Source organism: Panicum virgatum, chromosome 1K (assembly GCF_016808335.1).
Source record: "Panicum virgatum strain AP13 chromosome 1K, P.virgatum_v5, whole genome shotgun sequence".
Taxonomy (NCBI): Eukaryota; Viridiplantae; Streptophyta; class Magnoliopsida; order Poales; family Poaceae; genus Panicum; species Panicum virgatum.
In genome coordinates this window covers 11,655,243-11,706,204 of record NC_053136.1, presented here as the reverse complement: position 1 = coordinate 11,706,204, position 50,962 = coordinate 11,655,243, and the positions used below count along the sequence as shown (strand labels likewise).

At 47.0% G+C, this 50,962-nt stretch overlaps 2 protein-coding genes across 2 annotated transcripts; both read left to right on the top strand.

Annotated features, from left to right (window-relative positions):
* The first annotated feature begins 24,315 nt into the window (after positions 1–24,315).
* Positions 24,316–25,834, top strand: LOC120695012 (ethylene-responsive transcription factor TINY-like). Its single transcript, XM_039978343.1, has one exon. It carries the CDS (start codon positions 24,592–24,594, stop codon positions 25,372–25,374), a length of 783 nt encoding a protein of 260 aa, XP_039834277.1. The 5' UTR covers positions 24,316–24,591; the 3' UTR covers positions 25,375–25,834.
* Positions 25,835–33,971: 8,137 nt separating this feature from the next.
* On the top strand, positions 33,972–37,201 carry LOC120695005. Its single transcript, XM_039978337.1, has 3 exons — positions 33,972–34,031; positions 35,799–36,647; positions 36,761–37,201. Exons 1-2 carry the CDS (start codon positions 34,007–34,009, stop codon positions 36,632–36,634), a joined length of 861 nt encoding a protein of 286 aa, XP_039834271.1. The 5' UTR covers positions 33,972–34,006; the 3' UTR covers positions 36,635–36,647; positions 36,761–37,201.
* Positions 37,202–50,962: the final 13,761 nt, after the last annotated feature.

The following is a 50,962-nucleotide window of genomic DNA, read 5'->3' as shown; positions in this document are numbered from 1 at the left end:
GAAGGCATTGCTTCGATTGCACGTAATACGCCGCGGCCGTGGCCGGAGAAGAGACGATGGAGGAGCTCAGAGGTCTCATGTATCCACACGACTGCTCAAGGCCCCGTTCTGATGAGCCATACAGCTTGTTCGGTTGGAGAGGAGTGGCTGGACTGATGGCTGATTTCGTACCGTAGCTACAGTGGCCTTGTGTGACAACAGTCGTCACGCCCTGTGCAACGGTCATCAACCCGGCCAAAGCCGCCATTCGATACCACAATGGAGCGCAAAATAGAATTATTTCCATTTCAGCCTTTCTCAGCAAAAAAAATATTAATAATAGCTTGCTCTTGCATCTCTCATATCTGGAGCAGGTAGTGCTCTTGTTTTCTTTGGGCCCTGCTCTGAACTCAGCAGCAGCCGGTAGTAGTAATAGTAGTAAGCAGCAGTAGCAATTAGAAAAATATTGGAGTGCTGCTTAATTTGAGACCCTTGATGGGCCACAACTACAAGCCCACGCCGCCCACATTGTGTCTCATCTTGGACTCTCGGTGGGCCAGGTCAGCCGCTGGAACCGCACATTGAGAGCGCTTTTTCTTTTTTATATTTAAAAAAACAAAATTTCAAAAATATATGTCAAATAGGGAAATTTTCAAAAATGGGTATTTGTCGCCCCGCTAATGGGCGACAGGGTGCCTGTCGTCCATCTAGTGGGCGACATGACCCAAATGTAAAAAAAATTTACATTTAGGTCCTGACGTTCAGGGCGCATTAAACAGTGAACTTATAAAATCGATATAAAATCGTAGAAAAAAAAATACGAACTCAACTGTTCTGGATTCTATGAAACAATATCTACAACTTTTGTTACATAAAGTTTTTCATTTGATCAATGTATCTTGCTCTATTTTAAATACCAGTTTAATGCACTTTTATTTAAATCTCAAGATCCATCCTTTGGATGCATGTCATATTTGGCCAGAGTGTTTCATATGGTGAGCATAGGCTCTTACAAAATTGGTAGGCCCATAAAACATTTCTAGAATAATTTTTTAAATTAGATCTTGCAATATGTCTAGTTTAAATGAGTTATTTATCCATGCTGCTATACTGAGTATTAGAAGTCATAACTTTTACAGTACCATTATTTTATTTCCTAAGAGCTATAAAAAAAGTTTGGTAAATTTTAGATAAGCACAACTAGACCAAATGAATTATTTCAAATTTTTCTAGGTACAAGAACTATTTTTCTTGATTTAGATACATTGATCAAATAAAAAACTTTATGTAACAAAAGTTGTAGATATTATTTCATAGAATCCAGAACAGTTGAGTTTGTAGTTTTCTGATTTTTCTACAATTTTATATCGATTTTACAAGTTCACTGTTTAATGCGCTCTGGGCGCCAGGATTTAAATGTAAACTTTTTTTTACATTTAGATCATGTCGCCCTGTTGCCCATTAGGCAGGCATCCATTTTTGAAAATTTTCCTATTCGACATATATTTTTGAATTTTGTTTTTTAAAATATAAAAATAAAAAAAGGCCTATTGAGACGGGCTCGTTTGGGCTCACACACATCCCACGAAGCCCACTCCTGGATAGATTTAGATGGGCTGTTTGTGCTCCTTTCCCCATGCAGTTTGTTTTTTTTTTTGAACTTTCACATCATTTTAGCCACAGCTTTTCACAAAAGGTATATATGTCCATCATTCTTTTTTTCTCTCCCTGCATACAAAGTCAACACAGGCTTTTAGAGCAAGGTAGCTCGACAAGCCTGTGTTGGCCGTCTGCAACTAAAGTATGACCATTAATTCCCAGAGCCTCTAGAACATTGTGTCAGAGACAATTGTTGACAAAGGTCCTGTTTAGATCTTTACAGGTTTTTGCAAAAAAGCCGTAAACACATTAAAGTGAAACGGAATCTTACTAATTTGAAGTACTAAATGAAGTCTATTTACAAAACTTTTTGCATGGATGGGCTGTAAATCACGAGACGATTCTAATGAGCCTACTTAATCCATGAGTTGCAACAGTGATGCTACAGTAACCACCCGCTAATTATTGATTAAACATGGATTAATTAGCATCATTAGATTCGTCTCGCGATTTACAACCCATCTATATAAAAAGTTTTGCAAATAGATTTCATTTAGTACTTCAAATGCCTTCTTTACATCTTTACACAATTTTACAAAATGAACTAAACACCCCCAAAGTTTAAGACGCTAGAACCTAGAACACTTTTCATTTTTTCACAGGGAACTGCTACAGTGCTCAAGTGCGTGCCGACTGCCAACCATGAACAAATTACACATCGATCATAACTTTGCAGTGTAGACAAAAGGACACATCAAATTCGATTCCTTTTTCTGAGACGCCTGCAGCGCAACAAGCTAAGTCCGCTTCTTCGCCCTTTTGCAGCCAGTAAAGTCAACGTAACAGTAGGTGAAGCTTCACCTTCCTGCTGGCTCAGAGCTAGCTAGATCGGCCACATCTATCGTGGGAGTGAGAACAAGAAGGGAAAAAAAAGAGCATCAAATCAGTCGGCGAGATTGCTCGCTGCAGCATCCATTGAAATTATTGGCCAAGCTATGATAGATCCTGATCGACTGGGGGTCGACTCTCCCTCTTTCTCTGGGCCATGCTGCTGTGTCAATGTCTTTTTTTTCGCGACCGTGCTTGAGCACGTTTTTCATCAAGAAGAAAGTAATTACAGACATAATTTTGATGCGGCAAAACAGAGCTTGACCAACACAAGAGCATAAATGACTTAAAATAGAGAAACACTGAAAAAACATACACACAGACAAGAAAACATAAAGACACCACGAACAACAGCAAAGCAACACGGGGATGACAAAGGGCATGACCCACACCACAAACCAGAACCCTACAACCGAACCTGCAAGCAGAAACAACAACGTCCAGGGCACAAAGGTCAACGGCCTAACAAAGGTGGCAAAGCATCCACCAGAACGACCAACCACGGCGGCAAAGCATCCGCCCGAGACAAACTTCAACCAACACGACGGCGGCGGCAAAGCATCCGCCAGACCGGAACAGCGGCAAAGCATCCGCTAGCGAAGAGAACCGACGACCGAGCGCGACCCGGACGATGCAGGTGAGATGAGACGAAGGCAGGCGCAGAAGCAGAAACTCTTCGAGGAGAGCAGAAGATCGCCACCAGCACAGCTTCCAAGATAACGCCTCCAGGAAGCAAACGACGCCATAGGCGCCGTCGTCATCCGACCAACAAGGTCTAGGTTTTCACCCGGAAGGAAAGCTGGAGAGGGAGGAAAAGGGCAGAAGGATGACGCCTTCAAGAAGGTAAATGGCGCCCGCGGGCGTCGTCGTCATCGGTCCGCAAGCGGAACCATGGCTTTCGCCACAACCCTTTTCCAACCCAGAGCCGACGGCTGGCGGCGGCAGTGAGCCCCGGGGGTTCCGCGCATGGCGAAGAGGAGGGCATAGGGGGAAAGAGTGACGCCTTCAACAAGGTAAACGACGCCCTCGGGTGTCGCCGTCACCGGCTCGCAAGCGGACCAAGACTTTCGCCTTCACCCCGTACCCAACCCAGAGCCAATGGCTGCAATGTGACCACCCCAAGCAAGAAGGTCGGCGGCCGGCAACTAGCCCCGACGGGGGCGGCACAAGAAGAGGCCCACCCAGGGCTAGCGGCGGCGCGGCCACAGCCCCCCGGCCACACGTGGCGGCAGCACGGCCAGGAACCCGGCCACTCGAGGCAGCCGAGCAAGGAGGCCAGCCCAAGGAGAGCGGCACCGCGGCCAGACGAAGCAGCGGTGACACAGCCAGGAGCTCCTGGCCACCCAAGGCGGCGGCGGCTTGGCCAGGAGCCCCAGGCCAACCGACGCGGCAGCGGCGGTGCGGCAAGGGCCCGCGGCCCCCCGAGGTGGGGGATGCGCGGCCAAGGCCCCCCCGCCACCCGAGGGGGAGCGGGCAGGGGCCCAGAGGCGGCGGTGCGCCGTGTGACCCCACCCGAACCGCCGGCGGCGGCTGTAGCAGCACCGTCCAAATTAAACCGGCTTAAATGCACTAACCATCATCTTAATACTTAATCAAGTTACTGTGCACTTAAAACGGTGTAACCTGACAGGCTGTCGGGTAAAGTCCCGATTAAACTACTATACTCCAGGATCACAATTGCACTTAGACCCGTACGAAGACGAGCACAGGTGTTACCAGCATACAAAAAAAAAATCTTCAAATTAATTTACAACACAGGTTTTACATAAAAGTCTTAAATACAAACAACAGAGTTTAAACGCACAGCGGAAGTTTAAAACTGAGTTCGAAATACAATACGATAGCTACGACGACGATAAAAGGTGAGCTCCACATCCTGCCCACCGATGTGACGCCAACCTGCCCAATCTTCACGGGGAAGACGGGGCCCACTCGACGGTCCAACCTGGAGGAAGCGGCTGTCCAATCCAGGACGCACAGATCTCCTCGAAGTCAGCGGGGACACAACCTGCTAAAAAGGGTTACAACAACAACCCTGAGTATACTAATACTCAGCAAGGCTTACCCGACCTTGGGTATACTTAGCCCATTACCTAGACATGCAAAGCTTTTTGGCTCTGGAGTTCTTTTGCTGAAAAGCTGCTAGAAGTGAATCCTTACTTTCAATATTTTAGCTCCATTTAGTATACCAAGTATTACTAAGTTCGCCTATTCATCTAAAACACACATGGTGGAACAGATTATCTTTTAGCAACTTCGAAACCAGTCTTCTTCAATCCGTTTTCATTCCACTTTCTTACTACGATGTGACAAAGAGATCAAGGCTCTCATAACCGCGAGTCACGACGAATCGATCCGATTTAACCTTGCAAGGTGGACCTAACTCACACGACACATGTAAGCCCCATCGGGCCACGCGCGTCAACTGTTTCCACATTACCACGGCATCTGAACTACGCCTGCTAAAACCCAGGTGATGAGCCCCTCGCAGTGAACTCCCGGAGAACCCGGAGGCGGCATCCTATCCAACACCCGCCAACTCCCACGCCCAGCGTAGCATGGCGGAATTCAAATCACCGCTGTAAGGTGGTACACAGCTTACCGGTTTCGACTACCTCCTACTTCCGGTATGTGGTTAGTACTGTTCAATCCTCGATCAGCACTGCCAACAACGGAACGGTCCTCAATCGACACAGGCGGAGCTTACTTTCCATCCATTCTATACCAAAACCAACTCATTTCCGCCCGGTCTCCATTTCTCTTTACTCAACAATTAATTTCAAGCCAAAGCTAAGGGATCAAGATCCTAAACTCGCGAGTGACAGTAATCACTCGACTTCTACCGAAATCCTATTTAGCAAAGCATTTCTATCGACACCTGCATACTAGTATAGGCCCACGGTACCTAGGGAAACATGCATACTATGGTTCCATTCAACTCCTAGAACATAAATGCACAATACTTAAATAAACATTGAATAAATTAAAATAAGGTTATGCTCCGGGGCTTGCCTTGCAGGTCAGCGGGGTTAATGAAAACTTCTGGAGCGGGCTCAACGGTGACCTGCTGCTGCTCCTCTGCTCGTGGCTCCTGGACCGGCTCAACGATCAGCTCGTGGACAGCTTCGTTCGTGGCGTCTACACGAATAAGATATGACATGCAACAAAATTAGAACTCAGCGCAAAGCATGAGAGCTTATGATGCGAAAACAAAGTTCAAACATTTAGCCTGAAGTGTTTCTTTCAAAACAACAACTACCAGGGCAGCATGGAGTGAACAAAACTAGCCTTGTTAAGTTACACCTGTATGCAACAATTAACTAACAATACTTAAAAAGGAAAGAGCATGGCTAGGAATAATTCATAAGTAAAAACCTAACATGCATACATGATCTAGCAACTAAAATTTAACAACTTAACGAGAAGCAGTAAAGCATGCCACCCAAAAGTTTCCAGCATTAACTGATATAGAAAAACACCTCTTTAGCCCTAGAAAAAGGAAAACAACACTAACAGATCCACAACCATACACATAAGCCATGCATCTGAAACTTTTACAGTGGACTACACATACCAAGAGTAAGCTACTACAAATTTTTCATAATTTTTAAAGCAACAAAAAAGCGGTAATAAATAAACTAGCTCAAGCACAAAACAAATATTAACAGGGGTAACAGTGACAAAGTGCATGATCAAGCATTTTTCCTCTGGAGACCAAGATTTTAGAAACCTAACAAAATTGGTTTGGCATTTTTCGCATTTTTCTGTGAATTTATATGGATTTTTAAAGTTTCAGCCAAAATAAGAAATGGAAAACATTTAAAAGGGGGGGGGCTGACAGCCGGGGTCCACCCGTCAGCGACCCGGCCCGCCCCCTTCCTCTGCTTCGCACCCGCACGCGCGGGGCGCGGCCGAGCAGCCGCGGCGGCGCTCCCCGCCGGCGGCGCTGCGGGCCGAGCCGTGGCCCGGGGCGGCCGGAGGTGCGGCGGCAGGCGGCGCGCACGGGGCGGGGCACAGGGGCGCGCGCGGGTAGGGCGGCGGCGGTTTGCAGCGGCGGCAGGGGTGGCGCAGTGGTGGCGCGGCCGGGCCGGCCGGGGCAAGGCCAGGCGGCGGCGCTGGGCTGGCGGGTGAGGGTCAGTGGCCCCAGGCGGCCGGGCGGCTCGCGGCGGCGCCCCGCGAGCGCGCGCAGGGGGCCCCCGCGGCGTGTGCCGGCGGCTCACGGCGGCGCATGGCCACGGGCGGCGGCGGCGGCTGCGTTCCGGTGGCGGCAAGGCCAAGCGGCGGCAAGGCGAGGCGGGGCGAGCACCAGGGAGGTTAAACGGCGGCGGGGCGCGCGGTGTTGGCCCGCGGGCGGGCACAGGGAGGCCCGGCGGCGCACGCGGGCGGCGCTCAGTGCGTCCGCGGCGGCGCGGCGGCGCTGCGGCGGCGTTGGCCGCGGATTTGGGCGGGGAATAGGTCGGGGTGCATGAGCAGGCCGCGGGGAAACTCACCGGGGATCGATTTGGGGCGGAGGATGGCCGGAAGGTGGTCGTCGACGAGAGGGGCGAAGCTCGGGGCGGAGCTTGACGAAGACAGCAATGGCGGACGGTGGTCTGAGCTCGATTTCAGCCGGGGTAGGGCACGGTCGCGCTTATGGGTGGTCGGAGTGGGTGAACGGCGAGGCTGCGCAGCTCGGAGTGCGACGAATCGAGGCGGGGCGGTGAGCCGTGGCCGGCGCGACGAACGGCGGCGATTTCGCTCGGTTCTGCTCGCTCGAGCTCGGCTCGTCGTGCACTCAGGAGGAGAAAGGAGGATTGGGACGGCACCAGAAGCTTCGAGGTCGCCCGCGAGGTGAAGAGCGGCGCTCGAACGCGATGGCCGACGCGTGGAAGCTCGCCGCCGGCCACAGTCGCCGGTATGGCGTCGGGGCGTCACAGTGACGAACACAGTGGAGACACTGTTTCTTCGTTTAAATGATTTTTGCCCGAGTTTGACCAGTTGAAACTCCAAATTTCATATGGGAACATGAAATTTGGCCAAACTAGAAGTTGTAGAGGATTAAAAGACCTACAACTTTCGTTTTGGGCGGAAGTTGATTTGGAGCTCAGATCAAGGACAAAAACGAGATCGAAAACGACTAAGACAAGGATTAAATCGCCGACTCGGTTAACGCTAACAACAAATTTTGAGTCCACGATTAGCGAGTTAACTCGTGATTAATGAGACGATTAACACAGGGGTGTTACAGCCTTCCCCCCTTAAAGGAATCTCGCCCCGAGATTCACGCACGAGAGAATTTAAACAGGCGAAAAGGGTTCGAAGATGTAGTACCTGGATGGACGTTTAAAAACTCCGGATACTTGGATCTTAGGAATTCCTCCTTCTCCCAAGTAGCTTCATCTTCGGAGTGATTACTCCATTGAACTTTATAGAATCGGTTGGTTGTGCGACGAGTAACTCGATCCTTGCGATCAATAATCTTGATAGGATGCTCAGGATAGGTGAGATCAGACTCTAATTGAATCGAGTCACTTTCAACAACTTCAGTCGGAACTCTAAGGCACAATCTGAGTTGCGACACATGGAAGATGTTATGAACTACAGAAAGATTTGCTGGAAGATCCAACCGATAAGCCACAGGACCGCATCGTTCCACAATTGGATATGGACCGATGTAGCGGGGAGCTAGTTTTCCTTTTATTCCGAATCTTTGCACGCCTTTCCAAGGTGATACTTTCAGATAGACGTGGTCACCGACCTTAAAGACGAGTGGATCTCTTCTTTTATCTGCATAGCTCTTCTGTCGAGACTGCGCAATCTTTAAGTTGGCTTGGATAAGGCGGACTTGTTCTTCGGCCTCTTGAACCATGTCGGGCCCAAAGATTGTTCTTTCCCCGGTTTCAGACCAATTAAGAGGTGTACGGCATCGACGACCGTATAAGGCTTCAAATGGAGCCATTTTGATGCTTTCTTGATAACTATTGTTATAAGAAAATTCAGCTAATGGCAAACATTGATCCCATTTCTGTGGATAGGTCAAGACGCAAGCACGGAGCATATCTTCCAAAATTTGATTTATCCTCTCGGTTTGGCCGTCTGTTTGAGGGTGATATGTAGAGCTGCGAATAAGATGCGTTCCCAAGCAAGCGTGTAATTGCTCCCAAAAACGAGCAACGAACTGAGTTCCACGATCAGAGATGATAGTCTTTGGCACACCATGTAAACATAGTATGCGATCCATGTACAATTCCGCATATTGCTTAGTCAAGTACGTCGTCTTAACTGGGAGGAAATGTGCCGACTTGGTTAATCTATCCACTACAACCCAAATAGAGTCGTAACCCTTTTGAGTTCGAGGTAAGCCGACGATGAAATCCATACTTATATCTTCCCATTTCCATTCTGGAATACTCAAGGGTTGAAGAGTCCCAGCTGGTATGAGATGACTGGCCTTAACCCTCCGACAGATATCACATTCTGACACATACTTGGCTATTTCTCTTTTCATCCGAGTCCACCAAAATCGTTGTTTCAGGTCTTGGTACATCTTGTTGCTACCCGGATGAATTGATAGTCGTGAAGTATGGGCTTCATCAAGGATCTGTTTTCTGAGCTCAAAATTCTTAGGCACCACTAATCGGTTCTTGAACCATAACACATTCTTATTATCCTGGTGGAAGCAATTCACTTTAGGGTCTCCTTCTGATAGTCTTCTCTGAATTTCCTTCACCCCCTTATCTTGCTTTTGTGCCGCTATGATGAGATCGCGAAGAGTAGGAGTAAGCTCTAGATGAGCCAATGTGCCATGTGGTACAATACTTAAATTCAGCTTTTCCATTTCAAAGCAAAGAGATTCGCTTAATGGTATAGCTGAGATGCAATGACAGTGAGTTTTGCGACTCAGCGCATCGGCAACCACATTTGCCTTTCCAGGATGATAATGCACTTCGAGCTCATAATCTTTAATCAGCTCAAGCCATCTTCTTTGACGCATGTTCAAATCAGCTTGAGTGAAAAGATATTTGAGACTCTTGTGATCAGTATAGATGTTGCACAATGAACCTAAAAGATAGTGTCGCCAGATCTTCAGAGCATGGACCACAGCTGCTAATTCAAGGTCATGCGTGGGATAGTTTTCTTCATGACGCTTGAGTGATCGAGATGCATAAGCAATCACTCGGTTCTCTTGCATCAGAACACAGCCAAATCCTGTGCCCGAGGCATCACAGTAGACATCAAATGGTTTTGTAGTATCTGGCTGGGCCAAGATTGGAGTAGAAGTGAGAAGTGTTTTCAATTTCTGGAAAGCTTCCTCACATTGAATACTCCAATAGAATTTAACACCCTTTTTCAGAAGTTCAGTCATTGGCTTCGCAATTCTGGAGAATTCTGGAATGAATCGGCGATAATACCCAGCTAAGCCCAAGAAACTGCGAATTTCAGGGACTGAAGTTGGGGCTTCCCAATCGAGTACATCCTGCACTTTACTGGGATCCACATAGATGCCCTCAGCAGATATGACATGACCGAGGAATGGCACTTCCTTCAGCCAGAAGTCACACTTGCTGAATTTGGCATAAAGCTGGTGCTCTCTCAGACGCTGAAGTACTATGTGAAGATGATGAGCATGTTCTTCCTCATTCTTGGAGTAGATCAAGATGTCATCAATGAATACCACGACAAACTTGTCTAACTCCGGCATGAATACCGAATTCATGAGGTACATGAAATAAGCTGGAGCATTGGTTAATCCAAAGGACATCACCAAATACTCGTATAACCCATAACGAGTAGAGAAGGCTGTTTTTGGTATATCCACCGGTCTGATTTTTATCTGATGATAGCCAGATTGCAGATCTATTTTTGAGAATACCTTAGCTCCGGCTAGTTGATCAAAAAGAATATCAATACGAGGAAGTGGATATTTATTTTTGATGGTGACTGCATTCAGCGGTCGATAATCCACACATAGCCTCAGTCCGTGATCTTTCTTCTTTACGAACAGAGCCGGGCAACCCCAAGGTGAGGTGCTCGGTCGGATATAGCCTTTATCCAGCAACTCTTGTAACTGGATTTTTAATTCAGCTAACTCACTGGGAGTCATTCTATATGGCCTTCGAGATATGGGCGCTGTGCCAGGCTGTAACTCAATGACAAACTCAATATCCCGATCGGGAGGCATGCCTGGCAAGTCCTCCGGAAACACATCGGGGTATTCACAAACCACCGGAATTACCTCTAGGATTTTCCCCTCAAGATGGTATATGACAGTGGCTGGAATTGCATGCTGGGAAAGATGAATTTCCATAGAACCATACATGGAAGAGTTGAACTGAAGGATACGAGAAGAAGTATTGATGATAACGCCATGCTTCTTCATCCAATTCATTCCAAGTATGATATCTATCCCTTGACTTGGAAGAACAATGGGAGTGAGTGGAAAATTTTTCCCACCCAAGGTAAGGGAAACATTTCGAACTACTTGGCCAGCATTTAACCGGGTGCCAGGTGTCTGAATAATGTAGGGTCTCTCTAGGCATGTTACTTGCAAGTGAAGTCGTGCCACACATGCTTCACTGATAAAATTATGAGATGCTCCAGAATCAAATAGCACAGTAACAGGGCAGTGATTAACGGAGAACGTACCCGCCATCACTTGGGTGTCCTCCGGAACTTCCTCCAGAGTGGTGTAGTTCACACGACCAGTCCTGGCAGGTACAACCTTCTTTTTCTGATCTTTCTGGCTGGAACCTTGACTCAGTGCTGGAGTCTTGTAGATGTTCTGTCGAGGTGGCAGACGGCAGTCTCGTGCAAAGTGCCCCAGGTTACCACAATTGTAACAGGGGTAGTTGTTGGGGCGTGGAGCTTGTAGCATTAGGGGCCTCTGCTGCTGTGTCAGAAAACGGGGTGCCCACTGCTGCTGTTGCTGTGGTGGTCTAGCGACCCAACGGCCCTGCTGTGGAGGACGGTTTGAAGCCTGCTGATTCCCTGTCTGAACCAGCTTGTACCTCTGGGGTGCATTGCTGGAGGATCCAGCAGGTGCCTTTCTCTTCTTGTCAGCTTTGTGCGCCAGTGTGGCATCTTCCTGAGTGATAGCTTTATTAACCAGATCAGTAAAGTTGTTGCAAGTAGTGAGAGCCAGTTTGTCCTGGAGCTTTGTACTAAGTCCCCTTCTGAAGCAATCTTGTTTCTTCTCATCAGTATCCACATGAAAACCACCATACTGGGATAGCTGGTTAAAGGTCTGAGCATATTGGAGCACAGTGTTGGTCCCTTGCTTCAAGGCTAGGAACTCTACCATCTTTCGCCTCATTAAGCTCGTAGGGATGTGGTGAGCTTTAAACGCTGCCACAAACTCATCCCAGGTGAGACGTGTACCAGCGGGAAGTAGAGCCTTGTGATTGACCCACCATATTTTCGCAGGTCCTCGCAGCTGTTGCGCCGCAAAGGCGGCTTTGTCCATCTCTGTGCAATTGAGGATGCTGAACTTATCCTCAATGGTGCGAATCCAGGCATCAGCCTCAAGGGGATCATCGGCCTTATGGAACAGAGGTGGCTGGGTGGCCAGAAATCCGACATAGTCAGTTTCTGCTGGTGCTAGCGGGGGAGCATGTCGACCTCTGCCGGCATTGACTTGGGCTTGCACCAGTTGCCTTATCAACTCCGTCTGCTCGTTGCGGTCTGCGATAAGAGCTGCAACAGCTTGAGCCAAAGAGGGAGGTTGTTGGGGCAGTGCCTCGTGATTGTCATTGTCATGGTTATCACCCATCTGCAAAAATAATCATTCCCCTGGTTAGCCATTTCGCTAGCAAGACTAATCCATGCAAGTAAAGAATGTGCATATATAATATGAACACACGGCATGAATCATTTCTCTCGCGATATGGTTCACCAAGGGAATTAAAATGGCTTGTTTCGATTGACACCGCCTCATCTCAACACGTTTCGCCCAGAGTAGTTCTACGCATGCAAAACTAAACATCGCTCAACAAAATTTCAGATTTGAAGACGGTCAAACACAACTCAAATCTGAAAATTCACACAATGTCAGAAAAGATCATTACGGAAGTAAAATTTACATTAAGCAGCCACACTGCTTCAGATGGAACAAGGTTCAGTACAAACCAAGCCGTGCTACGGCAACAAACTAACATGGAAGAAGGGTTCACAAACGACCCTACAACACACCACTACGGGGTCTTACACGACCCGGCTACACACCACACTAGCGAGGGGTTATCCTACATGACTCGAACTACTGAGCCACAAAAGAATTCTCAACCCAAGGTTAGCCTAGAGCACTATGTTGGTGATCCCACCCAACTATCCTACAGTTAGGCTACACTGCAAGGGGAGAATCAACACTATCCCGCTGCGTCCTCACGGAGTCCCAGGTCCCGACTCGACTCCAGACACTCCCTCGATCTCCTCAGGGTCCTCTTCCTCTTCTTCTTCTTCTGGCTCCTCCTCTGCTGCCTCGGCCTGCATGTCTGCTGCTGCCTGCACCTGAGCCTGAGCGTCCTCAATCCACTCCTGGGCCTGCTGAAGCTGCCCCTCAAGGTGCTGCACCATCTGAGTCCTGTTCTCCAGCTCCTCCTGCAACTCCTGAATCCTGATCTTCCTTGCTCTGGACTTGGCCTTCAGGGTCTTGATCTTGTCTTGGGTACCAATCATGTGCTGCTCATGGAGGTGAGCCTCTCGAGCCTTGCTCCTGCATATCGCATTCTCCTCGCGAAGCTGCTCATACATGTTGCTCAAAGCTGAGGAGTAGCTGAATGAGAGTGCTGTCCTGACATTGTAGTCGGGCATCATGTAGTTCAGGTTGCGGTTCACCCGATCTGTATAGGCCTGAGTAGTCTCATCCCTCAGAGGAAACACACTGTAAGGAGTATCTATCACCTCTGCATTATGCTTCTCTGAAAACTCCTCAATAGCCTTCCTAGCTGCAATCTCCCAGGAGTCTGCCAGCTTCCTACCATAGACAGTGAGCTGCCACGAGTCCCATTCTAAGCGAGCGGGGCACGCAGGAATCTTCACGATCATCTGACAGCGCTCAGTGCCCAGCAAGCTAGACTCGTGTCCGGAGTACTGTGGGGGCTCAGTGTAGTCAAACGCCCTGAGCATCTGCCACAGCAGACGAGGAAAGTGGCTGGTGTGGAGGGCATTGGAGTGCGCCCAACCCTCAGCGTCCACGATCACGTGCGTGAAGCTAGCTATCTGTAAGAACACATAGCACTAACGTAAGTCACAGTTTTCAAAAGAAACAGGTTTAAACTTGGTAACGCAACACAAATAAATTTTTAAGAACACATAGTGAAAACATGGTGATCCAAATAAATTTTTGTGAAGCGCAACCGAAGGTAACAAAACAAACACACAACTCAGGATTGCAAGATGCATGCCACGTTCTAGCGTTTCTCACCCAAACAAGTACCAAAATATGGTATACGAGAACAATCGGTGGCACAATTACGTTCTCTCCCTATATATAGACTAGTCGTTCCTACGATCAAGGATTTTATAACGCGCTTACGGAGTTAGTTTCCTGCAGAAGAACACAGAGACAGATATAAATATCCATTTCTGGACCCTTCGTGCCAGCACACACGAACGGCCCCCATGTGTCCTACGCCACACGGGTAACGCATATGCAGTTTCCCACATATTCACACATACATTACCATCCACTATAGAGATGGCACCCAGACGTTCGACGCTGAATGGGCAGCGCTGCATACGTCATAACAACGTATTCACTTCCCGTACACTCTCCTTACGGGACATCCAAGGGTAGACGTGTCCCAAGGGTCACGGTCATGGCCAACCGCATGACAGGTTTACATCTCGTAACATTGCCTTACGAAATGGCCGTGATCACAATCACACGGCATGAAATCCGCACTCCATATCAGACGGCAGATAGCGACAGACTCGTTTGAATTGAGCCTTATCACCTCCTCGTATGCTCATCATACGGGACCCGCGCACGTATGAAACACGTGGGCTATTCTAAGGACTACCAGAATGCTTACCTTGCTTACCTTAGCGTAGGTGCGTCATTACCGAATTAAGGTTTAACAAAAAGTAAAAGCTGGAAGTGCTGGAATAAAATAGATACTTAGTTGCCACCTAACTTATAAAACATAATTAGGGCATACGAACTATCTATTCTATTCCTTAGCGCATCTAGCGTCAACTTTTCGAAAAAACCCAAAATCGTTGCAAGGTAATCACCCCAGTGCAATTTAGAGCTCTGATGCCAGCTGTAGCAGCACCGTCCAAATTAAACCGGCTTAAATGCACTAACCATCATCTTAATACTTAATCAAGTTACTGTGCACTTAAAACGGTGTAACCTGACAGGCTGTCGGGTAAAGTCCCGATTAAACTACTATACTCCAGGATCACAATTGCACTTAGACCCGTACGAAGACGAGCACAGGTGTTACCAGCATACAAAAAAAAAATCTTCAAATTAATTTACAACACAGGTTTTACATAAAAGTCTTAAATACAAACAACAGAGTTTAAACGCACAGCGGAAGTTTAAAACTGAGTTCGAAATACAATACGATAGCTACGACGACGATAAAAGGTGAGCTCCACATCCTGCCCACCGATGTGACGCCAACCTGCCCAATCTTCACGGGGAAGACGGGGCCCACTCGACGGTCCAACCTGGAGGAAGCGGCTGTCCAATCCAGGACGCACAGATCTCCTCGAAGTCAGCGGGGACACAACCTGCTAAAAAGGGTTACAACAACAACCCTGAGTATACTAATACTCAGCAAGGCTTACCCGACCTTGGGTATACTTAGCCCATTACCTAGACATGCAAAGCTTTTTGGCTCTGGAGTTCTTTTGCTGAAAAGCTGCTAGAAGTGAATCCTTACTTTCAATATTTTAGCTCCATTTAGTATACCAAGTATTACTAAGTTCGCCTATTCATCTAAAACACACATGGTGGAACAGATTATCTTTTAGCAACTTCCAAACCAGTCTTCTTCAATCCGTTTTCATTCCACTTTCTTACTACGATGTGACAAAGAGATCAAGGCTCTCATAACCGCGAGTCACGGCGAATCGATCCGATTTAACCTTGCAAGGTGGACCTAACTCACACGACACATGTAAGCCCCGTCGGGCCACGCGCGTCAACTGTTTCCACATTACCACGGCATCTGAACTACGCCTGCTAAAACCCAGGTGATGGGCCCCTCGCAGTGAACTCCCGGAGAACCCGGAGGCGGCATCCTATCCAACACCCGCCAACTCCCACGCCCAGCGTAGCATGGCGGAATTCAAATCACCGCTATAAGGTGGTACACAGCTTACCGGTTTCGACTACCTCCTACTTCCGGTATGTGGTTAGTACTGTTCAATCCTCGATCAGCACTGCCAACAATGGAACGGTCCTCAATCGACACAGGCGGAGCTTACTTTCCATCCATTCTATACCAAAACCAACTCATTTCCGCCCGGTCTCCATTTCTCTTTACTCAACAATTAATTTCAAGCCAAAGCTAAGGGATCAAGATCCTAAACTCGCGAGTGACAGTAATCACTCGACTTCTACCGAAATCCTATTTAGCAAAGCATTTCTATCGACACCTGCATACTAGTATAGGCCCACGGTACCTAGGGAAACATGCATACTATGGTTCCATTCAACTCCTAGAACATAAATGCACAATACTTAAATAAACATTGAATAAATTAAAATAAGGTTATGCTCCGGGGCTTGCCTTGCAGGTCAGCGGGGTTAATGAAAACTTCTGGAGCGGGCTCAACGGTGACCTGCTGCTGCTCCTCTGCTCGTGGCTCCTGGACCGGCTCAACGATCAGCTCGTGGACAGCTTCGTTCGTGGCGTCTACACGAATAAGATATGACATGCAACAAAATTAGAACTCAGCGCAAAGCATGAGAGCTTATGATGCGAAAACAAAGTTCAAACATTTAGCCTGAAGTGTTTCTTTCAAAACAACAACTACCAGGGCAGCATGGAGTGAACAAAACTAGCCTTGTTAAGTTACACCTGTATGCAACAATTAACTAACAATACTTAAAAAGGAAAGAGCATGGCTAGGAATAATTCATAAGTAAAAACCTAACATGCATACATGATCTAGCAACTAAAATTTAACAACTTAACGAGAAGCAGTAAAGCATGCCACCCAAAAGTTTCCAGCATTAACTGATATAGAAAAACACCTCTTTAGCCCTAGAAAAAGGAAAACAACACTAACAGATCCACAACCATACACATAAGCCATGCATCTGAAACTTTTACAGTGGACTACACATACCAAGAGTAAGCTACTACAAATTTTTCATAATTTTTAAAGCAACAAAAAAAGCGGTAATAAATAAACTAGCTCAAGCACAAAACAAATATTAACAGGGGTAGCAGTGACAAAGTGCATGATCAAGCATTTTTCCTCTGGAGATCAAGATTTTAGAAACCTAACAAAATTGGTTTGGCATTTTTCGCATTTTTCTGTGAATTTATATGGATTTTTAAAGTTTCAGCCAAAATAAGAAATGGAAAACATTTAAAAGGGGGGGGGGCTGACAGCCGGGGTCCACCCGTCAGCGACCCGGCCCGCCCCCTTCCTCTGCTTCGCACCCGCACGCGCAGGGCGCGGCCGAGCAGCCGCGGCGGCGCTCCCCGCCGGCGGCGCTGCGGGCCGAGCCGTGGCCCGGGGCGGCCGGAGGTGCGGCGGCAGGCGGCGCGCACGGGGCGGGGCACAGGGGCGCGCGCGGGTAGGGGCGGCGGCGGTTTGCAGCGGCGGCAGGGGTGGCGCAGTGGTGGCGCGGCCGGGCCGGCCGGGGCAAGGCCAGGCGGCGGCGCTGGGCTGGCGGGTGAGGGCCAGTGGCCCCAGGCGGCCGGGCGGCTCGCGGCGGCGCCCCGCAAGCGCGCGCAGGGGGCCCCCGCGGCGTGTGCCAGCGGCTCACGGCGGCGCATGGCCACGGGCGGCGGCGGCGGCTGCATTCCGGCGGCGGCAAGGCCAAGCGGCGGCAAGGCGAGGCGGGGCGAGCACCAGGGAGGTTAAACGGCGGTGGGGCGCGCGGTGTTGGCCCGCGGGCGGGCACAGGGAGGCCCGGCGGCGCACGCGGGCGGCGCTCAGTGCGTCCGCGGCGGCGCGGCGGCGCTGCGGCGGCGTTGGCCGCGGATTTGGGCGGGGAATAGGTCGGGGAGCATGAGCAGGCCGCGGGGAAACTCACCGGGGATCGATTTGGGGCGGAGGATGGCCGGAAGGTGGTCGTCGACGAGAGGGGCGAAGCTCGGGGCGGAGCTTGACGAAGACAGCAATGGCGGACGGCGGTCTGAGCTCGATTTCAGCCGGGGTAGGGCACGGTCGCGCTTATGGGTGGTCGGAGTGGGTGAACGGCGAGGCTGCGCAGCTCGGAGTGCGACGAATCGAGGCAGGGCGGTGAGCCGTGGCCGGCGCGACGAACGGCGGCGATTTCGCTCGGTTCTGCTCGCTCGAGCTCGGCTCGTCGTGCACTGAGGAGGAGAAAGGAGGATTGGGACGGCACCAGAAGCTTCGAGGTCGCCCGCGAGGTGAAGAGCGGCGCTCGAACGCGATGGCCGACGCGTGGAAGCTCGCCGCCGGCCACAGTCGCCGGTATGGCGTCGGGGCGTCACAGTGACGAACACAGTGGAGACACTGTTTCTTCGTTTAAATGATTTTTGCCCGAGTTTGACCAGTTGAAACTCCAAATTTCATATGGGAACATGAAATTTGGCCAAACTAGAAGTTGTAGAGGATTAAAAGACCTACAACTTTCGTTTTGGGCGGAAGTTGATTTGGAGCTCAGATCAAGGACAAAAACGAGATCGAAAACGACTAAGACAAGGATTAAATCGCGGACTCGGTTAACGCTAACAACAAATTTTGAGTCCACGATTAGCGAGTTAACTCGTGATTAATAAGACGATTAACACAGGGGTGTTACAGCGGCCCACACCCCCACAATGGCCAGGGAGGTGCGGAATCGACGCCGGGAGGCAGCAGCACAAGGCCGCGGCCTCGGGCCAACCAGGCGGCGGAAGGGGCGGCCGGCGACGAGGAAGGGGCTTCCGTGCCAGGGAAAAGTAGATCCGGGGCCCAGGAGAGGTGGATCTACCCCGACAGTAGGCGGTAGGCGACCGGCGGCGAAGGAACCCGGCGGCCGACGGCTAGGGATTGCGGAGTGGGAGTGGAGAGGGAAAGAAGAGAGAAGGGAAGGGAGAACGCACGACGCGGGGGCCGGCTTCGGCGCCGCCGCTGGCCGCCACCACCGCCGGAGTCGGGCGGGCGGGGTTGGAGAAGGGGGTGGCGCGGCGCCCCGAGTCACCCAGGAGGAGCGACCCGGGGGAAGGGCCTGGAATTGTCAAAATGTTACAGTTTGCTGTGTCAATGTCATCAGCTTGCTTGCAGACAACCTACGTATAGAGAATGAATCGAAGCGTGCGTGCCAAATTCAGAGGTCAGCATGTATAGCCTCGATTGGTAGCAACCGGTTACACTGTTTCACCACAATATTTTTGTTATCAGTAACGGATGAGCTAGCTAGAGCTGAAGGTACACGTACGCATGCTGGTATAGACGACGAAGCTAGCTAGGGCATGATGCGTGCATGGTCGTCGAGCGGCGAGCGAGCCGTCGCCGTCGTCGCCGATTCAACTGTATATTTGGTGGGAAGCATCTTCAGACTACAGGCACAGGTGCTCATGTAGGTGAAGCTAGATCCGAGCAAAATCTTTCCGGACGGCAACAGCTGACGAGTGAAGCTATGTAGGGTGCTAGATCTATCTTGATGGTTACACAAAAAAGTTTAATAATCAAGGGAGAACGGAACGAAGTCTTTGGCAAAAAGAAAAAAAAATGAAAGTCGCTAGAGGTATATATATGTATCAACTTTTCCTTTTTGTTGAAATGAAACACATATATATGTATTGTATCATCAACTTCACACACGCTACGAATGAAATATATACAATGGGGGCATCAAAATCGAGCATTCATGTTTCCATATATGACAAGTAACTTGATCGATGAGCGAGACCGACGGCTGCAAAACGCCGGTAGCTGCAAACGACGGATCGAGACAAGGTGTGGCTGCTTCATCTATCATCAGATCGAGCAGCAGCAGTACCGCCTGTCCGGGCGCGTGCTGTCATCTCCTCCGATCCGTCGCTGGGAAGCGCGGCCGCTTTTGGACCAGTGGTACTTGGAGCCGGCCCAAGTCTGTCATAATTTTGTTGACTGCCACCGGCTCTGGGCGATCCGCTCCGTGGCGCTAGCAAGTTCGTAATAAGTATATATATATATATATAATATTAGAAGTTATTCGCATGACTGTTGACAGTCAAATCATCAAAAAAGTCTAATAATTATTTTTTGTTTCCAAATATTTTTTTGTATTGATAAAATAAATAAAAGATTGTTTCGGAAAAAAAAAATTTGTTCTACAATAAATTTGATTGGATTATACATGTGAGCTGATTTGTTAACCTAGTTTTAACCCAAAACGTAAAATTTGGAGGTGGATGGGGCGCCCGAAAAATATAAAGACGTACTACTCCTACATACTCCAGCAACACATCACGTCGATCCGGGCCTCTCCTTTTCTTTTCCCCCGGCCCTCTGCAGGCCCCTACACGACATGACGACAAGTCCAATCACAAAGCCACCCGTCCAGATGACGCCCACACACCATCTTAGTATATATTTAATTTTATTACTACTACTGTACTACAAGTGCAAGAGATGATATGATGATCGATTATTCTCTCACGAAAAAAAGGAAAAAGATCAAGCAAAAAAAAGAAACTGTCGACAGCTGGCATGCATGCATCTCACAACTGGATGGTGTGTCGACGGTCGATCGATCGAGACACGGCTGTTACAGCTGAATATCCATCCTGTCGACGACAGCCAACGCTGCGCGGCGCACTGCGTCGCATAGTCCGGCTCCTACGTGGCGCCCGCTCGGCCACGCGTACATGCCGCGCGCCATGGCCTACGCCAGCTTTAAAGCTGCATGCATGCATGGGGGCTGCACGCACAGAGACCTGATTGGACGACGCGCTTTTGGGTGGGGCCATGCATGCATGCATGGGTAGCTAGTGCAGCAGATGCGTAGATCGAGCCCGTACGGACGCGTCCGTTTGCTGATGACGATACTCCCATCCGCACAGTAGAGTAGAGACCAATGATACATGATGATGGTGTCGATCGTGCAGTGTTTGCAGACGAGCGAGGTTGCCATGTTAGTCTCCACAGATATGGAACTAGCAGACGACGAAGAATGCTGTTACGTTGTTGAGCCCAGCAGCAAGTGCCCATACAGATCAATATGATTGACCCTCTTTGCTTGCGTTGGCGTACGTAAAGTACCTGCTGTAATTGGCACTAACCTGGATACTTTCTCAGTGGGTGTCGTCGTCTTCTGACATCATAGATCACGTATGACATCATGCCACTCGGTTCTGCTGGCAACCAACAACAATGCTTTTCTCTCGCACCAAATCAGCACCAGCCACCAGCATTACTTTTAGGGTTTAGGATCGGCACCAACCATCCGCCACAGCCAGCCAACCCATGGAAACAAGCCAAGGTTAGTTGTTCCACTTGTTCCATGCATTGCAAGCAGCACTGGCAAGTTAACAATTGACATCGATCCCGTGTGGATATTAACAGAGACGGATCCAGCTCACAGCCATATATAACTCATAGGAGGGGGGGCTGAAGCCTTCTTCTCTCACCTTCTTTATCTTCTTCTTCTCCCTTTACTTTCTCCTCCTTTCCGATATTCTAATGGAGGTGGCTGCGCCAGTAGAGGGGCTCGAGCCCCCTATAGATCCGCCACTGAAGGTTAATCAGTACAGAATGAATGAATGACCTTATCATTTCAAAATCTCATGCAGCCCTCATACATGTGGAATAACAAGCAAGTACATGGAGAATAGCAGGTTAATTAACAATTACGACGCATTATGTTTTCGATCTGGAACCACTTGCGCGTGGGACTTGAGTGCGCAAATCCCGGCCCTGCTGAGAGAGATCTGATCCTGATCCACCGTGCATTTTTTACACCCCTTTTAAGGCCGTGTTTAGTTCCAGCGCAAAAATTTTTTGCGTTGGAATCTTGCTAATTTGAAATACTAAATGAAGTCTATTTACAAATTTTTTGCACAGATGGGTTGTAAATCGCGAGACAAATCTAATGATGATAATTAATTCATGACTAATTAATAATTAGCGGATTGTTACTGTAGCATCACTGTTGCAAATCATAGATTAAGTAGGCTCATTAGATCCGTCTCGCGATTTACAACCCATCCATGCAAAAAAATTTGTAAATAGACTTCATTTAGTACTCCATGCATGTGTCGAAACATTCGATGTGAAGTTTTTTTTCTTTTTTGCCTAATTCTACCTGCGATTGCAGCGGGTGTGTGTATGTGCAGTGCGTGCTGACATCATTGCGCAATCATGCTGCTGTGGACAAGCCACCAAAAGGAAACAGGGCCAAATTGTCCCACTTGTGCGAGCACCGCCAAGTTAATAATTTTTTCCAACAGGGATGCTATGCTGGTACAGAATATATAATCACTCCGTACGTAGTAGTCATTAACCCTCGAGCAGAATTCAGACACATGAAGAGTAACTAACAGCTTATTTTTAAAAAAAATATACTCCAATGGTTCATCTGTTGATGCTATATATATACGGGTAATAATGCATGCCAGCAGCCCAGCACTAATACTAGCAGCAGCAGCAGTAGTACCATATATAGTAATTAATATATATATTTGCCATCAACAATTATATTAAATTCCCGCTAGCTTCCACTTCAATACAAGTTGATACGATTTTCCACATTCCTAGCTTGTCCCTTTCGAGGCTTGGAGATACATTCTCTGCTCATGGGATTTCTAGCTAGCTCACAAATGTACGCACATCTATCTTTACTTCTTTAGGAATACACGAACATAATCCTACCTCTGTGACCATTTTCGGGAGACTGAATCGGCAGAGCCTCCTCTGGTTTACTTAATGTTTCGTTCAATTCAAATTATAGATCGTTTTAGTTTTCTATATACGTAATTTTTATTATGTATGTAGATATAAATTATATCAAGGATCATAACAAAAATTATGTACTTAGAAAAATCAAAACAACCAATATCTCGTAGATCCATCAAGTTATTAGCCACTGGCTTGATGATCTTAGACTGCATGCATGGATGACGGAGCCTAGGTTAATTAGGAACTTAGGATGTTTGTCGTTGGTGAACATGATATCGCAATCATCTGTCACCCTGAAGCATGCATGCTCCCTTCCGGAAACACTATCTGATTTGCAATGTTTTGTATACAATGCATGCGGATCGACCGCAACTTGTGCTCATGCACGTAATGCCTATGTAATATGCATATATATTCCCGCAAAAAAGCTAAGTATACATTTATATTACCAATTATACATTTAGATAATTGTTTATTGCTTTTATTTATACTACTATATACTACAGGAGTAATGTATCAAAAGGGACGAAATGGAAATTTATTATCTGCAAGTGGGAATTGAACGGACTAATAATGTCCCTTCTAAAATGATAATAACACATCCTCCCTCCAATCAAAAAAATGTCATTTTATAATTCTGACCTACCATTTTCTGACTTTGACCATCAATAGTTTCTTTTTTAAAAAATATGTATACTGCCTGTGTATACAGGTCCAAATAATTACGTATGTTTTTTTGTGATTTCTGGCCCCTATATAACGTTAATTTATTTTGACCTGCCCTAGTGTTGTACCGCCAGCAGCATGTAGCGACGACCTTTGACCTTTCCTACCTTTGCTAGCCGATCTAAAATATAAAGAAGAATCAAAACTTGTACTATATATATATTTGTGGTCCTTGTTTCTTTAGAACAGATCATTTATGTACACCTGTGCGTGCGGTAATGGCAATTAATATAATAAAAATGTGAAACGCTGATTATTTGTTAATGGCAATCACTCTTCTTGATCATAAATGTTTAATCCTTTTGAGAACAAGGCCAGTCTAGTCATAATAAACCAGCAGACGCGGTAATGATGACCTCCCAACCGTATGTTAACGACGTCTAATTATCCAGGTGGAGTGAAAGATCACACGCCCCATCAATTCCAAATTATTGTCCTAACATGATTCAAACTTAATTAGATGAATTTATGATAAAATAATTAGTGACAAAAATAATTCAGAACGGAGGGGAGAGAGTATATATACGTTAATTAATTAATTAAACTAAAATCAGTACATGCAAGTGGGAATTGAATGAACCAATCACACAGTCCTAAAATATATGGCATATTCCGATGCAAAATACCCGGCCGGATTGGCATTTCGCAAAAAAACAAGGAAAAAAAATTCTGGTGTTCAGTCTCAACGACGACACACTGGAGCTAGCGTTTACCTTTCTCCTAATCAATTCGTTCGGTCGTAATAATGTCAGATATATAGTAGCTAGATTATCCTATCTATACGACGTAGATTATATTTGTCCCAAAAGTGTGGTCCTGAAAGAGACCACGTCGACGTTGTAGTAGAGCTCTACACCGTCAACTACTATAAGTACCAATGCAATCCAAACTTAGTAGTCCTACTCCTCCACACTTGCTCTTACTTTTCTCTCCACTTGAACTAACCCATTCCTTAATCGTCCACACTTTACCTGCACACTTCGGCGAGCAGTTCTACCCGCTGGTTTTTAATTACTGCCACTTTCCTTGCTAGAAGAGAGAGAGAGAGAGAGAGAGAGAGAGAGAGAGAGAGAGAGAGAGAGAGAGAGAGAGAGAGAGAGAGAGAGAGAGAGAGGCCGCGGGCAACGACGTGAAGGACGTCGCCGGGGCAGCGTCCCGGTAGCTGAGCTGTCTCAGTCCAACCACCAGGCAGCCGCTACTAAAACCGCCCCTCCCCTGCCCTTCTCTCTCACTCATCCATCTCTCTCGTCTCCTCGCAGGATCGGAGCTAGCAGCTCGATCGATCCCCACAACACTGCCACACCTGGCTGGCTAGCAGCAAGCAAGAGCCAAGAAATTAAGCTCCAGCGTTCCGCACCATCTCGCCATTGCCACCACCGCCGTTCTGGTATTCTTGCAATGCCGGACGGGGAGGTGCCGAGCCCGGCGTCGTCCGGGGGCACGTCGTCCTCGCCGCCGCTGTCGCCAGTCGAGCTGGCCGGGCCGAGGCGCGGCGGCGGCGGCGGCGGCGGCGCGGAGAAGCGGGCGCGGGACCGGGACGGCGGCGAGAGGCACCCGTCGTACCGCGGCGTGCGGATGCGGGCGTGGGGGAAGTGGGTGTCGGAGATCCGGGAGCCGCGCAAGAAGTCGCGCATCTGGCTCGGCACGTTCCCGACCCCCGAGATGGCGGCGCGCGCGCACGACGCCGCTGCGCTCGTCGTCAAGGGCCCCGCCGCCGTGCTCAACTTCCCGGAGATGGCCGCCGCGCTCCCGCGCCCGGCCTCCGCCGCGCCGCGCGACGTCCAGGCCGCCGCCGCGCGCGCGGCCGCCATGGAGCCCGCCCTGCTGCCGCCTGATGGCGGTGAAGGACCAGCAGTCGCCGCCGTATCGTTGCAGCCCGCCCCGCCAGTGCCGGCGGCGGGGCAGCTGCAGCAGGACGAGGAGCTGGAGGCGATCGTGGAGCTCCCGCGGCTCGACGAGGACTGCGGGGAGCACGTGATGACGACGGCGGCGACGGCGTTCGGCGCCGCGCCGCCGTTCTCGTTCCACGACGCGGCGACGCCGGCGCCGTGGTGCGACCCGGTGTGGATCGACGACGACTGCGCCGGCTACGCCGCGGCGGGGCACGACGACCTCTTCGGGCTCGACGGCGGCGATCACGGCTGGGCCCAGTCGGTCCCCGCCCTCCTGTGGAACTTGTGATCGCCGGCCGGCCGGTCTGCTAATCAACAAATCAGCAGCTAGCTAGTAGCTAATAGTACAGTGTGTAATTAACTCCCGTTAATCTCCTCCATCGATCTGCTTTATTTCGATCTTTCTCTCGTTTTCTCTTTCCCTGCAGAGAATCTGTAGATAGAGAGTTGCAACTTGGTAGAGAGTATTACCACCTCTCAAACAAAAAAAAGTTGCAACTTGGTACTAGCTCTGGGGGTTGAATAGTGGTGGGTCCGCCGTCTCTCTTTCCGGCGTACGTTCTTTTCGCTGCCTTTTTGGTCGGTTTGGGGCTCGATCTTGTCTTCTGAATTTGTCTTCTTTCCTTTTTTTTTCTCCCAATGGAGGCTGCTATTATTGGCTTGGTTAGTACTAATAATGTACATGCATGCCAATGCAACGCAATCGTTGGTTTGGTTATCAAATTAACCAGCATCACCTTCTTCAAGTACTCACTTGCTCACGCAGTCAATCAGTTACTCATCAAGCTCCTTCAAAGAAGTGTGGTGGAAAATCAAAGCAGCTGGAAGTGGCGGCTATTTTATTTACTCCCCATTGGCTGGCCGAGGTCACTTGCTTCTACCAGAAATAGCTTGTACTACCATGCTCCATGCATGCAGCTTCTGATGAACGGAAATTTACGAGGTAGTAGTACGGCCGAGTAGCAAGTATAGTACACCTTTTTTAGACTCCAAAATGAAGTTATTACTCCTAACCACTATGTTAAATTTTTTTCATCAACTGTTTGAGCAAGTAAAGTACTACCCTTGAGCAGGTGCAGTACAAGAACCCACTACAGGGTACGCATTTGGAAATTCGGGTGCTGTGCTGAAACTGAAAGGAGCTGAGCTGAGGAGACGAGCTAGAGCATGCAGAGTGAGAGTGTGGTCCAAGCAGTGTATGTACAACAACAGGATCGGACATCCCTTTCTCATGCACATACCCATACGGCTCTCATTTTCTTGTAGTCTATACTGCAAACGCCAGCTGCCACGTCACGCATGCCGCCATCCGTGTACATCGTCTGTTGTTTGCTAGCTACTGAAGCTCAGTGTCCTCTTGACAGCAGCCTGCCTGTGCTCCTGCACTCGGAGCACGCAGGAGCTAGCAGTGTGGTGCGCACGGATCCTTCAACGCCACACTTGTGGTTGGGAGGGCAGGGAAGATCATATCATCATCCCTATCATCATCAGGCCGGAGAGATCAGCTTAGCTAGCTAGGAGTAGCAGCTAGCAGCCAGTCCAAGTCCAAGGTGCTCCTGCTCCGCTCCAGGTGGGGGCTCCTCCTATTTTTCCTCTCACCTCTCTGAATGCAGGCAGCCTTGTCTGTACTGTTCGCATCGGCGTCCCTGTCTGACAGTGCCCCTCGTTCCGCATGGCCGGACCGGTCCACTTCTAGGCTACAGTACACCACTAGCTGCCGAGCTCGATCAGGCCCAGGCCATGAAAAATTGAAACTACAAGACATCTCACATCTCTGTACTTGCCAAGAGCTTTTGCTCATCGAACATGTGAAAAAATGGAACGGCACAGAGCTGTAAAAGTCGACAAGAACGACGACCTTGCACAGTGCCCCTATTGAGAGCAGGTTTAGTGGTGGGCGGGAGGCCGACGGAGAGCTGAAGTGGCATAGGAGAGAGAAGGAGGCGGGCGGTGTGCTACACGCCGGCTCAAGCGGGCGGAGAAGCTCTGCCACTGCTGCTATTGGTTGAATCAGTAGGACCCACCACCGTCAGGCCATGTGTTGCCGCCGACAGTCGGCTGGCTTATAAGCCATGCCCGATATTCCTGCCAAGTACGACTGCTTACAGCAGGGACCAGGATCAGATTGACCGCGGTATAAATCCGTCAGTCCGTCCCTCGCACGTGCGCTTGTTGGACCGGCCGTTCCCTGAACAATCTTTTTTTTTTTGCGGGTAATCTGTGCACACTGATCTGTCGCGACTCACAAGCTTCCCTGATCTGATAAAAAGGAAAGAAAAATGAGACAAGTTCACTGTAAAAGTAAACAATCATCATCTCAGTAACGATGATGATCTAGCTAGGTACTACTGGTCTTAATTTGTGAAGTATAAGTGCTCGGGCGGAGCTCATGGTTTTCTAGCAGGTGCATGCTAGCTAGGGCTACGGCTGGATCGTCGCAGAAAGAGAGGGCACACATGTGTGGAGGCATCGCCATCGATCTTGCCAGGACGATCGATGATCCATCGCCGTCGATCGAGTTAGAAATAAAGCTCGCAGGCAGGCGCCACTGTTGCCGCGATTTGGAGCTAGCACTGCACAGGGCGTGCGTGCAGATGCGGGCAGTCAAGATGGGAACGGGTCGGGTCGACCCATCGGGTAGTTGACCCGACCCATAAAAGCAAGGCCAATGGGTCATATGGGCCGGCTTCAAGTTTAATAAGAGTCCATAGAAACCGGAGTCTACCGACCCAATGGGCCGGATGGGTCGACCCAAAACAACTCTATCATCCTACTTAATCTCTAGTTCTACTCTACCATCCCACCTGATCTCTAGTTCTATCTGACGCATGGGAGAGAGACAAACATGGAGGCGAGCAAGCTAGCCGCGGCGGCGGCATCTCAGCGCGTCTCGCTATCATCCGGCGTCCATGAATCTTCATGCCGCGCTCCATCTCTGTTATTCTCCTGTGGGTATCCTATATGATGATTGAACTAGAACCAGATCTTTGCATGCCCTACCTAGCTAACCCCAAGTGCAACGGAGCATCTGTCCACTGGGCAACTGTGGAGAACGATTCTTCTTCTTCCTCGTGGACACACAGCTTGCCTGGCCATAGCAGGTATCAAGGTAGTTGGTATACTGACAAGCCTGCACCATTATCGCGGCTTTGGAAATATTATTGTCTGTAGAGTTTTCAGCTAGCACTTGATAATACTATATTAGTTTTCATAATTTTATACTCTACCTTGCTCTTATTTACATTGATTGATTTGTTGTATACACATATAACTTCATTATACTATATGTTATGTTTAAACAGGTCGACCCATTATACCTATTGAGTCAACAAGGTCATATATATAGATGATAGATTGGATCGGCCCGTGGCCTCACAAATTAGCCCTGAGGCCATAGGGCCAGGTCCAAAGTCAGATCCGGGCGGGCCCATTCCCATCTTGAGCGGGCAGGCAGCCCAGCAGCTAGATCCACGCACAGGGGCAGCAGCGAGACCTCAGCGTCAGCTCCAGTGCGAGAAGCAGACGCGCTGTCCACCACGCACGGCTAGCTCGTCCATTCGCCGGCGGCAGATCGATCGACTGCGTGCAGCCACTCAGCCTGCAGCCACCACGCACGCGGCAAACTTGTCTCTGCACTCTGCAGACCGTTGGCAAGCGTGATCTGTTACATCGATCCGTCCATCACACACATTAACGTCGCCGTCGTCGTCTCTGGATCCATCGATGTGTAAGAGGAAATTAATGTGTGCAACGAATATGACACCATTTATGCCATTTCGAGTGATTTTGGTGATCGAATGACAACGCAATCAATGAGACTAATGGTTTTGTTAAAAGAACATTTTTAGATCCAGGGATGAAGTAAAAAGGCCATGCAAAACAAAACACGAAGAAAGAACTCAAAGAAACACTGAATTGGAAGAGTTTTGCAGAAATCAGTAGCACCGGTTGAACCGATGCCTAAGCATCGGTGCATCCGATGGTTGTCGGAAGATCCAACGCCCTGGTGTTTGTGAGGCACCGGTTGAACCGACGGCATCACGACAGGCATCGGTGCATTGGGCATACTATGTTCCAGAGACGATGTCAAGCGCCCAGGAGAAGTTCTTTCAGCACCGGATGAACCGGTGATGCATCGGAGCAAAGCACTGGTGTAATGACGTCAGCAGAAGAGAAGAAGACCAACGGCTAGTTGAGTGCTGTGAGTGACCGGTTTAACCGACGGGCAAGCATCGGTTCAACCGATGATCACTGTGTCAGCTGTCAGGAGTTCAACGGCTCCTTCGGGTCTTAGAGTGACCGGATGAACCGGCGCTACCCCTGCCAGAGGTATCGGTTCATCCGATGATACGCAGATTTCTGCTGACCATTGGAGCAACTGCTACAAGACTTGGTGGCCTATATATACGTCTCACCCCGGCCATTTTGAGTTTGCTGGAGTTCAAGGAAGTCAAATACACACCCAAGAACCACTCCAAAGCCATCCAAGAGCTTAGTGTTCATATCCTTAGCCCTTAGCACACTTTGATAGTGTTGTGTAAAGGATTAGCTCTTAGTGAGTGAGTTTGCAAGGCCTTGAGCCCTTATGCTGCGGTTCTCTAGTGAACCAAAAGAAAAGCTTGGTGCGCCGGCCCCTTGGAGCTGTGAAGCTCGCCGGCAACGTCATCGACCCTCCGACTTGGTGTGGAGCGGCGACGACACTTTGTGCGGGGGACGCGGAGACTCCATCCTTTGTGGAGAAACTCCTTAGTGGAACCCGGGGCCAAGGTGACCGTGATTGTGTTCACGGAAGAGACTTGGTGGCCGAGTAGCAATACTCTTAGTGAGTGCTACAACAATGTGGATGTAAGTGTGCCTTTGTGGCTAACCGAACCACGGGATAAACACCCGCGTCAAGAGTTTACTAGCTCCTATCCCGCTCATTAAGCTTCCGCATTTCATACTAGCAATTTGTATGCCTTTACTTTCATAGAGTAGTTTCTTGATAGAAAAGGCTATAGATTGCTAAACTCTTTTGGGATAGAGGTTTCACACTAGAACAACCATAGTTGCACATCTAGATAGCTTGTTTTAGTTTAAGTTTTGTGCAAACTAGTTGAAGCCATAAGTCTAAATTTTTAGAGTGCCTAATTCACCCCCTCCTCTTAGGCTAGAGCACCCGATCCTTTCAATGTGGTCGCTAGTGTACCGTTGGTAAACTGAATTGCTAAAATTCCAAAAACCAAGAGTAATTCTCATTTCTCAAAACTGAAACCAACCTGCTGCTTGGATTAAAATGGAGCTAACTAGTGTGATCATTGGCTGGATTGCTCTTACCGTGCTTTCACGGTGCAACACTGGGGCGCTCGGGGTGCACGTAGGGGTGGCAAAGGGCCTCAAATTTGAGACTAGATATTCTAAGGGTCGACTCTTATATTATACAATTTTGAACTGAAAATATATAAATGTCAAGTTAGATCGTGAAGAAAATCCGGTCCTTCGCTGAGAGGTGCATACGTGGAACTAAATGATTTTTTTCTTAAAAGTGTAAATTGGTACCGATTCAGGCAATAATTCCAAATTGTGTTCCATGGGAGGTCAAGTGAAACAGTTAGTCAGTCCGACCGTGTGGCATGTAGCATTACAAATTGGTTCCGATTCAGGCAATAATTCCAAGCACTGTGTGAGTTGTGACTGCGTGCATGTGTGTGCGTGGAATCATGTCTCATCATGTGTGCAAGTACTTGAGTACTTACTTATTTTTATATCATTGAATATTCTTTACACTTGGTCACACCAATATAATTTCACCGTCCTATAGTGCTTCTAATCTGTCCATTTCTCTCGGTACAAAATCCCAAGTGGGTGATTTTGATATCCCTGGTTAAATTAATTAAGCAAATGACAGGTGTGGTATTGAAACATGTGGCCTCAGTTATAATAGTGAAAAATAGTAGTATGCCAATTATTATACATACAAAAATGATAATGAAACGTGATGACATTATACTAGGCAAAAAATTGAAAATATTGTTTCTGTAAATAAATCCAATACTACCAAGTGCATATCACTAATCTAAAAGTCCTTCACAAATTAATGGTCGAGAGCTTTGAATGAGTGCAAGTACATATACCTCCACAATTAGCAATAAACAAAGAGAGATTACACAATTTTTCCTCTAGGTGACGATCACAAGTACAAATAGACACAGAATCAGCCCTGGGGTAGTTGAAAGAAAAATACGAATTGCCGTGCATGTATGACCTGTGCGATGCGACTAGCTGCCATGTCATCACACACATCCGTTGAACATAATAATATTCCAGAAATAAAATGTTCCGAACAAGATAAATAAAAATAGAATGTTCCAAAATAATATAAATAACTATTGTTCTAAACCATTCTATTTTGTTCTGGGACATTATTACCACCAACAGATATGTGCGATGATATAACGGCCAGTCGCACGTGCGATGAATAGACGCCCCTATCTCTTATGGCTTTATTGTGATAGATCGAGCAACAATCTTTCTAGAACTTTGGAGCACGCACGCAGCAGTGGTCCAGCTGAGCTGCCCACAGCGATGCAAGCAAGCGTGCAGGCTAGCAGGTGGTCCGATCCTCCATTTTCGTCCAACGATCTCGCACTGTGTGGCGGCGTGGCGCAACCAATTGGGAGCGTACGGCGTGTCAGGCGAATCCACGGCACGGATCCTCTTCTCCGTTGGCGAGTCTCCTTGAACAGATCCACACCCTCTGCAGGCTGCAGCTCACAGAAAACAATTCCCCGGCCGTCCCGAGAATCTTGCATTGTAGCAAGGACCGTTGCATATGGGTGCACGCAAACTAGCTTTAGGGGTATTTGGATCCAATTGCTAATGCTCCAAAATGCTAAATTTTAGCGGTAGACTACCCAAACAAAAGTGCTAGGGTGTGATAAACTTTTTTTTTTGGGTTGGGGGGGGGGGGGGGGTCGATGAGTGATAATAGATGCCACTCACATTTAAGCCAGCCAAACAGAGATTTATTTGTGACTTTCTCAGTGGCGTGGGGACTGAATGAGTGTATTCAGATCTAGCTTCTCTTTCTTTAATAAAAAGTAAAGATTTAATATCCCTTCTTACTAAATTGTAGGTCATTTTGCCAAATCGAGATACATTGCAGAACATAAATTGTAGGTCATTTTAGCAAAGCTAGATATATGTGGTAATAAAACATATCTATACATAGTGTATATTTATATGAATAGCAAAAAATATATATATTTAGAAAAGTCAAAACGATTTATAATTCAGAACAGAGACAATATACTAATACACTACATAATTAAGCTAGCAGAATTAACTGGTGGGTGATTATTGCTAGCGCACTAGTTGTTTTTCGTTTTAGAATTTTGTAGTTGACTTGGGACGGAGTGGGTGACGTCCAGTCATCGTCGTGACCCGTCATGTCTTTGGTTGGTAGTCGTTATCAGCGTGAAATTTTTCGTTGTCATGCTTGGGCCGTTTATTAATTAGGGTTTCTAGAATGTTTCCTATGATTTAGAATTTTGTACTGGAAGGGAAAATAATACCTACTTCTCTTAATCTCTTGATCACTGGATTTACCTGTTTCGTGCATATGCTGAAAATTCAAAGACGAGGTACGGTCGATCTGGCGTTAAATCCTGCGGGGTCCGCAAAAGGAAAAATCTTGGGGTCCCGGCCGGCAAAAGCTAGAACAGACCCCGTTTTTCAAGTTGGCTACACTCACACAGTCGATAGAGGAAAGCAGGATCGTCACGTGTGAAATCGTGCCAGCCGCTCTTGGCTGTCGACAGGAGGACCAGTTGTATCTTCCCGTATGATCCTCTTGCAACCGTGACTTCTTCCATGTACGATATACTCCCTCCGTCCTGAAATGTAGGTCATTTTAAGATTTTTCTAACGGATTATGGAGATGGAGAAAAGACTCTCATACCCATAATTATTAAGCATTAAGACTCTATTTGATTATTAACTAAATACCCCCTCCGTCCCGCAAAGACTATTCATTTAGCCTTCAAATTTTGTTCGACAAAGACTGTTCGTTTAGATTGTAATAAAGTTTATCTAATTAGAATAATATCAAATACCATGAAAGAATTATATTGGGAAGGGAACGAAGTCAATCAAATATTTAAGTAGGTGCTACGTATACCACTTCAACAGAACCACAACATGCCAAATTTTAGTGTTCTTGGTCTCCATGTTCGTCCAAATTAAAGTTGTAAAATATAGTCTGCCTTGAACGTATAAAAAAATCTAGGATTCAGCAGGACGACATTACATGTATAGAAATAGCTAGGAAATATAAATGTATCGAGGTGGTTTAAAATTAATTCATTTTGGCGTAGACAAATAATCGTCAAATCTTCAAATATTTAGATGCACATGCATATGCACTCCACATTATTATACTACTGGGAAAAGAAGAGAGTACTGGGACCCATTACTAATTAAAAAGATTTTCCGGGAAGAAGCCAATAATTATTACATGCTTTTGGGTCAATAGGGGCCGGTCTGTATTGTAGCAAACATACCACTATTATACCATGTGTTGGAAATAAATATTTCAGTTAAGATATTGTGATCTTCACTATTAAGGAAACGTTTAAACCATCTAAACGTGATTAAGGAAAGCTAATGATAAAACCCTAATGGGCTGTGATCAGCAGGCCCATTAGGCCCGTTTCCAGAGGCTGGCCCCCAGCCCCACAGTGCCTATAAATATAAGGTCGTGGTTAGCACCTTAACCCAATTCACGTCATTCTAAAACCCTAGCCACCGCTAGTCTGATCGCTGAAGGCACTGGAGGGGTTTGGAAGGCCAAGCACTCCCGTTTGGCGCCCGGAGGACGCCGATTCGCTGCTGCATCTTCTACACCGACAAGAACGCCTACTTCCTCTACGGATCAGGCGTAAATGGCTGCTGCAACTGCTAACGCTGGTATAATGTTTACCAATTTATTCCGCATTAGATTGATTTGTCATGAACTAGGTTATGTTAAGATCTTGGGTTATTAGCCTCTAATGTTTAAGCCTGGCTAATTCTAACAATCGGTATCATGAGCCATCTTAACCTAGTCATGCACGGTCAATTTTGAGCCATGTTTATGCCTCTGATTTTCGTCGGTTTAAGATGCAATTAGATCCTGCATAATGGCTTTTATGTGTTAATCATGCGTGATTAGATCTAAATCATGGTTAATTAAGTTTCTAATCACGAGATTAGATCTAATCTAATTCGGTTTAGGTCAAGTTTAAGATTAATCTTGATCTGTATATGAGTTAAGTATCGGATTAGATGCAATCATGCCTGAGTAATGAATCAGTTTAAGTTAGTGCCATGATTAAATCAAGTAATCAAGGTTAGGGTTTACTTTTGCTTACTGTTTTCCCCAAATTTATGCCACTGTTAAATTAACTCCCGCGAAATTAGATCTAAATTCATGAGATTGGATGCATCAGTAAGCATGTAGAAGAAGAGGATTGCAAATTTCAGATCGCATAAGAAAATCCCAAATCTCATGATGAATCCTAACCCTAGATGAGCATCAGTGGCTTACCTGTTACCTACCTCAGTTTCACCATGCCGTGCGCATCATGCGCGTACTGGCCTGGCCAAATCCCACCGGCTAGGGGCTCTGCATGGCGCACGGCCAAGACCGGCGGCCGGGGACCCGCAGCGCCCCTGCCCAGCCGGCTCGGCCCCACCCGCTGCGCACCTGCGAAGGAGGCGCGACGCGCGGGCGCCCGCTGCGTGAGGAGCAGCGGCGGCCACACCACCAGGCGCTCGATGCGGGCCCGCGTACCGCGCGTGAGGCGGCGACAGCGGCTGCCCAACGCGGCACGGCCCGCACGCGGAGCGCGGCAGCCGGCAACACACGGCCGGGGCCCGTGGCCCACGCGGGCACGTGGTGCGGAGGCTCCAGCAGGCGATGCCCATGAGGAGGTGGCGCGCGGCCGAGGCTCTGAACCCCGGCGGTCCCGGCCTGCACCAGCGCCATGACGAAGCGGCGCGGAGCAAGGCTCCGGCGGCTCGGGACTGAGGAGAAAAGGGAGAGTGAAGTGACTTAGGGTTCTCACTTCTCATACATGTCTCCACTCTTTTATATGAAACCACATCAGTTTGTGGCCTTTGGATCATGACGAACGGTCCAGATTGCTCCGCATTAGGGTTTCGTGGGATGGGCCAAATGGGCCAAATGCGCAGATTGGGCCGCGCGCGCAAAGGAGAATTTTTGGGCCCTTTACGTGTTTTAGCCCAGTTTTGATGTTAAAGTCTTATTCTTTTACTGTTTCTTATGATTTAAGCTCAATTTAATTGTTGTTATGTTAAAGGCTTTAATTATTTCTGTTGCACTTATTATTACCAGCATTATGTTAATTAATTTCCATGAGTTATTTAAATGCTTTTAATCATATTTTAATTGCATTTATTCACTGAAAATTATGTTCATCCACCATAAGCAATTAAGATGCACTCTATTTAAATGGAACCATCGGGAAGTTTATTTAGAGCACTTGTAATTAATTCTGACCATCGTTGATTTAATTATGAGTTTTAATGATAAATTTCGTTTATTTTCCCCATCGGTGATGCAAATTGAAATTTATGTATGATTTTAATCAGACCATCGTAGGATTAATTTCATACTTCTTATGCGCATCTTAATTGTGAGTTTAATTAAGTTATTGTTCTCATGATTTTCAGTGAACACTGTGACGGGCTACCTGAAGTCCATTGAGCCCCTAAATGGCACCAACTACCCCAGCTGGTATAAAGATGTTCAGGTGGCCATTGCTGTGTGCGAGTATGATCTCGCATTACGTCAAGACAAGCCAGCAGAGCCCACTGATCCCAATGGTGATCGTACTGCCATTGAGAAGTGGGAGAGATCAGACAGTATGGCCAACATGATCATTAAGAACACGATCACTCCGGCCATCTGTGGTGCTATTCCTGATAAGGACAATGATGGTAATGATCTGAGCGCCAAGGCATACCTTGCCAATGTGGAGGAGAACTTTAAGAGTTCTTCCAAGACTTATGCTAGCACCCTGATCATGAAGATGCTGACTTCACAGTATGATGGGCAAAGTGGAATCAGGGAGCACATCATGAGCATGTGTGACATGGCAAATAAGCTGAAGACACTGGATATGGCTATCTCTGATGGTTTTCTAGTGCACTTCATCATGACTTCTCTGCCAGCACAGTACAGTCCCTTCAAAATAAGCTACAACACTCAGAAGGCGACTTGGAGCATGGCTGAGCTCATTAGCTACTGTGTTGAGGAAGAAGAAAGGCAAAAAGCTGAAAGGATGAAGGATGCTGTCAACATGGTCAGCGAGCGCTTTGGGCGTGTTAGCATGAGCAACACTCCTAAGCATCAGGCTGAGTCTGGCAGCAGCAGGCAGCATAAGAGAAAGTTTAAGGGCCATAAGAGCAAGGCCGTGTCACATAAGAAGACCTCTAATGAGAGGCTGTGCAAGTTCTGCAAGTCACCTAAACATGAGCAGAAGGATTGCCATGGATTTAAGGAGTGACTTAAGAACAAAGGTACAATTACTGATTATGTATCTTTTATTGATGAATCATTCTTAGTGAATTTTTCTCCCAATACTTGGTGGATTGACTCAGGTGCCACTGTGCACATTTCCAATTCACTGCAGGTATTCAGTTCGATCCGAACTATAAGAGAGGGGGAGCGAAGTCTAAGAGTGGCTGATGGCAATGAAGTGAAGGTTGAAGGCATTGGGAGCTTCAATTTGGAGTTACCAGGCAGCTTCAACCTTAGTTTGCATGATGTTCTTTATGTTCCCAGTTTGAAGAGAAACCTTATTTCTGTTTCACATTTAGATAAGTCGGGACATATTTGTGAGTTTGGCAACTCAGTGTGCAACATTAAATTTCATAATTTAAGTGTGGGCCTTGGTCATTTGCAAGGCGATCTTTATTTGCTCTCTCTTGATAAAGTTTATTCTGCAATGAATGTGGATGATGTATCGCATAAGCATAAGCGTGATGATGAGACTTCTTCGAAATTGTGGCATTGTCGTTTGGGCCACATTTCGAGGGGGAGAATTGAGGGTCTCATAAGAGAAGAGATACTCCATTCATTAGATCTCTCAGACTTAGATCAACAATGTGTTGATTGTATTAAGGGGAAATTCGCTAAGACAATTAAAAAGGAGCTACTCGGAGTTCGGGCCTATTAGAAATAATTCATACTGATATTTGTGGCCCGTTCCCAGTAAAGTCTGTTGATGGTTTTGACTCGTTCATTACTTTCACAGATGACTTCTCTCGTTATGGTTATATTTACCCCATTCGTGATCGATCCGAGTCATTAGATAAATTCAAAATATTCAAGGCTGAAGTGGAAAATCAGCATAATGTCACTATTAAATTAGTGAGATCGGATCGAGGTGGTGAATATTATGGGAGACATGCTCCATTCGGCCAAGTACCTGGACCATTCGCTAAGTATCTTGAAGATAATGGTATAAAGGCCCAGTACAGTATGCCGGGCGAACCACAGCAAAACGAAGTTGCTGAGCGTCGTAATCGTACACTAATGGACATGGTACGTAGCATGCTTAGTTATTCTACTTTGTCTGTGGAGCTGTGGATGGAAGCATTAAAAACAGCTGCACACATACTTAATCGTGTTCCTTCCAAATCTGTGCCAAAAACACCTTATGAGTTGTGGTTTGGGAAGAAACCATCACTTAATTATTTGCGTGTGTGGGGCTGTCCAGCCGAAGCTAAGTTATTTAATCCACAGCAAAAGAAATTAGATGATAAGACGGTGAGCTGCTATTTCATCGGATACCCTGATAAGTCTAAGGGATACCGATTCTACTGTCCTGATCGTTTCACTAAGTTCGTTGAGACCAGGCAGGCTGTATTCCTAGAGGATGCAGGAATCAGTGGGAGCTTTCCGAGGAGGGAAATAAATATTGAAGAAATACGGGCTGAGCTTCCCATCCCGGTGATTCAAGAAACAGTAACACCTCAGTTAGTGCCGCTGTTCGCTCCTTCCGTTCAGAGTACACCATCTGTTCAGATTACGCCTCCTGTTCAGAGTACTAGCGCTGCTCCGCCTGTTGAAGTAGCTCCTGAGCCTGCGAGTGAACAACAAGCTGAGCAAATGGCGCCTAATGCTGAAGTTGAGAACCCTGTCGAGGTACCTCAGACTGCACCTCAACCAGCACCTCAGCCTGTTGAACCATTAAGAAGATCACAGCGGGCTAGAAAACAGGCAGTTTTCCCTGATTGTGAGACATACTTAAGTGAAGACATGTATGATATTGGGAAAGCTGATGATCCTAACTCGTTTAGAGAGGCAGTATCATGTGAGAACTCTGCCAAATGGGTTGAGGCCATGGAAGAAGAGCTTAAGTCCATGAGTTCCAATGATGTTTGGGATCTGGTAGATATTCCTAATGGAGTCAAACCAGTAGGCTGTAAATGGGTCTACAAGACTAAACGTGATTCTAAAGGGAATGTCGAACGATTCAAAGCAAGGCTTGTAGCCAAAGGTTTTACACAAAAGGAAGGGGTTGATTATAATGAAACTTTCTCCCCTGTGTCTAAGAAAGATTCATTCAGAATCGTTATGGCGCTAGTGGCTCATTATGACTTAGAGCTACATCAGATGGATGTTAAAACTGCGTTCCTTAATGGTGACTTGGATGAGACCATCTTCATGGCACAACCGGAAGGTTTTGTTGTGAAGGGCAAGGAACATTTAGGATGCAGACTTAAGAAATCCATTTACGGGCTTAAGCAAGCGTCAAGACAGTGGAACCTTAAATTCGATCAAGTGATTAAGAAATTCGGATTTAAAGAGAATGACGTGGATAATTGTATCTACACTAAGATAAAGGGTGGTAAATTTATAATTCTAGTGCTTTATGTGGATGATATCCTATTAGCGAGCAGTGATAAGCGTATGCTGCATGAGACAAAGGGATTTCTTTCATCAAATTTTGATATGAAAGATCTTGGTGAAGCCTCTTATGTTCTGGGCATTGAGGTACACCGAGATAGGACCAAAGGAGTACTAGGATTGTCTCAAAAAGCATATATTGAGAAAATGCTTAAGAGATTTAATATGGATAAGAGTAAGGCCACACCTGTTCCATTAGCGAAGGGCGATAAGTTTAGTGAAGCCCAATGTCCTAAGAACCAATTGGAATCAGATGAGATGAAGGACATACCTTATGCTTCAGCTGTCGGAAGCCTGATGTATGCACAAGTCTGTACGCGTCCTGACTTAGCATTTGCTACCGGAATGTTTGGAAGATATCAGAAAAATCCCGAAAAGGTCCATTGGGTTGGTGTCAAGAAGGCATTACGTTACTGCCAAGGCACTAAAGACTTCATGCTCACATACAGAAGATCAGATAACCTTGAAGTTGTGGGTTATACTGATGCTGACTTTGCTGGATGTGTGGATAGTAGGAAATCTACATCAGGATATATCTACACGTTAGCTGGTGGAGCTATATCATGAAAAAGCTCTAAGCAAAGTTTAGTTGCAGCGTCGACGATGCAAGCTGAGTTTGTGGCATGCTATGAAGCAACTGGACAGGCTGTTTGGCTTAAGAATTTTATTCCGGGCCTCAAGGTAATTGACAGCATTACGGAACCTATAACGTTATACTGCGATAATCAGTCTGCAGTATTCTTTTCGAGTAACAACAAGTCAAGTGGTGCTTCCAAACACATTGACCTTAAGTATCGTGTTGTGAAAGAAAGATGCCAGGATCGAACCATTAAGATTGAGCACATAAGAACTAATTCTATGTTAGCGGATCCGCTCATTAAAGGCTTACCACCGAACGTGTTTAAGCAGCACGTTACTAATATGGGTTTGGTGGATAGTCTTTAGGTCCTGGTTTAGGGCCATTATGACTCCCAACTAACGAATAAGCGTTCTACCGAGGTGTTTCAGTGAGACTGTGGGTAATGGGGTCCCAGTAGTGCATCAAGCTACTGACGACGCATTGGTCCGGTACTTTCTGTTACTACTAAGGGTGAACATTAGTATGATACGAACATTAGCCTTAACCGTTCGATCAAGTGGGAGAATGTTGGAAATAAATATTTCAGTTAAGATATTGTGATCTTCACTATTAAGGAAACGTTTAAACCATCTAAACGTGATTAAGGAAAGCTAATGATAAAACCCTAATGGGCTGTGATCAGCAGGCCCATTAGGCCCGTTTCCAGAGGCTGCCCCCCAGCCCCACAGTGCCTATAAATATAAGGTCGTGGTTAGCACCTTAACCCAATTCACGTCATTCTAAAACCCTAGCCACCGCTAGTCTGATCGCTGAAGGCACTGGAGGGGTTTGGAAGGCCAAGCACTCCCGTTTGGCGCCCGGAGGACGCCGATTCGCTGCTGCATCTTCTACACCGACAAGAACGCCTACTTCCTCTACGGATCAGGCGTAAATGGCTGCTGCAACTGCTAACGCTGGTATAATGTTTACCAATTTATTCCGCATTAGATTGATTTGTCATGAACTAGGTTATGTTAAGATCTTGGGTTATTAGCCTCTAATGTTCAAGCCTGGCTAATTCTAACACCATGCACTACCGCGCAAATAGTCTACTGGTCGCTCATGACGACATTAGTTGAAGGTAACAGTTGGTGCCCTACGTAGCTCAATCGTCTCCATATGTTTGCTGGATTATTACATGTATTTTTTTTCTCTTGTATAGCATGGACGACATGAGAGCTATATATTTTGCGTGTCTGGAGGGCAGCGTCTAAATCAGTGATGTAACAGTACGATGAGCCTAAGTTCTTGCTCTCCTCTCTTCTACAAATTCACTAATCTGGTCACTACGCCATAGACAATTTCTAGGGCCAATCAAAAACCATTCCTAGAGCTGGAAAAATAAGATAATTCTAGAGATGCAATCTTCAGCCATGGTCAAATAAGGAAGACGGGACCGAGAGATGACTGATAAAAGAAACAAATGGGAGATCAAGAGGGGAGGGGAGGTGGCCGGGGTGATGCGGCTGGGAGGGGGAGATGGCAGCGAGGCAGTGCGGTAGGAACAAGGGAAGCGAGGGAGTGGAGGAGCGCGAGTGGTGAGACAGAAAGAGCGCGAGGGAGAGGAGGGGCGTGAGACGGAGAGAAAAATAAAATAAAATGGCGGATACGAGGTACTACCGCCGGGTCGTAGTATAAGAACTGGTGGTGATGCGCCCATAGAACCTATCAGTGCCAGTTTGAAAGGGAAAACAGGCGGTAGTAGACTGTCACCGATGGTTTGGTTCAAACCAACATTGATAGGGCATTTGCAGTAGTTGGTTCTGTAGTGTCTTCTGTTACCAAGACTCACTACTACAACAAAACATTAACCACGATCTTTAAAAATGACCTCTGAGGCGGGCACGATTTTTAACCGTCTCGATTAATGCCTGCGATTAACCGAGGCGGTCATCTTTTATTAACCAAGGCAGTTAATCAAGGCGGTCGCCTTTAAAATGTCCGCCTCGGTTAATACAGATTATCTGAGGCGGTTGTTTTAAATCAAATATCTTGATTAATTGATTAATTGAGACGGGCACACTATAAGACCCACCTCGGAAAATACCGAGGCCCAAACAAGCCCAGAAAGGCTCGTTAACAGGTGTCCATATATATAGTGGAGTTAGGGTTTCTTTCAACTATCATCCATCACTCTTCTTTCTCTCTTCTATCTCCCCACGAGCTCTCTCTTCTCTCTCGTTATCCTGCATGCGGCGTCGGGAGCCGGCGAGCAGCGGCAGCCCTCGCGACGGTGGCAGAGCGCGAGTGGCGGACACGCACGTGCGGCGGTGGTGGAGCGCGAGTGGCGGCTGCACGTGCGGCCGCGTGCGAGCTGCGGTGGTGGCGGCGTGTGTGCGCGTGTGCGAACTGTGGCGGGGCCGCGTGCGAGCTGCAGGAGGCAGTAGGCTATTGAGCTGTGGCGGCGGTGCGCGTGCGGCGACCAGGGTTCAACCGGTCAAACCGGTCCGGCCCGGTTCCGGTTTGGGCCGGTACCAAACCGGTCCAAATTCAAAATTTAAATTTGAATTCAAAAAATGAAAAATTCCCAAAAAAATTCCTAAAATTACTTCAAGGTGCGACGAATCTAATGATGTCAAATTTTCTCAAAAATTCATTCATTTAGTATAGTTTGCCGGGATTTGAAGTTAAACAAAAAAAACGTGCATACAAAAGTATACAAATACAATGTAAAAGTAGTACAAAAGAGGGTTGGAGGGTTCATTTAGGCTAAAATATGTTATAAAAATATTTATTTAGTATACTTTGCGGGCATTTGAATTTAAACAAAAAAAATTTGAATTTGGCCGGTTACCAGTCAAACCGACCGATAAACCGGCCAAACCGGCCGGTAAACCGGTCAAACCTACCGGTAAGCCGTTCCGAATCGGTTGCACTGCGGCTTTTGAATTCAACCGGTTTGGACCGGTTTCCGGCCAAACCAGACCGGTATACCGGTACCGGACCGCGCCGGTTTGGCCGGACCGGTCGGTAAGGTTAACCCTGACGGTGACATGCGACCAGCAACGGTGGTACGAGCTGCGGCGATGGCCGCGTGCGACCTTTTTTTTTTGCAAGAGGTCGGTGAGCGGGACCTTGGACGGCGCAAGTGCGGCAGGCCTCACCCATACCTCCTCCACCATGGCGCAGGCCCAACGGTGCGGCGGTGGCATGGAGGCCCAGCCTCGACCGTCCTTCCCCACGGAGGTCTCTCCCACCACCTCTAGCTCCAAATTGGGCCATGGGGCTAAGGAGGCGCGGGCCGCCAGCTCAGGCCGCGGCGGATCTGGTGAGCAGAAGCAGGATTCAGCGAGCAGGGCCGGATCCGGCCTCCCCCTTGAATGGGCTCGGCGGCCCTGGATGGGCTTGACAAGCCTATCCATGGACTTCCTTTTTTTTGTGTCTAATTGATTAACCGAGGCGATTGCATTAAAAGATCTGCTCAATTAAATATTAACCGTGACAGTTTTTTATACACGCAGAGAAAGTGACAGCCGCGAACGAATTGAGGAGGAGGCGACGGGCGCGGGTGGTCTCTTGCATACGCAGCCAGGCCACTTGCATTACTCAGGTGGCCCGGCTATGCGCGTTTGGTCGCCGACTGCCCGCACGTCGGCCTCGCCGCGTCCATGCCGAAGGTCCACCTCGCCGGCGTCGCTGTCGCGTGCGTGCAGTGTGGTGTACTGGTGTGCTTAATTCGCAGGTACTCCAGTATGGACACAGTTATCCTTCCCCGGCCCGTTTTTTTCCTTCTGAAAACAAGTCTGACGTACGCATGCTGCATATATATGGGCAAGCAAACATGGAATCCAATAATGCAAGGGTACGGCGATGTACCCCTCTTCGATTCTGCACTGGATCATTGATGAGAGTTCTCCAGAAAAATTGGTAAGCAGGCAGTGTACGCTCCCCGGCCCGGCCTTTGCCTTGTCGATAGCATACAATTCGGTCTACCAATGCTTGATGCTTTCATCACGTTTATTGTTGCCACAGTTAGCAAGATTGGAGCAGTACCGTACGTTAATCATAACTTCAGCTTAGCTCGCGGTATCCCAAACAGTGGCACAGAACGAACTAGGTAAACATTATTATGGCCTATTAATAATTGAATGTCACGAATCTTGTGATTTATATGCTCAATCATACTCTCTCTCTCTCTCTTTTTTTTCATTGAGATGTAGCTTATTATTGGGAGCTTCCTCCTACCTCTGAGCTAGTCTCCAACAGATGTGAATAGTAGGGTAGCTAGCTAGGATAGGCACATCATTGTTCTGAATGGAGCCGTTCTAGAACTAGAAGAGGGGTTTCCTACTCCTAGGGTCAGCTCCGTTGTGTAGTGGAGTAGCGTGGTAGATCATGGCCTCATGGGGTACGGTGGATATTTTGGATGGATCGCACTGATCACTTGGTGTTGCATAGAGAACTGAGGTCGGTGGTACCTGCAGCTGCAGGGAGTTTTGTCAAACCGGGTCGTCGTCGTCGAGCGCACGGCGCTCCTCCGGCCGGCGGGGGGGACCGGCCCGGGCTGGCCACCTGCACGAAGGCTGGCGCCACCTAGTCCGCGATTAAATGGATCCATTGTATTGGAAGCAACAAGCTGGGTGTCGTTGTTCGGTCACTGTTGGCAGCGTCTATCTTGATTCCGGCCGGCTGGCGTCGTACGATCTGATGGAATGAGCTACCTCTCCTAATCATCATAATGTCCTGTTAATCTCGATGTGACAACCCCTTCAATTTGCACTTCTAGTATGTATATATATATACATATACATATACATATATACATACATATATATATATATATATGTATATGTCATATATAGTAGCATATATGTATATAAGTACGTAGTATATATAATCGTATAATCGATCTCTCATCATGATGAACAAGCTACAGAATCTATACTATTCTTCACAGGTAGAAGCAGTATAAACTGTAGCATATTAGTATTACGTCTACGTAGTTTAGTTACATGTAGGTGTTTAAGAGTTACCAAGACACAGGACGTATACACACACACACAAACACACCTGTCTCTGTCCCAGTGACAGGGAGGCATGCAATGGCTCTGAAAGCGATTGTCGGCATCCCCTCCATCCGCCACATGGACACCACCATCGAGTGATCGAACCAAGTTGCATGAGTGTAACTGTGTAAGCAAGCAAGTTATTATTAATGCTCTGCCCAGCTCTCTAATTCTTGCTAGCAATGCGTGTCAAGCTGGTGATGATCCTTACTAATTTTGACAAAAGGCCGAAACTAAACGACTTTATTAAGAAGAATCTTTGCGTGCATAGCAGTAGTTTAATTTGTGTGCCCAAAGTAATTTAGAAGAGGAGGAGCACAAGATCTCTACTCTCTAGTAGGTACGTGCATTTTTATGGCACAACGCCTTGCTGCTCCTCTGCAGTTTACAAAGCTGGCACATTGCGACCAACACATTTGCGTACTGTTTGTCGTCCTTGATGACCTTGAGCACTAGTGGTGGATTTAGGATAATTCTTAGGAGAGGTTTATTTCCACCTGTAGACAACTTCAACCTCTCCTCGCAGTGCACATTGATCACAAAAAAATGCAGGAGGGACTTCATATGGCTCCAACAACAGTAGGAGGGGCTCCAGACCCATGGTTGACTCTCCCCCGGCCCTGACATGTACTGCTTCAAGGAAAAACATTCTACGTACCCCCAGTACCCACCCACCCACCACCACATCGTTGGTTTAGGTTTTGGACAAAAATAATCAGCTGACGAGTTAGAGCATTCATTATTAGTGGCTTCTTAAATATATCTAGGTTTGGAAGATAAATAATCACACATACATTTACATTGAAAAAATAGTTCCACCATATATATTTAAATTTTAATCGACAGTAGTATAGTTATATTTTAATATCTAGGAATAGTGGTGAAATGTAGTTTCTTGGAGATGATGCTGTGTCAAGAACGTTATTAAGTTCTTCTGATTTTATCGGAGGGCAGTATTAGACACTTTATGATCGGTGAATTCACATGCCTTCTCAAATAATAGTTAGTTACAGTCGCCTGCTTTCAGAATGGTGTTGATGAACAACGAAAAGAATTGAATGGTGTTGATGAACAACAAATAGTTGTGGCTTTGTACAACTCCATGCATGCATGAAGCTGGAAAAACAAGAAACATTAATTTGTGCCTATTCTAAAATAATAAATGATGCCAATGCGCCGGTCGAATCGAATCGGATGCCGATTCTCAATCATGCATATGCCATTCTTCTGGAAAAAAAGAGAGTATATTATCGTGTCTCAACTTTTTGTCTTATATATATACATATATCCTTAATTATGTACTGATCACAGTTCAACCCAACCATAATGTGATTTAGAAAATAAGCCATGTGTCGTCGTACTCGTAACTAGCTATACCAGCAATGGTCCGATACGACAACCGATTCATACTCTCTCTCTCTCTCTCTCTCTCTCTCGCACATCATGCAATATGCAACTTGGCAAGTTGGCGCCGCCACATGGATGCATGGTAGTTAGAGTAGTTATACACTCCAATACCTACGTGCCTAATACGTACGGATCACTTAGTAGTACGCTGCTTAATAATTTGGGTACAAAGCAAGATCCTGAGTTCCTGACCAACGACCAACATGTCCCGGCCGCACACATTCTCTGTTCTAAAGTAACCTATCTATCTAGGAGCTATAGTACGTACCAACAGAAGGATTAAGTTCTCAATTAGGACCAACACAATCATGGCAGCCATGTTAATTAATGCGGAAAGATGACCGGACCGTGCTGGAGAGAGTGGGCTTTGATTAGCTATTAACATCCTAATCCGGTTTAGGTATGTGATTAGTCAATAGATTAGCGAAAGGGTGTGATGGGACTGTACTATCATATATCACCGGCCATATCGCCGGTCCAGCGGGAGATCGGCCGGCCATCGCCGTCGATCGTTGCTTAGCTGATTTTGGAACCTTTGGAGCGAAGCGCGGCCGAGCTGAGCTGCCGGCGGGGGATGGATCTGCAGATCGAATGGAATTGTTAATTTTCTGATTAGGATTTCGCCGAATCTAATGATGTCAGTGGCGCGCAGAATGGGGTGAGTTAACAATTAGCGGAGCCTAGCTAATCCGGAAAGGCACTGCTCCACCACCGTTGATTTTGATTAGTAGTAATAATTAACCAGTGGAAGCTGCTGATGTCACGCAATATTCGCCTGGCTTTTGTTAGGCGGGTCTGGCTGCTATGTGCGGAAGCCTGATGGATTTTTAATCCGTGTGTATGGAGGTGGTTAGTACTATATTTGTGCATGTTTTGCTATAAGAGGAAGTATACACGTATGCTGGTCAAAAACGCTCGATCGCCCGTCCAGCAGTTTTATATGTGTTGTATATGGATGGGGACTTTCGAATTATTGTTGATTATAAGTGTATACAGGGATGTTGGTTTCACGTTCATGATGAGAAAAGTTACCTTTCTCAATCAGAAACCCTGGCTCCTGCCGTTGTACTTTTACCTTTCTCGTGTGGTGGCAAGATGTCAAAGTATCTAGAAGGGTAGTGGTGGTTTGCAAACTTGTACTCCCTAGCCCTGCTCATGCGGGTTTAATTTATCTCTCAAATTGCAACTTGGAATAATTGTTTCCTTATTAACCATATATATATATATGATAGTAAAGCTTATTATGACACTCAAAGTTGTAATTAATCTAAATATTATATTAGTGAAAATCATGATACATAGACAGAAGGTTAAACACTAATAATAAATAGCAAATCAAGTGAACATTTATTTAAACGATATGTGACTAATAGTACTGTTGTGCTCACATACATTTTCTTAAAATTCACCTATAACTCAACATCGTCGAGCACTCTTGATGAAATAGTACATCTGCAGGCATCAAAACCTGCTAATGTGTTCAACAATTTGCTAGATATTTTTGAAATATTACATGGCCTATATATAGGTGTGTGAAATCAGACATTATTACCTTCGTTTGATATTATAAGATGTATTTCGATTTGTTATGATGTAGTGTTGGCTGATTATTAGTCTGTTAATATGTTATTTCTATGACGACACTAATTATAATTACATGTAGTTACTTTTCAATTCCAATCTGATGACATCAATTTTGTGTCAAAAGTTTATATATTAGCAAAGTCATTGTTGGGAAAAGGCTTGGTCTGAAGAAACAAAATAGTACTTCTTGTAATTTCAAACTGATGTATGGAGTAATAATTTAATACCCTTATTACCTCTCATGTCTTGTCTTCATCTTTATTTGTTATTACCTCTCATGTATTGTCTTCATCTTATTTGCGGAATGTCATATATTTGCAGCCGTCCAATGAATACTCTGAATGAACAGTCCTGGTCTGTTCATTTGAATGCATGGATGGACCAAAACGTAAAATTGGCCAGCCACATATACATACCCGCACATATACACTAGCTGGTCCCCATGCATGCATTATTCTTAAGCCATTGAGTGCGGCAACGTTGTCAGCCAATCAAGCTCTCTCTGCGTGCAACTTGAATGCCCTAACCACCACTTGATCGAACGGTCAAGATAGAGGAGTGTCGTTTATAATTTGTAACAAGTTTTGTAACTCCCTCCACTAAAAAAGACATGGTTTCACACTACTGTAGTAAGGGTATTTGATCCTATACATTTGTCGCAGCTTCGATATACTTTGCATCACGGAAAGCCTAGGATCTATAGTCCCGGCTGCTACAACTGGGACTACATGGGGTTGGGAATCTGGACATGATGTAGTTTATGTAGTAGTGTCATTTGGATGTTCCCATCTGTAATATATATGCAAAGTATATCAAAGCTGCGACAATATGAAATTAGCTTTCAAAGTTGTCTAGACCAGCATTTTCCAATGTTCAATTAAAATTTATTTAAAAAGTATTAATGGTCAGAATTTAAACGTGTTGTTGATTGTACAAATAAATACTCCAAAACAACACTGTTTATAGTGACTAAATAAAGAGAGAATACTGCTATCATATGAGGCATGAAGATGTTGGATCTGACCCGCCAGATCTTCTCGGTAGATCGGTCTTCAACTATTGGGTGATGGGTAGATTGGATGGCAGGGGTCCGGGCCATTATATTCATGCATTGCAAATTAAACATAGAGGTGGGTTTTACAGTTTTTAATGCTCTGTTCTAAAGTGGTTTGTAGAGGACATGGAAATTTCTGGTCTCTATGCATACGAAGTGCATGTGTGTTGTATGTTTTTCCTAGCTTTGCTAAGGAGTCATACATAATGATATGTTGTGGCAGAAGCTTGTGGATATGCACATGTATTCCGGGCGTATTTCTGTCGTTTTGTTTATTTTACTTCTATCCCGAGCAATGCAGTAATTTTCCATTAACGAAATGAAAAGATCAAGAGCTGCACCTACCTATTCCTCCCCATGCTTGATTGCTCCATGTGTCAGACTAATGCGCGCGGTACGTATACGCACGTCGCTATCGTAAACCCAAGCAACATAAAAAGTCACAAGAAAGAAACACAAGTTGCTTTCGCGCCATCAGCAAGCCAACCTTTTGAATTTACAGAGATGGACGCCGCGCCGCAGAACAAATAAAAAAAAGTATGCGTCCATGTCAAGAAATAAATAAATCGACCTGGATGTTTATTAGCGAGTAGGCAGCAGGTCACCACATCTCAAGGCCAGGAGAACTTCCTCTTGTTAATAATGATCGGCTCGATCGGCGGTGCTTGCTGTTTGTTAATAATAAACGGGGCTTGTCAAACGATACCGTGCTTGCTGTTTCACAATCTAATTTATCGTGCTTGTCCTGCGGAAGAGCGATGTCATATCTCATGAAAGTGATTTCAGATTGCGTTTCTTTGATCGATATTCTCTGGATATTTTGTCCTTTCTTCGTTTCCCTCATCAGGAATCGTTTTTGTTCACTCTTAAAATGATGAAAGTGTCCTTGTTTGGTCCCATTTGCTAATTTGACATAAAAATATATCTCTAACTTTCATGATGAAAACATAACTATAAATTTAATGCAACATATGTGAGCAAACGAAATATACCTTACTACAGATATGATCATTGCAGATCACCGCCGATTTTAAGCAAACCGGCAGTATCACTGCTGGTTCCAAATGGACCCGGCGGTGATGCACACTCATCACCGCCGATTCGTAATACCAACCGGCGGTGATAACCTTACGGGCATCACCGCCGGATCGTAACAGGACCTGGTGGTGATGTGTGGGCGGTGATAAGTTTACTGGCATCACAACTGGCTAGTGTTACGATCTGGTGGTGATGAGGTCATGCCCATTCTTTTCCCTGAGCTCCCCTCTCTTTCCTCCGGCCTCCCTTCTCTCCCCCGAGCTCCCCTCCTCCCTTATCTCCCCCGAGCCTCACATCCTCCCCTGCTTCCCTCCCACACGCCCCTGCCTTCCCCTTCCCTCACTGCTCCTTTCCCTTGCTAGCTCCTACACTGGCTCCCCTCCTCCCTTCATGCCGCCTCCCCACTCTTCCCCTCCCTTCCCCTTTAGATCTGTGGCGGCTGCGTGAAGTTGGCCGTGGGAGCTCGGGGACGCGGCGGGCTTGCGGTGGGGCAGTGAGGAGCGGTGGTGGCAAGACCCGGAGCGGCACCATGCGCATTGACCTCCACGAGGTACGGAACCCCTCCCCTCTCCTCCCTACGTTTCAGCACTGCCCCTAATCTCGCCTCCCCTCTCTTCCCCCATAGGCAGGGCTTGCTGAGGTGGGGCGCATGATGGGGCCGTGGCGGTGAGCGCGGCGGCTGCGGCCACCCTTCCCTTGCCCTTCTCTGTCGAGGAATGGTGGAGCCACGGTGGTCGCGGCGATCGTACGGAGCTGCAACAGCAGCTTCAACAACGTGGAGCAACAGTGGAAGTGACACGGCACAGTGCTGCGGTGAAGCCGTGCAGAGCTATAACGCATTGCAGAGCTGGGCGCAGAAAAACGTGGCGTCCCGACAGCAGCGGCAGCGGCATGGAGCAATGTGTGGGTCCACGCGGTGTTTGGCGCAGTTGCAACATGGAGTAGAGCGGCGACAGGGAGCACAACATGTTGCGCACAGTAGAGCTTTTTTTTGTTTCGTGATGGGGGCAACACCGCCGGGTCTCAAATCGGCAGTGATGGTTTGGACTATCACGGTAGGGTCTAAAACCGGCAGTGATGCCCCCCTCTATCACCAGCGAGTTAAATACAATGACCCTCAAAACCCGTGGTGACAACCATTTTGAACCAACAGTGATGGGTTGCTGGAGTACCCCATCACCGCTGGTTCAAAATAGCCATCACCTCCAGTTT

What these genes read in the sequence shown, in the direction of transcription:
- LOC120695012 (XM_039978343.1), top strand. Translation starts at nt 24,592, where the DNA reads ATGCCGGACGGGGAGGTGCCGAGCCCGGCGTCGTCCGGGGGCACGTCG.
- LOC120695005 (XM_039978337.1), top strand. Translation starts at nt 34,007, where the DNA reads ATGGCTGCTGCAACTGCTAACGCTG. An exon ending in TGCTGCAACTGCTAACGCTG is followed by an intron (nt 34,032 to 35,798) that starts GTATAATGTTTA and finishes CATGATTTTCAG; the next exon opens with TGAACACTGTGACGGGCTAC.